Below are 60,948 nucleotides of genomic sequence, written 5' to 3'. Positions count from 1 at the left end.
CCTTCCTTGCTCATTCCCTTCTGACCTACAGGCCTCTGGTTCCTTTGTCTCGGTATGGAAATTTGGTTCTGTCCCATTGTCCCCCGTGTTCCACATCAACCCCTGTTTTATCAGGACTCAATTCCCCCACACAAACACTTGAAATGAATGTTCAGTTAAGTCAGGGCAAAGTTTACATAGCTATCCATGGCGTAGTGAAGTATAGAGAAAGCCGCTGTCGATAGATTCACACAACGTTAGGTAGGTCCTCATGGGCCGCAGTCCAGGTCTTTAGAAGCAAGGGCAGGAGGCTCCCATGCTTAGAATTTACTTTATAAATACTTAGCAAATCGCACCTGCTTTACCCATGTCCTTCTTGAAGCGTCTCCCGTCTCCCTATTCTATTAAAAAACAGATGGTACCACTACAGATTGCCAGCTAGAGAAATAACCATTTTATCGTGCATCTCAGACTATGCCATGGGGATGTCACAATGCCAAGGAGCCTCATATAAAAACTGGAGGGTGGGGTGGGGTGGGGTGGGGCGGGGCGGCAGAGTAGAATAGCAGCACCCAGGGCTGCCTTTATCCAGCCCTGGCCTCAAAGAAAGGAATACCACTTTCGCCTTGTGACAAGAACAGTGGAGAGTGGTTCAGGTAGGGCTTGAACCTTCTGGCCAGGTTCCTGGGTCCCGTGTGACAGAAATGTGGTGAATTGTCCTGTCTTTGCAGTTCTTTAGATCTGAGAGAGTTTAGAGCTGGACAAGTCCAGTGAAGCCTTTTTCCCCCCCTGTGGCTGTGGATTCCTTTGGCCTCGACAGTGGTTCTTAGCCTGTGGTCTGATTCACCTAGTCACAGCCTGCAGAACTCCGGGAGGATCATCTTAGGGGAGCTAGGGACTCTCCTCCTTGGTACAGTGTCCATCAAAACAATAAGCAGTCTCGACCCCACTGCCCCTGGATGGGGACCTTGGCTCAGCATTCTCTGAAGGGGTAGCCCCATGCTTGGTTAGTCTGGGCCTGGCTCTGTGGAGGGGCTCGCATCTTCCCTGGTGCTGAACTAAGTCTACTGGAGGAGCGGTGGGCCCAGCTGGGCAGCTGTGGGGACCCTTGGTCGGCTCAGCTTTCGTCCACATCAGAGCCAGCCTGCCCAAGATTATCCCTGCATTTGAATGTGGTTCCAGAATCTCACTTGGTTTTGGCTGCCTCTTCAGATGGACAGTGAGTGGAGAGCTTGGATGGGGGCCAAGGGTGTTGACCCTCTTCGTGAGGGAGCCAAGGCCAGAAGGCACAAACCACAGGCTCAGAGGAGAGTTCGTGCAGGCCTGTGCCCACATTCACAATCCTGGAGTCTGCGTTCGCACCACCCAATAGCAAAGAGCTTGGGATTTCAGAATCCCAAAGGGGATTCCAGAGCTGAAGCATCGAACCCGGAGTCCTGGACATGGGCGCAACTTGGAGATCAGGCTGGAACGTTCCTCTGAGGATTGGTCATCCAACTGAGAGGCAGTTGGTTCTGCGTGTGTCCTGTTCACAGAGCAGTTTGTAGCTTCTTGACAGGTTGGCTGGTGTCCTGGGCCAGGCATCAGGTATGGAAGCTGCCCCTGGGATATCTTTTGTCCTTTCTGTACTCAAGGCCTTTGGGGACCCGAGGTCCTGGGCATGGAGGTGCCCTGGATTCTGAGACCCAGTCAGGCCTCCAGCTGTTCTCTCGCTTCACTCAGCCTCTTAGCCCTTTGCAGACCCGTGGGTTCCAGCCCAGCCTGTGGTCTCTGGCATCTGCTGCCTCGTCTCCCTGTACCTTTTATTATAGCCAGAGCCCCTAGCCCATTGCTCAGGCCCAAGGAAGAGCCTGCCCCTGCCTCTGCCAAGGTCTTGTGGGGCTGACAGGCATTACCACCTGCTGTAGAGAGGGTGTGGACATCAGTGTTTGTTCCCAGGACAGATGCGCTCACCATGGGCGATACCCCAGGACAGGGCCTGGGGCCTAGTGTTTGCTCAGTAGGCCTTGTTAACTGAGGGAGATACCACAGGATGGGATCTCTTTGCACGGCCCTTTCCTGTTTCGGTGACATTTCCATTCTCAGCTTCACAGAGGACAGAACTGTGAGGGTGACTCACAACAGGGGCTGGGGCGTGTGACTCGCTAGGCCCAAGCTAGGATCTGATCCAGGATGACACCCTAACCCTGCCTAGGAGAGTCCAGGAGTAGGGGCAGCTTCCCCTCCCAACGAGGAGACTGAGGCAGGCTGGCCTCAGGTGGGCATTCTTGCTCTTACTCACTGGCACTTGCCCGGAATAGCTGCTCACGTGAGGGCCGAGAGTCCTCAGCCTTTAACCTGATACTCTGTCCATTCCCTTTCTAGGGACCTGTAGAGCCAGGGTTACTGGCAGTCCCTGTATGTATGTGGGGTGGAGAGGTGCAAGCTCCTTTCCTGCAGACGATGTAAATTCCACCCAGATGGAACCTGTCGTCCCTGCCATCCGGGCCTTCGGTTTCCCTGGATGGTGGGCGTCTACGACCACTCCTCAGTACCTACCTTCTAGTCTACATGTAGAAAGATGGACGCCAACAAGAGCTGAGTAGTCAGCAGTGGCCAGACTGGACAGCCAGAGGCATAAACAGAGTCCCTTTGGTCAGTGGCAGCCACACACAAAGGCTCAGGCTTGGGGAGGCCCTGGTTGGTGCCCTTGGGGTTGCCTGCCTATTTTTTTTTTTTTTTTTTTTTGGCAATAAATAACTTGAGGACCCAAAAACCAAACCAAAACAAAAAATACAACCAGTATCTTTTGGGGTAGGTGGCGGGAGACTGTTTAAGTTATTGGCCTTCCCTGGGCCACGCAGGTGGTCCTGGGCACAGGCGGGCACGGTCACCGGCACGTGTGCATCTCCACGAGCCGCTGGCACTGCCGGCACTTGACGAAGCAGCACCAGTGGAACCTGCAGCCGCAGCGCTCTGCCAGCTCCACGTGCGCTGTGTGGAAGCCGCGGCCACAGCACAGTAGCTCGCAGCCGTCAATGGCCTTAGACGTCTTGTTGCAAGTGCGGCCCCTCGTGCCTAGCACGCCGCTGCGCATGTCCTGCTCACAGAAGTCTGGACTTGGCTCCAGGTACACCAGGTCCTCATCCGTATGTGGCTTGAACTGCGCGTTTCGCGGTACCAGTGCCCGGGAGGAGCCTACGCGCCGTGGCTCCACCTCCGTGGCGCCGTCAAACTTCTCCTTTAGTGCGTGGCCAACCTGACGGAAGGGCGGTACCGCTCGCCAGCATGTCTTTACCTCACAGGAGCCTGACACCCCATGGCACTTGCACTCCACCCGCATGTGTGTCAGGATGGCCTGCGGGGGAAGAAGCAGACACGAGAGGGTCGATCAGGGACAGTGGAGGTGGGGAGCGTCCCCTGGGGATCAACAGGTGGCCAGGAGGACTAAGGGAGAACCAAGGGGTTCACTGCTGTGCCTCTTTGTATAAACATCTACTGGATGCTATGTGGAGCTGGAAAGCTATGTTGGGGACAGAGCAGTGAGGTGCTGTCCCTGAACTTGGGGTACTTGGAGTTGCTGGAGGACACGGTGAAGCATTTGAGTGAGTGGCAGGCGACCTGAGGAACACAGTACTGTGCTGAATCTCCACAGGGACCCTGGGAGTACACATCAGGAAGGCAGATGGGGTCACAGGTAAGCACATGATGTCTGGGTGGACAGGACTGGATCTGCTCCCCCCACTACCAACCCGTGGCCTACAGAGGTGCCTGATGAGAAGACCAGCTTCCACAGTAACTGTGGGATCATTTCAGGGACTCTGCCCGTGCAGCCCCACCCCAGGGCCGATGGGGTTGGTACCACTCTACCTTCCTGCCAGCCTCGTTGTTGTGAAGGTTCATGAGTGCCCGGCTGGAGGAGGCCCCCTTGCTTCTCTCTCGGACGTCTACAAAGGACTGTGAGAAGGCTACGCCATAGGCGATGTTGTCCGAGCATCCTGACCACTGGAAACCTGGGGTGTGGTGGGCAGAAAGAGTTCTGGGGTGAGTTTGGACCTGGGGCTAGGTCCCTGCCCTCCCCTTTGAACAGATGTGCTTACCCTGTGGGCTGACCCCGTGTACTGTCCGGTCACAGCCACACTTCTCCAGATCTCCACTGCTGCATGCTCTTGTCACTGCAAAGGCCACACCTGCTGAAGAGATGGCGTATACAAAGGCCGCCTCCCGGGTCCCTGTGGGAGGCAGAGGGAGGAAAGGGCTAGGTCCTGGGGCACCCACCACATCTGTATTTTCCTTGCAGAAAGGGAGAGGTATATGAGGGCTGCTGAATGCTGGGCACCAAGGAGGGACAGGGTAGGTGGAGAGCCTGCCTGCCAAGCACACAGTAGGTTCTTGTTCTGATCACACCAGTAGCTGAAACTCCTTCACACGTGAGGACCAGCGCATCCTCCCAACAGCCTGGTGAGGCAAGCGCTATGGTCACCCCCAGTTTACAGAGGCTTGGCAGCTTGTCACACAGCACGTGGCTGAGCCAGCAGACAGCTTGGCTTCAGGGTCTGATCGCTTGGCTCCTGAAGAATGCTGCCTCTTCCAGAAGGCCAGGGATAGGCATGTCAGTTTGTGACAGTCCGGGGAGTTGAGCCGGCTATAGAGCCCTGAAGGGGTGCAGCCACACTGCCACCCCAGCTCTGGCCCTTTGTTGAACTATTCCCTGGGCTCTGAGTTCCCCCTTGTGACCCTGTCCACGCTCTTGCTCGGGCTGGTCCTGCAGCTCACAATGTCTCCTGCTTCCTTGAGACTCGAAACCATAGTATTGGCAGCTCCTAGCCCTGAGCCCCTCCTGCTGACCCGGGGTAGGGAGGGTATTGCACTCAAGCCCATCCCAGTCCCACGATCAGGTGACAGAGGCAGGAGTGTGTAGCACAGGTCTGCCCGCCTCTCTGTAGTGGTTGCATCTCCTGCCCCTGGCTGCTCAGCAGTTCTATTTTGGTGACAGCCCTCCTCCCCTGCCTGAATGGATGTTTTTACCCTCCTAGGAACCGTGCCTGGGGTGTAGCTCCTGTGGAGCCTCTTTCTGGGGGTGAGCAGGGGCAGTGTGTGAACAGAGCATCCGTGCCGGCTGGGTGTGTGACCAGACAGTGGGGCTTGCTCCCATCCAAGACCCTGTGAGGGCCTCTGTGTGCTGTGGTTGGCCTTCTGTCTTTAGATGCAGGGTCGGTATCCACAAGAGTGGTGGGGGCAGCCTTTGGCCCCCGTGGTTGGCAATTACCTCTGCGACACCCAGGCCTGCGCTCCCAGCTGCCCTAGGGAGCCATCACCACGGTCAGACGAGAACAGTCACCTCCACTGTGCTGGTCTGTGGACAGAGGCAGCCCAGCCTGGGCGCTGGAGTAGGAGGCAGCTCAGCCCCCAACATGTAGGACACCCTGTTCTCGGGGCAGTTCTTAAGCAGGGAGTACCACCCAGCGTCCTTTCCACTGCCCACTCGCTGCTTGGCCATTTTGGGCCTGCACTGAGGGGCTTGGCTGGAGCAACGGAGACTCGACAGTCTGGGATGGAATCTTCTCCAAGCTAATTGAGGTTAATAGCAGGCTCATGTTGGTTGGTTTTATGCTGTGGCCGCCCAAAGAGAGACAACTTCAGTTTCTGGTATTTCTGGTATTTCTAGGCCTGAACCAGCACAAATCGTTGCCCCAAAGACCAAGGGGGAAGGGAAGTCCCAGGAGATGGGGCTGATGGGACTGGTGGGTGGCCTTAGCCCTCTGCCCTAGGAAGTCCCTTTGCTTCTTTAACTGCCTAGGCAGTCTCTGCCCAACCCTGACTCTTGTACACCTCTGCCCCCTAGCGCCAGTGGCTCGTAGTGGGTACGAGTCCCACTATGGGGTCACCTGGGAGACCACTGTCTCTTTTGTCTGCGTTGACTGAGGTCATCGTAATCGCTTTCTGAGTGACTGAATGAAGAGGCTCTCCAAGACCTTATTAGTCAAAGCTACAGCTCACAGAAAGCCTACTATGTGCAAATGTTGTCTGAGTACCTAGCACCAAGATACAGCTTTTCACAATAAGACTAGAAGTGAATCACTGAGTGGAGAGGCAGCCTGCCCAGGGTTACCCAGCTAGCATTTGGGATGGCCAGAATTTGAACTCAGTCTTTTCTCACCGACTCTGGGTTCCAGACACTCAGCTTCAGTAGTATGGCCCCTGTGGCTTCCAAGGTACCCAGACTGGAGTCTTGGTCTCTGGAAGAGTCCCCGATTTCCCCCCGGGAATGTTTAATGGCAGAAAGGCATTATGGTGGGTTTGAGAGTGCCATGCTGGGAGTGTCCTAGGGAGGTGACAGATACTTCACCCTGGTCATGCTGTAGCTGCAGGACGGAGGGAGGCATTTTTGTTTGCTCCTTTCTTGGGCCAGAGGAAGGCAGAACTCTCAAGGGCCCCTTCTGCAGCTTTCTTCCCCGTCTACCCTGACACCTACAACTCCCTTCAGCTGGTTTTCTTCCCAGAGTACCCCACATCTTGGCTGCACAGGTCCGAGTCCTATGTGTCCCTTAGGTCTGCCTTCAGTGCCATCTATTCTAAGGGACTAAGAGATGCCTGGAGTTGGGAGTTTGAAGTGACCCTATAGGCCCAACAGCTGTTATTCCTGAGGTCCACCGTGGGCAGGGGGTCTTTCTATATGCTGATCCCTTCGGGATGCACACAATCGTAGGCTGCTCTCTAGAAAACACAAGGCAGGCGTGTCTGGGCTCTTCAGCAGCAAAGGCAAAATGGGGACGGGACGGGAGCCTGTCTGACTCAGGAGCATGTCATGGTGACATCTGTCCAGATGGCGGAAGGGAAGCCAATCCAGCAGAAAGCTGGCCCAGGGTGTGGTGACCTTTGGGCACCAGGTGGGTGTCCCAATGGAGGCCAGGAAATGGTGTAACTCCACCATTGCCCTGTGCACTCTCCAGGATCTCAGCAGGTGGGCCCCGAGTTTGTCCCCACTTTCTAGGAAGGACACTGAGTTACAGAGAGGGCACAGCCCTTGCCCAAGTTCTCACAGCTGGCAGGGACAGGATCTGGGTCATCACCACCCTTGGCTCCCTCAGACTTCTCAGTTGTAAGTTGGGAATGCCATAAACTCAGAGCTGCTGTGAGGATGACCTGGGCTAGATAGCAGAGGATAGGCCAATGCACGGAGCTCCTTTCTTCACTGGCTGCAGTCTAGACCCAAAGGGGGATCTTTTCTGTCCCCTTGTATGCCTGAAGTCACTGCCACAACCAGGTAGCTCGTGTGTAGACATCTGCCGAGCCTGCCTCCCAGTTGTCACTGCTGAAGATGCTAGCTAGCCCTCTGGGAACCAAGCCTGTGCTCAGAGTGACCAGTCCTTTTCCCCCTCGGCTCAGTGGAGACTGACCAGGTAAGAGTGTTCTAGGAGGAACTTTACTAGTGAAGAAAACAAAATACAGAATGGAGGAAGGTGTGTGTGGGGGATGAGATCAAGCGTATCCCCAGATATGGCTGCCGTCTGCCTATTGTGACTGGCCTGGTCTTTGAGGTCCTTAAGGCCTTGACTTAGCTCTAAAGGGACGGGACGCTTCACCAGGCCATTCAGACATCACTCTAGGACAGCTTCCACTCGGTCTGGCAGAGTTCTTATGTCTTCAGGGGGGACAGGGCTAGTCCCTTCTCTGGCTTCTGCCCACAGGTCTGTCCTAGCTTCTGGCTGGCACTCACCAGTCATGTCCCCCTTTCCTTGTCCTTTCAAGTACTTGTCCTGACCCGTCACTAGATGACAACCACTGGTTGCCCTCCATGTCAGGTTTGGAGGTATCCTGGGAGACAGGTACTTGAGCTGTCACTGTTGCTTGGGGATGCAGTGGTGAAGAAAGGGGAGGGGCAGAGAACTGTCACACTTCAGTGTAGAAGTATAAAGTAGTAGTCTGAGGTATATCTGGATACATAGTTGCAAGTCAGCCATATTAAAATGTTCAGTGAACTTAAAAATGAGTATGTAAGAATCACACCCTGAAACTTTTTAAAAATTTTTTTTAAAATAAAAATTTAAAAATAAATATGATGTTATATGAAAAAAGGGAAAATATAAAATATACTCCCCCCGTAAAGAATATAGAGGCCTGTTAGTCATCCCAGCACTTGGGAGGCAGAAGTAAAAATATTGCCAAGTTTAGGGCTAGCCTGGGCTACATAACAAGCTCAGGGCCGGCCTGCCTGTATTATGCAGTAAGAGAATATCTTCAAAGAAATGACACCACACAGGCATAAATCCCAGAAGGAAGGGCTAGGGCTAAAGGAAAAAGATCTGGGTGGGGACTGCTTAGCTGGTAGAGAAGGGGTTGGGTAGTGAGGAGGACATAGCATGTGCAAAGGGACAGGGGTGTGACCGCCCAGCATGGGAAGCCTTGTTGATGTACCTGCCAGTTCCTTGAGAGCAGTGGTTCTCAACCTGTGGGCCATGACCCCTTTGGGTTAAATGACCCGTTCATAGGGGCCCGTATCAGATGTCCTGTATATCAGATATTTACATAACAGTTCATGACAGTAGCAAAATTGCAATTAGGAAGTAGCAACAAAATAATTTTATAGTGGGGGGGTCACTACAACACGAAGAACTGTATTAAAGGATTGCAGCATTGGGAAGGTTGAGAACCACCGCTCTAGAGGACACTTGGAACACCTACTGTGTGAGAGGGACTTCCGGAGAACAATATAAGAAGGATGGCTCTGGACCTCACCAGTACAGCAGACACTCTACTGCCGGGCAGCTCATTGGGGATCTGTCTCTTTCTCAGAACAGTACAGTTTAGCAATGCCAAGTGTGCTCATGCCTGCCGGCCCCTGCCAGCTCCCAGGAGAATGGCTTCCAAATTTCAATGACAGTTGGTTTCCAACAGCATCCAAACGGTCTGCCACAAGCCTAGCAGCCAGGGATGTCCAGACCCACAGGTGCCAAGACAAAGGTTGGCCCAGGCAACCCCGTCCTGTAGCTTGAGCAAGTCAAACAGCCCTGTCAACTTGGAGTCTCAGACGTGTCAGCATCTTGCTCAAGAGGTAGAAAGGCAGCTTGGCTTTCAGCATTCCCTGGACGGCGGGAACTTTCCCGTTCCATAGAACCTCTGCTTGGCCCTGGCTCACCTGCATTTGGCTCTCGTGTTACCAGTCTTAGCCAGGGCTTCATCTCTTTGCAAAAGCCTTTCTATAGTACCCAGTACTGGCAAGGTGAGACCTCCAACTTCCTGTTCTGTTGCTCCTGTATTTATTGGCAGTGACAGTGTTGTCCCCCACTTGGTGTAGGTTCAGATCCTGCCTCTCTCTAGTTCTGTGACCCAAGGCAAATGATGTAACTGCTCCGGCCCTCAGTTCCTCACTTGTTACATGGGAGTCTGAACAAAGGGCTGTTGAGTTAGCTTTGTTTCTTACAGTCCTTAAAATGGTGCCCAGCCCACGGTCAGTGCTGTGGGTGTCTGCTTTCATTGTGTTGTGGTGGACTGTGGGGTCCCCGATGAACTGTGAGCCCCAGAGGACAGGAGATGGCCACAGCAGGTGTGCTGTAGAACTGTCACAAGCACAAGTGGCTTTCAGGACCCAAGGCTAGCTGCAAAGGTGAACAGTGCACTCCAGGTTGAAGCCTGAGTCTGCTCATCCTTTGAGGAGCCTGGGGCTGTCTTTTCTCTGAGCCCCGGTTTCTCCCTCTGGAAAATAAGGACTACTCCAGCCTCTACTCCTGGACCAGCTTTGTGATGGCAGGCATTGTCTGACCTCCTCTCCTCTACCTAGTATCCTTGGCTCTGTGCAGCCTCTGCTCCTGAACCATCTCAGATGTGCCTGGCCCTAGAAATATCATTTCCCAGACACCCGGGGCTGCACACAGACCCCAGACACCCAGGGCTGCCCACAGATAGCCCATGTCCCCAAAACACCTCCCCCCCCTCACCTTGTGTCACCACCTTCCCGAAGACAGGCAGGGAGTCCAGTGTGGAACAGTTCCAGCGCCGGTTCCGGAACTGGTATTGGCACTCCTCAATGGCCAGCTGGGCGCCACGGCGCACTGAGTCCATCACCTCGAGGTTCCGTTTGCACATCTGCACCTGCCTCTGGATCAGGCCTTTGAGCTTCTCGCACGTTTCCTCTTCGGAGATGCTGCCCACCGATGACAGCTTGGCCAGGTACCTGGGGGCAGCGATTGGATGGGATGTACAGCTGCCCTGAGGCCTGCTTTTCTCTCCCCCCACACCCAGGGTTCAGGGTGCTGCCTCATCTGGTCTTGTGTATAAGGTTCACAGCAGGTGAGAGATAGAACTTTGGGGTTTTCTTTTGTTTTCCCGACTCCATAGCCTTTGCTAGATGCTGTGAGATTTAGAGATTGACATTTTGGGCAGAAGCATCTGGGAACTGGGTTCCCTCCAACCAAGCTGGGTGAGGTGCAGGCTGGACCTCTCTGCCCCTGGAGACCATCTATGGGGTTATGGAGAGCACAGGTGCCTGGGTTTCACCTCAGATATTGTCAGTATGCTCTGAGCTTTAGCCGTATCTTGAGTTTAGCCTAGAGAATAGTCTTGAACAAGTATTTGTGATGTTAGCCTGTGAAGGCTCAGACTAGGACATCCCCATCCACCTTGTGGTCTTGGCTCCTAGAGAAGAGTCCTCTCCCCAAGCCCCCGGCTGTAAAGTTGAGCCTAGCTTTCCTTATCCATACTGGAATCGTGGCTTTTATTCCAAAAGCTGTTGTGATGGTTGAGCATAGCAAGGTGTCCTAATGCACCTAGCTTGGCTGGGTGCATCTTGGGAGCTGTCCCTAGCAGCGCCAATGGACCAAAGGAGATGGATAGTCTCCGAGCCAGATGGATCAACCTACCGTGGCATTCATTCCTGGTCTTCTAGGAACCCTTTCAGCCCCCACTACCTCTCCAATAGGTCTGGCTGTTTATAGGGGTTCTGGGAACCAAATTCAGGTTCTCGTGGTGGTATAGGAAGTACTTTGCAGACTGAGCCATCTCCCCAGGTCCTGGGGTATAGATCCCCAGACTAGCAGCACCCTGGTCAATCTGTGTAGGAACCCGAGTCACTTAGAAAGGAGAAAGGTATGTTAAGGGTCAGGATAAGGGAACATCTGGAAATGACAACCCTAGCTTCCACCCTGCTTTGCGTCCCTTGCCATTAGAAGGGGGTCTCCTGCAGAACCACATGCACAAAGTCACTCAGCCTGCAGGGGGCGCCAAGAGCTCAGCTACTGGCGGTGGGCCAGGACACTGTTGGGAGGCCACTGTGTCCTTCCTTGAAGGGTCAAGAAGTTAAACCTACCCTTGGATATTTTCCTGTCTCCACTCAGCCAGGGACTCTCAGAAAAGCATAGAAGCCCCACTCCCTATAAGACTCGGGGGCTATATATGTTGCCTAATCATATTTAGACCTCTTTTCCTCCTCCCTGGAAGCTAAGCAGGTCAGGTATGGCTGGACTGGGCCCCACCCAGCCTCTGTTGAAGGGGGACATTCAGGGCCTGAAGTCTCCAGCCAGAAGGAGCAGGTAGGGAGGTCTGGCCAAGCCATCAGTCCATTGTGACACGTGGCAAGTCCCCTTCTACTTGTAGCTGGCTGTAGGCACCGTGAGTTAGCTGGTGAATCTCTGCAGCCTTTCCCACCATCAGAGTTCGAATTCTCCTTCTGTTGGCAGAAGAGGGCCTGTTGGTCCCATGCCACCAAAAGGGAGAGATGGACTCGAGGAATTGAGCATTCCTCCCTCAGGTTCTGAATGTAACAGGGAGACCGGCGGGGACGATAGTGTCAGGGACACTGCCCGGCTGCCATAGCTGTGAGTCAACGGGACAGCGTCCAGGAAGATGATGAGAAACTGCTTGTCACAGCACCCGTGCCCACCTCCCAGTCCTGCCTTTACTGGACACCACAGCTGCCCCTCCCATGTATGGGAGGCCTGGGCATCTCTGTTCCTGCTCTCTGAGACCCCAGGGGTTTGCCTGGCGGGTGCCAGAGCTGGCGTAGGCTGGAGAGGGTTGGCAGCCCAGTCCTCAGTGACCAGAGCCTATCCTCACACCACTCGCTCACCCCGAAGCCTGGCAAGTGCCTGACCTCATTTCACAGATGAACGAAGCAAACCAGGGCCTGCAGAGGTGAAACAACTTGTAAGTCCCTTAGCTATCTAGCAGCAAGCAGTTCTTGGCTCTCAACCATGTCTCTCTGGCTGGGGATTTGCCCCACTGGATGGCTGGAGAGTTGACCCCTCAGGCTGCGTCCCTTCAGTTCCCACACAGGGCATGGCACACAGAAGGTATTCGGGAATATCTGTAGCCTTGGCTAGGGGCTCTGTCCTGATGTTCTCCCACCCTGATGGCAAAAGAACAGAGGTGAGAGAGGAAGATGGGGGTGGCTGGCCTCTGTGGTCCCTCCCAGTGTTCTACAGTGGCTCAACCTTTCCCCCAGAGACACGTGTGCCATTCACTGACCCGGGAGCTGGGTCGGGCTCAAATATCCACTGCACAGCCATTTCTGGAAGAGGCAGAGCCAGGGCCTGATGGGTGTCGGCTGCCCCTGAGCCGGCTGTCTGAGGCTAACCATCCCTGCTTTCCCAGCCTGTTACGCTGCTCCTGTTGAGGCTCCTTCCTGCTATTGCTGAGTATAGGCTTAGCAATTTGTCACCTGCTGTCCTGGCCACCCAGGACTCCAGCCACGGCTGTGCCATTCATCAGGTTACCCCACCAGCCCAGGCTGCCCCTGCTGCAGCCACTGGCCAGCTTATGCCCAGTTTCTCGAATGGGGCCTGTGGGTCCTGCAGGCTCCTCCCAGGAGGCCCTCCCCTCCGTGCCTTCAGCCCGATAGGAGGCCGGAGGGCCCTGGCCCTGCCAGGGAGATCAGATCCTCTCAGCCACCTGCTGTTTTCATTAGAAACTAAAATTAGCTGGGCTTGTCCCAAGCTTTTCCAGGTTTGCTTGCTTTTTTAAACAAAATATACAAAATTGGAGAGGCTAATCCACACCTCTGTGGCTCCTCCCCGGTGCTCCCTGGACTCTAGAGGAGAGGGGCTGGGAAAGACAGGCCGTGGTGGGGAGCCAAGCAGGTCAGTGGCACTGGTCCTGGCCCTACAGTGTCCAGGTGGGGGCTGGGACACCAGCCCAGGCCTCTCTGCCCCCTCCCTTTGGCCTCCCTGCCTGCCCTGGCCACATTTAGAGACTCCTCAGGAGTAGTTGTGCCTTCCATACCAGAGAGGAAGGAGGCCAAGTTGGCAGAAGGGGGTACCCGAAGCCAGGCCAGCCCTCAGCTAGTGGATAGAAGCAAGGGGCCACAGACTCTATCTAGAGCAGTGTTCTTAGGAAGCAGGAGGGATGTACAACTCCCCAGGACCCTTGCTACACAACCAACCATCTAAACTGTACACTATTTCTTTAACCAGTTTGAGTGGTTGCTGTACTGAGCACCAGAGTGCCCTGACCTTTGCTTTGCTCTGGGCAGGTAGGCAAACAACCTGGGTCAGTCTTCTATCTTCGTGTCACTCAAAACAAGTTAATGAACCATTTTTGGAACTTTGACCTCAGTGTGCTCATCTGTAAAATGGGGAGACCAGTTTTTCTTACTGTAGGAGGCAGACCCTCTCCATGGCCCTCTTTACCTTCCTGTTGCCTCCAGCTGGACCTTGTGGGATTCTGTGCCTGTCTGTCTTTGTTTGGACCTTCTCTGCCCTCACAGAGCCAAGCCCTGGCCCTACTTCAGCTCCGTACCCTTCCAGGGGACTGGTGGATCACTTTGGTCTGATTTAAACTGTTGATTCCGGAGACTCTCCTGATGCACTTTTAGAACTGGAGAAGTGGTCGCCAGTGCTTCCAGCTCACCTGTTTGACATTTCCAGGATAGGGGGTGATGGGCGGTGAGGAGAGACTGGCTCCTCAAAGAGGTCAGGAGCTGTGGACTTGGGTCCAGTTTAAGCTCAATGCGCCAAGGGGACTTGGAGACTGGGAAAGGAGATGACCTGAAGCACGGCCCCTCCCACACCTGTCACCTGCGTCATCACATGCCAAGTGTTGCATAGCCAAGTCACCACAGAGCAGGGAGTCCCCTCCCCTTATCTCTCCTCTCTAGGAAGATGGCATACAGCTCCAAGGCTGGTTACTGGGGGTGAGGACTTGAAAATGGGGCATTCTGGCCTCGAGGCCTGAGGGCAGGCTGCTTAGGTTCCAAAGATGGCTCAGGGGCTTGGAGGGCAGGGCCCCTCAGTGTCACAGACATAAGTAAAAGGCGGCTGGATTCTCCCAGATGGGTTCTTCCAGAGACTTGTGTCTACAGCAGGGTATTCAACTGCTACGGGGAGTGAAGGATGTTGAGGTAATGAATGTCCCCATGGCTCTGGTGTGTAGGGTTGTCTGTGTCTGTGGTCTCTGGAGCCATTGGAGTCACTGGAAAGAGGTACCACCAATGGAGGGCAGCCAGGGTGGGGGGGAAGGGCTAGCATGGAGACATTCTGTTCTGAGGGTGGGAGTGGGCTGGCTCTGTTGTGCCTCCTTCCCAGTTTGATAGGATCTGAGTACCGAGGCCAACTACCCTAGGCTCCATGTTTGTTTTGTTAGTTGGAGAGAGATGCTGTTTTCTTCTGGGGCTCATTTTTTCTGTTTCCTAGGATTCCTGACTCCTCCTACCTCTGACCCCCAGAAGACTCTTTTGACTATCCATCATCAATCCATCCATCCATCCATCCATCCGTCCGTCCATCCGTCCGTCCGTCCGTCCGTCCATCCATCCATCCATCCATCCATCCATCTGTCCATCCATCCATATATCTATCTTACGCTCTAGGGGACTGAAGCAGGGGCCTCATACATGCTAGGCAAGCATTCTACCACTAATCTCTATCTCCCCTCCCCTTTAAAGGCAGGGCCATATAGCCCAGGCTGGCCTTGAACTTACTATGTAGCTGAGGCTAGCCTTGAACTCTCAAGGTCCCTCCTTCTAATTGAGTGGGTCAATTTCTTCTCTTGATTTCCATTTTCTATCTTCCAAAGAGGAGCAAGTAGCTACCTCAGGGCCAAGAAGACAAGACTTGAACCTGGATGGCCCCACACTGTGCTAGGATGTACAATTTTGTCTCCTCTTTCTGCGTCAGGTATCTTGCTGGAGTGAGTGGGTGCCAGCTTTAAGGTGCCTCCTGACATCACCTTGCCTCTAATTAGGCAGCAGAGACCCTCCCAGTTCTCCTCTCTAGATCCTGTGCCCCCACTTTTCTGTTCATCAGCCACGGGGAGAGGCTTGAGAAGACGAGACTTGGGCTGGACATAGCTTTGCTTTGAATATGCTGTGGGGCTTGGAGTCCAGCACAGACAGCACTGATGCCAGTAGGTGCCAGACCTGTGGTTCAGGGGCAAGCCCACCACTCCCTTGTATGGTAGCTCAGGGTCCCTAAGACCTTCCTCATTGGTGATGTCTATGATTCATCCTTAAAGCTGGGAATGCCAGGGCAGCCAAGCACCGTGACTCAGGAGGGAGTGTTCTGCTATCTCCAGTTTGGGGAGAGAAACTCTTGGGATTCTCATTCTGGGATTGTAGGCTGCTGCCGGGAATAGAGTCCCTGTAGGTCAGAGACTCCTCTCTGTGGTATCAACAATCCCCTGCAGAGAGCAGGCCCCTCCAAGGTTGCTGTGAGCCACGGGGGTGGGAGGAACCTAACTCCCTAGGACAAGGGCAAGATAGTTCCTCCTTTCTTTCCTCCTCACTCCCCTGCTCTCTGTGAAGACCCAAGTCCCTTCCAGGAGCTGTAGGGGTTCTGTCTTGGGGGAGGGGGGAACCTCTAAAACATGGCTTGGTTTCCAGTTTGCCAGAAAATGGGGGAGGCAGAGCGGGGCTGCAGGAGAAAGGGGACTGGCGGGGTCACAGCAGGGAGTGAGCTTCCCCTCGGGGCGAGCCGGCTGTATCACTGAAGATGCAGCTTGGGACTCGAGAGATAAAACCTGGCAACTCTTGTGGAAATCTGGGAAGCAACCGTAGGTCGCAGCTCAGCTCCACCTCCCAGCTGCTTGCAGAGCAAACCAGGAGCCCCTCTTGCAGGCTAGCTGGGAGCAGAGGGTGACTGGGGTTGGGGGGGCAAAGGCGGGTGCTGTCACCTTTGCCAGCAACACCTCCCCCCACCCATCAATCTACGCCTGGTTGGTTCAGCTTGAGTCGTTCCTCTCCCAGGAAGGAAGGAGAGCCAGAGGCTTGGTGCAGAGGCTCAGCTTCCCGAGTGAGCGCACCCACAGGGCCCTAATGTTGGGCGAGTTTCAACAGGTTTGGGGAGCACTGTCTTGTCAGATACTTGCTGAGTTGCTCAATGGCTAATCCAGGGTGGAGGGAAGAAAGTCAAACCATAGCAGACAGCTGGGTCCCGGCTGCCGCCTGAGCAAACCCCTCAGGCAGAGCCTGGTCCTGCCTCCCCCCCCCCCCCCATGAGGAGGGGTGGGAAAGATTCAGGCTGGCTGGGAGGCTCTGCTTTAGCTAGTGAGGGAGGACCCAGCTTGCAGATCTGTCCTGCCGCAGTTAGCACGAGAGCTTGAGGGACGTGGAGACCGACCTTCCTACTTCAGGCCTCCAACCCTCAGTGACTGAGCCCCTTCCTCTGATCCATTGGTGACCGAGTACCCATAACTGGGGCAGGTATGTGCCAGGCACAGGAGGGACACTCAGAGCTGTGTAGCACAGACTTAATCCTGCCCCCCTGCCCCAGCATCAGAGACCATAGAACCACGTCATATGTAGTAGAAGGTGGTTACAGTTACATAGATCAGACCTTGAGACTTGGAACCATCAGGCCCTGCTTCCTCCAGGCCTCTGCTCTTGGAGGGGAGGGAAGAAGTTAGGGTAGGTATGTGTGTGCCTGGGGGACTTGGGACATTTGGTGACCTCGGTAGATCCTGGGACATCAGCTGACAAGGGATGAAGGGTATGCTCTTGGTTTCTAGTGGATAAAGGCTTCATATCCCGTTAAATACTCTCGGGTGCTATCGAAACACGTCCACAATACCAAGGGTGAGAGGTCCCAGCATAAACTGTAAAGTGCTTCGTGTGTGTTAAGTTAGCGACCTTGAATGACTACCCAGAGTCATGGGAGAGGCTCCAAGCACAGGCTTCTACTATTTAAAGAGGAAGCATTCCTGGGGTGACAGGCCACATTTTCACCTATGGGGCTGGCTCTACCCATGCCCGGACTGGAGAGCCACGCCTCACTCTGCCCATAGCCTGTGGGGGTGGGGATCTTACGTCCCCTCTGGGCAAACAGGCCTGTGAAAGCTTGGCTCAAGGAAGTACCTGTGGGGACTTGGCCCAGTAAGGTACTTGACACCTCTCTTTATTCCCCCAGTGACACTGAAGTGTGTTTCCGGGGACAACCCTTTGGCCAGCAGAATGCCTGCAAGCCAAGCATGGATCTGCCGGTTCTGGTAGGCTACTGAAGAACAAGTAGGGGATAGCCTGAGCTCCTCTCTATGTAAACTATAAGATTTGGACAGCACTATTTGGGACAATAGTGGGGTACCCCAAGTACCCATTCTTTCCCTCCTCCCTATAGACACTGCTCTGCAGCTCAGTGGCCGCGAAGCCCAGCCTCTGGCGACTGCCAGGGCTCCCACCTCCACCATGCCTGGCCTCTGCCTGCAAGGCTTACTGCTCTAGAACAGCAGTGTGAACCATCTGTGCCCATAGGCACCACTTTACAGGTGAGAGTCGAGGCTAGCCCAAGGCCCCTCAGCTGGGCGGTGGCACAGCTGGGGAGAACCCTGGGCTGTCTGTCCTTTGAGCCCAGCAGGAGTTCCTTGTTTTACTTGGGAGGGCCTGTTAAGATCCTTGCTCAGGGCATTATCTTTCTGCTCGGGGAACCTCAGCTTTCTCATTTTCAGTTCGTCCCCCATCTTTCATTTGGGGTTCAGAACAAGCTACTGAGGCTAATACCCCAGAGTGGACATAGCCCACTCAAGGGCACACAGCATGTAGTGTAGAAGTGTGACCTGAGCCCAAGTGTCCCTTGACCCCCTGATGTTGACTTGGTGCTGGGGCATGACTCAGACACAGCTAAGTGGCGGGGCAGTTCCGTGAGTCTAAGCACAGGCCTTCTGCCATGGATGGTGTGTTCCCCCACTCCTCCTCCGGTGGTGGGAGCTGCACAAGCTGCCACCTTTGTCTGTGTGCCAGACACCAGCCTACTCCACAGCATGCAGTTTCTCTGGGCTTGCCCAGCCTCAGGCTGCAAAGCTCTCCTAGCTCCTGGCTCTGTCTTGCCCAGTGCTTGCAGGCAGAAGCACATCTGGCTTCTCCACCAGGCTGGTGACATGAGATGGAAGCCCTGGCAGCCCAGATTCTGTAACCAGCTATCAACCCACCCCGGGTAGTCTACCGTTAGGTCTACCCAGGCCTTGCCCCTCAGCATATACTACCAGCTTTCTTTTTGGGACCAGGCCTGTGGCTTGGCTTATTCTGTTTGTACATCCATCCATCCATCCATCCATCCATCCATCCATCCATCCATCCATCCATCCATCCACTTATCCACTTATCCATCCATCTATCTATCTATCTATCTATCTATCTATCTATCTATCTATCTATCTATCTATCTATCTATCTATCCATCCATCTACCTGTCTGTCTGTCTATCTATCTATTCATTTATTTATGTTTTTTGAGACAGGGTATCTTTGTGTAGCCCTGTCTGTCCTGGGACCAGGCTGTCCTTGCACCCACAGAGATCTGCCTGCCTCTACCTTCCGAGTGCTAGGATTAAAGGCGTGCGTCACTACCACCTGACCTTTTTATATTTATTTATTTATTTGGGTGTACATGTGCATGCACGTGTGTGTGTGTGGGGGGGTCAGAGGACAACTTTCAGGAGTTGATTCTTTCCTTCCACCATGTGGGCCCTAGGGAAGGAACTCAGGTTGGCAGGCTTGGCAGCAAGTTTCTTTACGGGTGGAGCCATCTCAAATGGCCTTTGGCTCACTCTTGAAAAGACAGGGTGCTACCAGCATGCCTGAATAGACAGCTGCCAACCCAAAGCTCTTGCTTCAGGAGGCTGATAGCTCTGCCATTTGCTAGCTAAGTAGCTCTGGGTTACCTCTGTGGACCTCAGTCTTCGCATCTATAAAATGGGTTCCAGTGTAGTAAGGATTCAGACAGTGCAGTGGGGGATGGATGTTATTAAGTCGTTCTCCAGCCTGTAGGCTAAGGAGCTCCACTCTGCCAAGGAGCAGGCCCCACAGTCTTACCGATTCCAGCTGTGGCTTCTCCTGTGTTCCTGTACTCAGATCCAAGTTGCTGGGGGCCTGGGCTGTGGCACCTGTTTGCCTAGGGGCTGGTTCTGTTTCTAGCTAAGGATGGACGTGTTAAAAAGTACAAGGTAGTCATCCCAGTTTGGGGGTGTGTGCGTGCCTGGGGTCTCTTCCCCTTCAGAACCTCTCTAGTTCAGTAGGGTCCCAGGAAGCCCCTTCCTCCTGTCTCTTTGAGCTGGCCCAGGGCCCCGGTGGAACAGGAGTGAGCAGGGTTGTCTAGAGCCAGGCTGCCCAGCAGCAGGAGCCATCCCAGTTGCAGAGAACAGGTTTGCCAACCTCCCCAAGCCCAGGCCTCCCCTCCTCACCCACCCCACTCGGTGCAGGCACAAGGCTCAAGAACTGAGCCCTGGAATTCCCCATGCTTTGCAAGACCTGAAGCTGGGACTGCCTCCTGAGCTGGGGGACTGGGGCGGGCGTGGTGGACATGGCTGGAGGCAGGTGGCAATTCTACCTGGGTGTACTGGGTCAACTTCAGGACAGCCTCAGGCAAGAAGTAGATTATTCTTGTCTGGAAACTAAAGCATCTGGGTTCAGTCCACGATGTGGTGAGTAGCTCCCTTCCCTGGGCCTTAGTTTCCTCATCTATAAAGGGAGCTAAAGAACCTGGAGCTTTGAAGGGCCTTTCTGTGGCAGCTGTTTCTGTGTTTGCTGCAGGCCTGGCTCACACACTTGAGTTCTCAGTGTTACTTCAGGTTTTTTTTTTTTTTTGTTTTTTGTTTTTTTTTTTGTATTGCTTGGTGGTGCTGGGCTGCACTTCTAGTTTCCCCTGATGTTCACATCCGTCTCTAAACCCATCTGTTTAAGAGGCAGCTCCAGAGACCCCAGACTCCTTCAAGTTCAAAGCAGTTCCCTTCTTCAGGTCTGCTGCAACCCAGGCCTCACTGGGGGAGGGGGCATTCTGCAAGAAGTGGAAAGGGGTGCGGTGGCCGTGCCCTGGTTTCCGTCCACTCTGCCACAACCCCTGAAGTGTTAATCAAATTAAGACTGCAGGAAGAACAAAAGCACTGCAGACACTTTGGGCCTCAGAGGAATCACTAGCTCTCCGGAACAGCTGGGAGAATTCCACATCACCTCAGTCTCCCAAGCTCTGGGTGGCTCTGACCCCAACGAACACACTCCTTTCCAGTCTCCAGGGCCTTGGCTGGCCACAATGACCTCATAGCAACAGCCATTGGGCACTCAGGGCAATTTCATGGGAGATATTTGTTCTTTGGTCTTGATGCAGAGAGAATTTTTCCTTTCCCACTGTCTCCATGGAAACCCCAGCTACACTGTTGGCTATCCCCCCTTCCCACCTCATGCTTTTCAGATCAATACGGGAGCTTGGCTCCCCACTGGCTGCCCACAGTGGAAGGCAGCAGAGCTCCCGACAGAAGTTGGGGCCAGGGTTAAGCCTGGGCCATAGGGAAGTGTCACTGAAGAGGGATGAAGGAGTCTCTAAGGTCTAGTTCCTGGTTCTCTTAGTCACTAGCCCATCTCCTTAGCTCGCCTTCTCAGGGATCCTACCGAGCGCAGACCCAGTAATGGTGAAACACATAGGTCACCAGCGGTTACCAACTCCCTTCTTAGGCAAGACCTTTGGTTGTGGATGGGGGCTGTCGCCTTCTTTAATAAAGGTTGGGAGAAGTTTCTTCCTGCCTCAGGGAACAGCGAGGAGCAGCCAGAGCCAGCCTGCGGGCTCTCAGAGGCTCGGCGCCCGGGTCCTCGACTTCTACATTTGGCTCCCGCCCCCCCAGGCAGAAACAGGTCCCTGCACGCCTCCAGCTCAGCCCGCAGCGCGGCACGGCGCAGCGCGAGGAGCTCGCGCCTAGACTCCTCGCTATTAACCTGCTATTATGCCCGGGACGCTTCCCCTCGGAGACCTGTCAGCCCGCCGGTTTGCGCCTCGCACCGCTCCTGGGCCACCGCCCCGCGATCGCACCCCCTCGCGCCCTCGAGCACCCAGGGCAGCCTCCGGGTGCAGACGCGCTGCCAGCCCTGCTGCCCCGGGCAGGGAAGCCGGACTCGGGCAGCAGGGGTCCGGGGAACTCCAGAGGGAAGTCGGGACAGTGGTGGTGACCGGCAGGAGGAACCGGCAGAAGCGCGATCCTCGGGTCCCGCGGCTGAGACACCTGCAGGGAGCCCCCTGCGCCTGTTGCCCCGGGACCCGCCCCGCCCGCCGGGTCCCCAACCAGACTTACAGCCAGTTGCTCGCGGCGGCCGAGAACACGGCGAAGACGAGGAGTCGCAGCGACCGCAGGCACGAACGGGGGCTCATGGTGCCGTGGGTGTCCGCCCCGGGCAGCGGCCGCAAGTCTCCCGTCGGGGCGGCAGGTGGGCGCCGCGCGGACGGGCTGGGGCGCCGGGCCGGGGCGCGCGGCGAGGCTCAGCCTCCGAGCAGCCGGCCGCGCCGCCCGCTGCTGCGCCCGCTGCCCGGCGGACCCGACTGTCAGCGCCGCCCCAGAGCCGGGATGCGGCGGTGGCGGCGGAGGCGGGCGGGCGGGCGGCGGGGCGGGCCGGGGGCGGGCCGAGGATGGGGTTACCTGGGCGGGTCCAGCGGCGCGGGACACCCCCCCCTACGGGGGCGGTCCTGAGCCCGCGGGACTGGGCTTCTCCTGGGGGGCCTCCCGGGCCAGGCGCCCGGACGCGCTCGGAGCCCCAGCCCGCTGCAGGCACGCTTGGCCGCACGCCGCCCAGTTGGGCCGAGCTAGAGGCGCGGCGACCCAGCTGCTGGGTCCCCGCCCGGGGCCTTAGGGACGGGCGGGCACAGCTCCCCCAGCCCGCCGCTGCGGGCACTGCAGCGCCGCCCTGGCCGCGCCCCGCGGCCCCCCGCCGGCGCCTGGGAGCCGGAATCCCCGGCCGACCCCTGCGGAGCCACCGGAGCGAGAGCGGCTGCCACTCGCGCGAACCTAGTCACTAGCGCTCGGGGCGCACCAGGCTGCGGTGGTGCCGCCAGGGTGTCCCCGTCGGACCCCTCCCCGCCCTCAGGCCCCCCGGGTTCTGTGGTCCGGCCCCTCCCTAGCACTCACCTCCCTCCAGCTTTCCCGGAGCTGGACAGGGGCCTCTCTACTTCGGGCAGCTTGGGACAGTGGCCTAAGACTCCGGGAATCCGAAACCTCGCTTCTGGATCGCCCTGGGTTCTGGCGCGCTCCAGGCAGCAAGGTCTTGAGTGAACCCCTCGCCTTTCTGTATAGACCTTCTGCTTAGGAACTGGAAGGCTTCCTTTTAGCACAGGGACCAATCTTTGCTTTCTGCTTGGGTTTCTGTGCGCTTCTTTTACTTCTTCTCCCACGCCAGGCAGATTCAGCCCTTAGCTTGGTGTCTGGCACAGAGCAGGTGGGTGCCACGTTTGTGGAGTGAATGGATGGAGTGGAGTTATTTCTTAAAAACCTATGCCAGGCTGATGTTGAGGCTCAGTTCCGTATTAGTAGTTACTTTGCCGTGGCTGGGCCACACCCTCTCCAGGTCACTGATAGAGTCCAGACTCCTCTGGCCCTGCCTGAGGCTACATCCCACTGAGCTAGAGGAACTCCGGGTTTAAACAGGGAACCAAAAGTCCAGAGACCCTCTCACTAAAAGCAAGGGGGAGAGAAAATGGCCCGGCCCCTGCCCTTGGAGAACCAACTGTTTTCTCCTGTGTGAGTTTGGCTGCCCACCCCCACACCATGGCCACGTTTGACTCCAGTTTTCTGGGTTAACCCAGGAGAGGCTTGATAAGCATTTGGCACGGAGACTGGGCAGAAGGTAGTAGGGATCCGTAGAGCCCCGGCAAAAGTGCAGATGCGAGTTCATGTACCACATGTCTAAATATTTGCAGGTGATAAATCAAGCTAACAAAACGAGGGATAAAATATGTTCTAGCCTGCTCTCAAAAAAAAAAAAAAAACAACAACAAAAAAAAAACCAAAAACCCACGCTTTCGTAATAACACGCAGAGCTGCTCTGAGTGTGGGCTTCTCACACTGCATGGGTCCTGCATGGTGCAGCCGTGAAGTGTACAGAGAGGGACCCTGGTGCCTGGTCCCGAGTCTCACCTTTTCCCACTTCTGCCTTCCCTCCCCTTCACGGATTCTCGTGCACATGCAAACATTTCAGCTTGTATAGACGAACTCGGTCTCCCCTTCTCTCTCCACCCCAGCCCTCCACCCTCCTGAAAGCTGACCCCAAGCCTTTCCTCAGTCTTAGGGCAAGACACGCCAGTGTGCAGCAGGTCCAGTCAGCTCAAGTTGGATCTGCAAGAGAGACTCACCTATCCTAGAAGTGAGCAAGAGTCACCCGTGCAAGGAGGTCTAGGGGCCTGGATCTCCAGAGCGAGACCCAGGGAGGGGATACAGGCTCCAGATGACCACACCCCCTTGGCCCCGTGACCTTCTCCCACCTCTGTTCCAAGAGTCAGTGATCACGAGAAAGGCCAGACTGTGGGATGTTCAGGGCAGGGCCACTCTTAGGTTTAAGAGTGGTTCAGAATTACTAAGTTATTTTGAACCACCATGGAGACCCAGTATAGTGAAATTAATAAATAATTAAACAACAGTAGGCTGTTAGTTTAGGGTGCCTATTACAGCCGGCCCTTTATCCTATTCATATAAGCTTTTCTCACTGGCGTTCTCCAACAAATCTTGAAAAATACCTATGTATATTTATTTCGGTTTTATTTTAAAACTAGGTACCTCTATGTGGATATGTACAAATAAGGCAGGTAACCCAAGGGACAAGAGGCATCCAGTCTCCCTGGGACTGAGATTATAGGCAGCTGCAACCTGCCTACTGTTGGTGCTGGGAATTGAACTTAGGTTCTGTGCTAGAGCACTGTACAATCTTAACGGCCGGAGCCATCTCTCTTTCCATTATTTATGTGTGTGTGTGTGTGTGTGTGTGTGTGTGTGTGTGTGTGTGTGTGTGCGCGGGTGTGTGTGTGTGTGTGCGCGGGGGTGTGTGCCACGGTGTACTCCTGTAGGCCAGAGGACAGCTTGTAACAGTCAGTTCTCTCCTTCAACCATTAGGTTTCGGGATCAAACTCGGCATCGGGCTTAGCAGCGAGAGCCTTTACCAACGAGCCATTTGTGGGTCTGCACATCATGACATTTAAAATTGGAGATAGGAGACCCTAACCAGAAGGTTTGCTGGGAGATCAGGCATAAACCAGGATGGAACCAGGCAGCCTTGTATTGTTCTGAAGCCTTGAGTCCTTGGTGCCCTGCACTGTCCTGAGGCCTCACAATGTATTCTATTGAAGCCTTGCAATACAGATTCCGAAGTGACTACAGTTAATCGCCCCACTTTACAGAGGGGGAAGCAACACAGAGTGGTGGCCCTGGCAGTCAGGGATTTGGGCTTGAGCCTACTGGGGACTTCCAGTGACATTCCCTGACCCCCTCCTCCTCTTCCTGAGTGTTGGGCTAGGTACCCTACCCGAGGCTGTGGGGGTGAGTGAGGCCCGTGTGCTGGAAAGAGCTTCCCCAAGAGAGGAGGGTGAAGGGGCCAAAGGCAGGGAGGCTCGCCCTGATCTGTGATAAGGGAGGGGAGGGCCTCCTCTGAGTCAGTGGGGAGCTGACTGAGAAAATCTCTTTGAGGAAGTGTGCTCTCCTAACTTTCAAGACCCGATCAACCGTGAAGATACAAACATAAACTGATTAAAAAGTTCAATGGCCACTTGCTCTTCAATATCAGGGCACCCATTGTCCCAAGGGCTTGGCCTCCACGAGGTTTTTGTTTGTTTAGTGGTCCTGGGGACGGAGCTCAGGGCCTCACACATTCTGGACAAGTGCTCTACCACTGAGCTACCTCCCACCGCCAGGCCTCCATAGCTCTTTATGTACACATATATGCACATGTGTGTGTATGTGTGTGTGCACATGTGTGCGTGTGCACATGTGGAGAGCAGAGGAAGACTTAGAGTATGCTCCCTCAGGAATGTTATCTACTTTATTTTTTGAGACAAGGGCATTTATTGTCCGGAAGTTTGTCAGTTAGACTAGATTGCCAGGCTAATGAGCCCCCAGGATCCCTCAGACTCTGCCTTCCCAGTGCTGGGATTTCAGTTGTGCACCATATGCTTGGTTTTTTAAAACAAAACAAGACAGAACAGAACAGAGTTCTGGACATGGAACTCAGGTCCTCATGGTGGCAAAGCAAGAACGTCACTGACCGAGACTGGCCCTGCTCTCACAATCAGAGCCAACCACTGCCAAGGCTTATGTTTTTGTTTGCTTGCTGGACCTGTAGATTGAACCCAGGACCCCTGGAAAGTACTCTACCCCTGAGCTGCAGCCCCACCCCCTCTGACATTAATTCAGGGTCCGCCCGGGAGATGGTTGTTGTTATATGTACAGGGGATGAAGCCTTGGCCCAGGTCTCTTTCAGACAGACCAGCAGCCCAGGAACTATGATGACCATCTCTGTTTGGATGCAAAAAGCTTGGTTTGTCACATCTCATGACCAGCAAGTGTGACAGGCAGAGTTCAGAACAGCTTTGCCACCCTGGTCCATAGTGAGGGTTAGTCTGTCTCAGTCTAGAAAGGAAAGGCTGGTGTGCGTGTCTGGGATGGTGGAGGCTTATTCTGGAAGTTTCTGGTTCTCAGGGCCTGAGACGTTGCTAGCTGACTCAGTAGTTCCTCCCTGTGCCCAGAGCTTTGAGTGCCCTACATATAACAGGACATAAACTCTTCCTTACTTTCCACACAGTCCATTTAAATGTATGTACTTTTCTCCTTTTTTCCTTTCTTCTTTTCTCTCTCTCTCTCTCTCTCTCTCTCTTTCTTTTCTTTTCTTTTCTTTTCTTTTTGTTTTTTGTTTTTTGTTTTTTGAGATGGGGTTTCTCTATGCAGCCCTGGCTGTCCTGGAACTCACTGTGTAGAGCAAGCTGACCTCAAACTCACAGAGATTCACCTACCTCTGCCTCCCAAGTCCCAGGATGCCACCTCCTGACAGCATTTACTTAATTTTTGAATTTAATTGATTGAATCTAGAGCTTTGTGCAAGCTGTCTCACAGTGACAGCTCTGAACTTTTTTTCCTCTGAGGACCGAACCAGGGCCTTGCACTCACTAGGCAAGTGCTCTACCACTGAGCTAAATCCCCAACCCCCCCTTTATATTTTTAAATTTTGATTTTATTTTTATTTATGTGTATGTGTGTGGGTATGGCACACGAATGCTGGGGCCCGTGGAGGCCAGAGGTGCCCGATTTCCTGGGGCCTGAGTTACGAACCATCATAAGCTATCTGATGTGGGTGGGTGGGTGCTGGGACTCGAACTTGGGTCGTGTGGAAGAATGAGACACTCTTAACAACTTTGCCTTCTCTCCAACGTGCCCTTTTGTATAAGTTGCCCACAGTGGCAGTGGACTTGCCATCTATCCTCCTGCTTCCTGAGGTTACAGACCCGTGCACAAGACCAAGTGGAGTGGTCCAGTTTTAGAGTGATTTTTTTTTTAAATCTTACTATTAAAACTCACTGAAGAAGAGAACAGGTTTAAATTTAATTTTATTATTGTTTTCAGTACTGGGGATTGAGCTCAGGGTCTCCAAAATGCTAGACGAATGCTTTACTAATGCTAGCCCAGCCCTCAGCACCGTGTGTGTGTGTGTGTGTGTGTGTGTGTGTGTGTGTGTGTGTGTGATGTATATGTATAGTGTGTATATAGTGTGTGTATGTAGTGTGTGTGTGCAGGTCAGAGGGCAGGTGTCTTCTTAACTCTATACCTGTTTATTTTTGAGAAGGAGTTTCCTATTGAGCTAGGAGCTCCTAGATTTGGCGGATGAGCTAGCCCATGAACTCTCTCCACCTGCTTCTGCTTCCCCAGTGCTGAGATTACAGACAGACATGAAATACCATGTCTGGCTTCTATGTGGGCACTGGGGATCCAAACTCAGGCCCTCCTGCTTTTGAGGTGGGCGCTTTGCTCACTGAACTGTCGGCCAGGTTTTAGTCATAGAGAATCACATGCCTGTGTGGGCATTATCTGCAGCTCCTGGGGAAGGGCTCCAAACCCTGTGCTCACGTCGTCTGCAGCCCAGTCCTGGAGGCACCTGATAATGGAGCAAGCGTCTGTAGGATGGCACCTGGGGCTTTAGCCTAATTTCAAGCATTTTTGAAGTGGAGAACGTAAAGGCCTCAGCTTGGGGCAAGAACACTCTCGTGTCTGTGCATGCATTTCACGGAGGTGGGAGGAGAGGAGCCGTTCCTATTTCTGCTCCTATTCACTGCCCAGGGTGGAGCTGGGTGGACCTGCACAGCAGCACCATTCAATCTCATCCAGCCTGGGTCCCCAACCAGGAAAGGGAAGAAAGCCCTGGTCAGTCAAGCCTCAGCCACATTGGCCAGCCCCGGGCAAGTTCTCCTCTCTCTGCCTGGCATTGGAGCCCTAAAGGCTCCCCCAGAGGCACTAAAAACCTGAACAACAGGTTCTTGGGAAGACTTGCATTTGATCTTGGCCTGACCCCGGTTCTGAGGGGGTCCTGTGTATAGTGCGTGTGCCTCAGTTTCCCTATCTGTCCTAAGTACTGTGGTGGGGTCCAGTGAGGTGGTCTGGATGAAGTCTTTGGAGTGATGGGTCAGGTTTTAAGGGACAGTGAGTAAAGCTTCCATGGATGTCCACCCCTTGTCCTGTTCCATGGTCACACGTGGCCTGCAGGGGGGTTTGGTTCAGTTTCCTCAGGACTTTTCTTTTTCTTTTTCTTTTTTTTGGAGCTGGGGACCGAACCCAGGGCCTTGTGTGCTGGGCTCCTCAGGACTTTTAAACACTCATATTTGCTGATAGCACCTCAAGATGGAGTTTTGCAAGGGTGCTAGAACCTCAATTTCTCTTGAAAAAAAAAAAAGGACATTTGTCAACCTAGGACCTACTGTTTTGGGAGAAGTATTTGGTTCCTAATGTAGGGACTACTTTCTTTTTCTTGAGCTGATAGGTCAAACCTTGGGCCTTACATATAGTAGGTCTACAATAGAGCTCCATCCCCAAGACCTGCACATGCTAGGTCTGCAACAGAGCTCCATCCCTAGTTCTGGAGCCCCACAAAGGGCCCTCGGGATTACCATTTCCCCAAATGTCAGTTCCCAGAGAAGAAGCTGGGCCAACTCAGCCCTCAACCTTCAGAAGTAACTGCCAATAACTTCTGGCCACTAACCAGGAAACCAAGGCTCGGAGTTGGGGAGAGTTGCCCAACACCAACCACATCCTGGCAGGTGGTACCCGACAATGTCCAGTCAGGCTCCAGATGGTGTCTTCTGGAAGCCATCTTGCCACAATCCAGATGATGTCTCTTCTGCCATAGGGTCACAGAACCAGGGAGAATCTCGGTTAGAACCCCCTGAGGACTGGAAGATGGATTTAGCTCTTTGATTGTCGTCTCCGTGGTTCCTGTCCTTCCCTCTCAGACCATAGGGGAAGTGAGGTTCCACAGGTCAAGGGGTCAATGGGCATGACTAGAATTCTAAGAATGGAAGCTTCTCTCCTACGTATATGAGAGGTGGTTATGGGTCTAAATTTCTTTTTTGATAAAGATTTATTTATTTTTATGGATGTGAGTACACTGCAGCTGTCTTCAGACACACCAGAAGAGGGCATCAGATCCCATTACAGATGGCTGTGAGCCACCATGTGGTTGCTGGGAATTGAACTCAGGACCTCTGGAAGAGCAGTCGGTTCTCTTAACTGCTGAGACATCTCTCCAGCCCCTCTAAATTTCTTATTATGAGAATATTCAAGTTCATACAACAGAAAAGAGCATTTGTAAATAAAGCCTACATAGCAATCATCCAAACTCAAAAGTGATCAAGGTTTCCTTCTGCCTGATTATTATTATTATTATTATTATTATTATTATTATTATTATTATTATTTTATTGAGACAGGGTTTCTCTGTGTAGCCCTGGCTGTCCTGGAACTCACTCTGTAGACCAAGCTGGCCTCAAACTCAGAGATTCCCCCCTGTCTCTGTCTCCCGAGTGCTGGGATTAAAGGTGTGCACCACCACCATCAGTTGATTACTTTTTGGTAACTTTTATTTTGAGATAAGGTCTGCCTCTGTAGCCTAGATTGTCCTGGAGCTCACCACGTAGCCCAGGCTAGCCTCCAGCTCACAGATGTCTTTCTGCCTCAGTTTCTCACATGTTGGGATTGCAGGCATGTGTCACCCACACCTGGTTGCCTCTCTGGCTTTATTTCATTTTTTAAAAGATTTCCTTTGTTTTAAACTCCCTCCCTCTCCATGATTGTGTGTGTGGAGACATTAGTGCAAATGCCTGTGGAGGCCGGAAGCCCTGGATTCTTCTGGAACTGGAGTTACAGGTGGTTTAAGCCACCCCACATGGGTGCTGAGAACTGTCTGCAAAGGTAAAGTATCCTTAACTGCCGAGCATCCTTGAGCTTCTCCTCTAGTTTTAAAAACCTTGGCCGGGGCCCACATACACATCATTAAAAACATTAAAGGTAACCTTGGATGGTTATTTCATAATACCTGCCAAACCTCTTGCTGTCTCTCTTGTACGTCTTCAGAACCCGAGGCTGCCAGAACCAGCTCTGGCAGCTTAGACCTGTCTGTGCTGGGCTCTCACTTCGCTGATAGCCTGGTGATCTCTTGGAACTCTGATGAGAATATTTATACCATGCTATAGGACTGGCGAGATACCACCATTCCAGACGCCTGTCTGTGCTCAAGGGAACAGAGGCTACCACACTTATCAGACACCCTAAGTCACTAAATACACCTTTTAACAGATGACGGTCTTATCAGGACTCAGACAAGAGATGCAATGACATTGACATTTGTTTGCTATGTGCACCCCCACCCCCCATGATTTCACTTCATAACCCAGGCTGGCTTTGAACTTGGATCCTCCTGTACCCTACATGAACTTGCTATGGGCTGTAATTTTCCCTAATCAGCACCTACCCAGGGCTGTTTTATACCCTTGGTGTCTGCAGAGTGCTCGCTGACCCAAGGGTCCCTGCTCTAGATGCCTGCTGTGATGTTGGCTAGCATGTCCTTCTTCCGCATCCCCTGCGTGTGTTCTAATTTTTTTTTTTTTATGGCTTCATCATCACCTTCTTCAGATTTGTAGACAGAGCTGGGTTTAGCAACTGATCTTTATTTAGAGACGGTGTCCTGTAGCCCAGGCTGCCCTCTATCTCTCTGCGTAGCCAAGGATAACCTTGAACCGCCGATCCTCCTGGCTTCACATGCACGTGCCACCATTCCCAGTTCGTGTGCTCCTGGAGACTGACCCAGGCTTTTGTATATGGTAGGCAAGCATGCTACCTACCCCAGTGGCTGCCTCCCTAACTTGGATTTTCAAAGTCCGTGGCAGAAAATTTTGTGGCAATATGAACTCATGGAAAAAGCGTTTTTGAATTTTGAGTTTTTGTTCCATTCTATAGGTTCAGCGCACGCATTGTGACATCTTTCGCTGTTCGGGAAGAGCCGTCACATTTCTGATTGGCTCTCACCACCCAGGGCATTCCGTATTTGCCTTCTGGGTTTTACACCAGGGTGCTGCCACTTGGATGGCTGTGTAGCCCTGGGAGAAAAATGAGCCAACTAACTCAGGAGCACAGGATTCTTGGACCTGCGGGCTAAGTGACAGTCATGGCGATAAGCAAAGAGTATTTTTTCCATACTTCTCCTGGGCATCTGTCCCCAGTCTCTGCAGAGAATATCTGGGTCCTTCCACTGGGCCTCGGCTGGGGAAGCTCTTGGAGGTCAGGGCACAGGGTGTCCCCCTTAGCCTGTGGTCTCCCTGTGCACCTCCTCTGGCACGTGTGGAGTCTCATCCACTGCCCTAGCCTACAGTCATGGGTGTGAGCCTCTCTCTGAGAGCCGTACCTTCCTTTTTGGTCCATCAGACTGCATCCAATCCTGGATGCCAATCCCCGTGGGCTCCACCTCTTAGGGCAGTCAGTAGAGGGGCATTGGGGGGCACAGACTCCTCCAGGGCTGTGTCCCATGGGTGCAGGATGATTGTGCATAAGCTACTGTCAGGACAACTGTGTTCGGTGGGACCCTGGGAGGAAGTGATTCAAGGGGACAAGTGACCTTCCAGACTCGCCCTTTCTAAACAGGCAGCACATGAAGGATGCTCGTGGCCAACATGGCCGATGTGAACCTGATTCACATTTGCTTTAAGGAAGGAAATCAGGGAAAGCCAGTCCGTGGTGACCACCCAGAGGGATGCAGGCAGCCGTGGGAGCTGCAGCCTGGAGTGTCCGAGAAAAATGTAACTTGTAGAGGAACATTTCTGCCGAGTTCACAGCGTGGGCGACAGCAATGGCTCTTGGCTGACTCCAGTCCCTCTCCACTCTGCTCTTTGAGACGGGATCTCCTTGAACCTGGACAGAGCTCTGTCTGTCTCAGCCTCTCAGCATTGAGGTTCGGGTGTGAGCTGCTGTCATGTGGGTGCTAGGGGCGAAGCTGAGGCCTTCGTGTTTGTCTACAGGCACTTGGCTGAACAAGTCACCTCCCCAGTCCTTGTCTTTCTTAGTCTCTTAAAGAAAACGAACTGCTAAGGTGTTCCGTGGAGGACTTAGCTTTCTCAGTCATTCCCGAGCAGACTGTGTGATGCAGTCTGTCATACTTACGGCTGAAAGCCACCTAGAAGCACATGCAAAGGCCCTGTGGTTAGTCAGCTTGGAGACTGGCTCTAGCCTGTTCCTTGAGGGCCGTGTGGTTGGCAGTCATTGATCCTGTCCGCTGTCTCCCCCCTAGCCCTTTGCCCTTGCTGTCTCCTCTACTGGGAAAGATGCTTAACTTGTCCCCTTGCTGGCTGGGTTTTCCTTTTTTGCTTTTAGACATGTGTGTAATATCCTGCCTCAGCCTCTCGATGACTGCGATCGACACTTAGCTACTCAACCATTCATTCACTTATTTATTTAGTGAATTATTTATGCGCAGGTGCCTGCAGATGCATGTGTGCGTGAGTACGTGAGTGCTTGCATGTGCGTGCATGTGTGTATGCATGTATGTGTGTATGTGTGTGCATGTGTGTGTGTGTGTGTGTATACCGTGGTGCAAGTGGAGAGGTCAGGAGTCAGTTCTCTCCTATTGCCTGGGTCATTGAGGATCAAGGTCAGGCCAGCAGATTTGGCAGCAAGCTCCATTACCCACTGAGCCATCTTGCCAGCCTGGGATCTTTTCAAACAGGAATAGATACATTCCCGGGGAGCAATGGCTCCACTTTCATCTTGCCTTGTGAAAAGACCTCAGAAGAAATGAATGGTCTTTTGAACGTCTGGTCTGACGAGCCGACAGCTCGCAAGATCAAACATTGAGCTGCAGCTTTATTTTTTGAATTAAATTCTTTAATTCATCAGTGAATTAAATGACCTTGGCCTTTGTGTCAGGAGGATGGACTAATAACCCTCTTTGGCCCTGGGTGAAGGAGCAGGTCCTGCTGGGCACGTGGTGACTGTCCTGTGTCTGTAGGTTCCCAGCCAGGGACAAAGAGGAGCCTGTGGAATGATAGCCCTGTCCCCTGCTGCCTTGTGACCTGTGAGCTCCCCTTGGCTTTTGAGGTAGAAGGTAGGCTGGCTTAGACTACTTGGTTCCCTGTGCTGGTTAGGAGGACTTCCTGGAAGAGGTGACACTTGCATCTCAGACTGAGGGATTAGGATGGTGAGTTTGGAGAATGTTGAGAGCCAGGTTTGTTGATGAGGTGCTAGGATGGGTCTGGGGATAGAAGGGGGCCGAGGGTGGTGATGAGCAAGTGAGGAGGGGGGTGTCACATGACGGAGCTGGACAGGGAAGCCAGGGCTGGGCTGGGAGCTAAGAGAAGGATGAAGCCCCACCTCACTAACTCAAGGAAAACCTTAGAGGAGGTCTCTATGCATATGTGTGTGTGTGTGTGTGTGTGTGTGTGTGTGTGTGTGCCTATGTGTGTGTGTGTGTCTGTTTGTGTATGTGTGTGTGTCTGTGTATGTGTGTGTGTGTCTGTTTGTGTATATGTGTGTGTCTGTGTATGTGTGTGTGTGTGTCTGTGTATGTGTGTGTGTGTGTCTGTTTGTGTATGTGTGTGTCTGTGTATGTGTGTGTGTGTCTGTGTGTATGTGTGTGTGTCTGTTTGTGTATGTGTCTGTGTGTATGTGTGTGTGTGTCTGTGTGTGTGTCTGTGTGTGTATGTGTGTATGTGTGTGTGTATGTGTGTGTGTGTCTGTGTGTGTGTATGTGTGTGTGCGTGTGTGTCTGTGTGTATGTGTGTGTGTCTGTGTGTGTGTCTGTGTGTATGTCTGTGTGTGTGTCTGTGTGTGTGTGTCTGTGTGTGTATGTGTGTGTGTGTCTGTGTGTGTCTGTGTGTGTGTCTGTGTGTGTCTGTGTGTGTGTCTGTGTGTGTGTATATCTGTATGTGTGTCTGTGTGTGTCTGTGTGTGTGTCTGTGTGTGTCTGTGTGTGTGTCTGTGTGTGTGTATATCTGTATGTGTGTATGTGTGTGTGTATGTGTGTGTGTGTCTGTGTGTGTCTGTGTGTGTGTATGTGTGTATGTGTGTGTGTATGTGTGTGTGTGTCTGTGTGTGTGTCTGTGTGTGTGCGTGTGTGTGTATGTGTGTGTATGTGTGTGTGCGTGTGTGTATGTGTGTGTATGTGTGTGTATGTGTGTGTGTATGTGTGTGTGTGTGTGCGCACGCACTCACGTGTGCTCAGATGGAGGCGGGGCCTTCTTCCTCAGCCTCCAGCCAGGAGGGTACACAGATGGCCAGCCGGGCGTCCCCGCAGATGCAGACACCCGGCACTGGGGTGTCAGAAGCCAGTCGGGGCAGGAGCAGCTGCTTCTAAATCAAGGCCAGAGGCAGCCAAGGGGGCCAGGCTGGGTTTGGTGGCTCTGCCTGGGTTGAAGTGGGGGTAGGGGCTGGAGGGGGCTCTCACAGAGGGCTCCCAGTCCAGAAGGAGCTCCACTGGTTTGGGGGAAGTTTATTTTGGAATCTAGGATGATGCAAAGTGAGGAGGAGAAAATAGCTGGGGCGGCTGCGCGGGTCTGTCTGTGGCTGGCCAGCCTGCCTGCTTGGGGACATAGATGGGGGCAGGGCAGCTCTTCTGCAGGGTCACGCTCGCAGCCCCTCATGGGCTTACCTGGAACCTGGGCCTGAAGGTCAAGGTTTAGACACCGGGTACGTGTGAGGTGTGGAGGTAGTAAGGTTGTGGCTACCCCTTCTAGACCTTAGGGTAGAGCGGATGATAGAGAGAACCCGTGGGCTGCTGTGGGGCTGTGGCTCTTAGACCAGACCTGTTCCTTCTGAGAGCCTTAGTCCCCTCACTTGAGACAGGTCAGGAAAGGCTGGGTGACTGTGAACACTTAGGACTTTGCTGTCGTCAGATCTCTGAGATGCTGGGTGGCCTGGTGCAGTCTCTCATCTAAAATGTGGAATTGGGGGGCACCGACAAAGTCTGCAAGGCGAGTGTAACGCAGGGGGCTCAGTAGGCCTGGTTGGGGCCCCTCCCTCTCCAGGGGCTAATGTGACCCACAGGTCCTTGTCACCAAGGCTGCCCTGTAAACATGGGACTGAGCCTCACTTTGGAGGCAAGGCTGTGCTTTTCCTGAGAAACCAGGGCATCATGGGAATTTGCCAGCAGTGGCCCTGGGAAGTAAATTACCCAGAAGGCCCCCAAGTCCATGTATCTGGGCACCCTTATCCTCAGCAGGACTTCATCAATGATTCATTAACCTAGCGATGTGGTCCAGTACTGGGGAGCGAAGGCCAGCACTCCAGAGCTCAGAGTGGCTTTGGTATTGTAGAAACCTGGGACCAGAACCCCAGTTGAGGGATTATCTAGACCGGCCTGGGAGAATGTATCTAGAAGATTGTCTTAATGGCTAATGGACGTAGAACGGCTGACTCCGCATGTGGGCAACACCATTGTGTAGGCTGGACCCTTGACTTTTTTTTTTTTTTTTTTTTTTCCGGAGCTGGGGACCGAACCCAGGGCCTTGCGCTTCCTAGGCAAGCGCTCTACCACTGAGCTAAATCCCCAACCCCTGGACCCTTGACTTTAAGAGTGAAGAAAGTTAGTGGAGCGTCCATAGTAGCAAGCAGGCAGCACGGCTGTGTTGGTCTCTCTGCTCTTAGACGTGGATGTGACGCTGCAGATTTCCGCCTTGACTTCCCTGTAGGAAGGGACGGAAGCCAAAGAACCTCTTTCTTCTCCCATGCTGCTTTTGGTCACAGCCACAGGATAAAATTAGGACAGAGACCGGGAGCACAGCTTTTCTCAGAGATGAAGAGGAAGCAAGATGGCGAATCTCAGGAATGGCGGCTCATGGCGGAGGCAGGGCATGTGCCGAGCTTGCCTGGCCTTACGCTAGGCTAAGCCTCTGGGTTGCTGGCTGGCACCCTGTGCGGTGCTGGGTGCCCCACAAACTATGAGTGCACCTTCCTATTGTGGTTTGACTTTACAGAAATACTCTGGCCTTGAACTCATTGCCGGGTGGCCCCCGTGTGAAGCATGAAGTTTGTTCAGCCATTTTGGGCTCCTGGTGGCTGGAGCTCAGCCTTAAGCAAAGTTGCAGCTGACCGCAGGTTTCCCCGAGTGACTCTGGGATGAACAGGTCTATTTACATGTGGCCATCTCATCAGCCACTTCCTTCCACTCTTCCCTGGTGAAGGGTTTTGTCTGACAGAGGAGGCTGGGCCTCTCTGTCCTGTTCCCACTTGTTCTGGCCCCTCAGGTCCTCATGAGACAGAAGGAGGCAGTGCCACCAAATGGTCAGTTCTGCAACTGACTCCTTCGGCTCTCCGGCAAGACATCACCTCTCCCGAGATGTCTTCCTGATGACTCTGTCCTTTCTTCTTGTCTATCATGGGCACAGTCATTTGTGAATTCTGACACCCCCAGGGTGGGTGATCCTGTGTCTAGTCAGGGACTGTGTATGTTCTTATAAATATCCCCAGGGTCCAGAGCAGAGTCAGCCACACAGTAGATACTCAATAAAAAGACACTGGATTAAAGCAGGAAGAAGGCCCCTTTTCACAGTGGTTTCCGAACTTCAAGGGACCCTGGAGTGCCCTGAGGCACTTGTTAAAGGTGTTTCCGGGTGCTTAAGCATCTCAGACTGACCCAGAGGGACCTGCAAGACCCATTGGAGCTGTCTTCTGGGAAGCAGGGCCGGCTCTGGGGATCCCAGCCTCCCTGGAGCCCAGACCTTGGCAGGACAAGGGAAGAGCTCTCAGCGTGATTTGGGGACCATCACTGGTAGCAAGAGGGTCTTGAGAAGCCTTCACTTGGGGCATGAGAGAGTAGATCCTCTGTCCCCTTCCCAGCCAGGCAAAGCTGTCCCCCTTCCATGGGCATTTGGAACAGGCAATTCTCTTTTTAAGGCCTGTTCTCCCTGGCCTCTGAGGATAGGGACCGAGTGATTTGTCACTGTCCTAGATCTGAGTAGGCCAGGCCTTCACCTTGGCCCTGGATCCCCTCTGGGGCAGGAGATGTCCTCACCAGTGTCTCTCGCACACACCGCTCCAGTCCCTGCTGGCCTTATTCTGGACCTGGTCTCTCAGGTGGGCTCCTCTAAGCAGGGCAGAGCCTGCAGGCTCAGAAGTAGCCTTGGGGCGAGGACAGAGCTTTGCAGGATGGGGGGAGGGGAACACACTGAACCTTCCCTGCATGGAGAGGTCGGGACACAACTGGGGTCTTCATGGTGCTCTTGTCTTGATCCTGGGACCCAGCCTTGGCTCTGCCTCTCCCTGCCCCCCCCCCTGGGATCCCAGACTGCACCGTAGAAAGCAAAAAGCCAGGACCGGGAGAAGACAGGGGTGTTGATTCCTGAATCCTGTGACAAAATTGCCGAGACTGGGTTGTGTCTAAGGAGCGGAAGTTCAGGCTTTTGATGGTGGCCTGTGAAGGATTGTGGCACAAAGGAGCTAAAAGTCACCCTCCTGTGGTGAACAGAGGAAGCCCACTCTTTGGGCCCTCAAATAACATGCAGGGTCCATCTGCAAGGATGGGGCTATCTGAGTAAAGCCTTCCCAGAGGCTCTACATTCTCACATGTGTCCGGGAGTATTTTCTGGTATGGGCTATCTTGAGGTGCGGGGAGCCTTTCAACAAATCACGACATAGGCTCATTTTCCTAGCCTCGGTTTCCATACTTGGTCCTCCTGTGCCTGAGGTTTAGGCCACATATTCCTATCTTAGGATTCCCAGAGGGAGGATGTGACACGCCATAGGCCACTGAACCCAATTCCCAGCCATTGATCACATGTGTAATTGGAAGTTAGTTCCAGGGACAGGTACAGCTAAGGGGGAGGGAGCATGAGAGGACAGTGGCCACTGGAACATCCATCAGTGGTATCAAGGGACTTATAGTGTGTTAAGAGTCAGAGCCACACTGGACATCCCAGGCCTCATCAAATTAGTGGGAACAATTAGTGTATAGTCATCTCTAAACCCCTGCTCTTGTCCAAGAAGGGTGTTCCTCAGAGAGGGATGTACTTCCGGGTCAAGCAAGGTCTTCCAACCCAATGGGGCATGGGGTGTCAGAAATGGGTCTCAGAGTCCCCTCAGGACAGGGTGAGCTCTCCAGTCATGGAGGATGTAATCCGGCCCAGGTGTAACATTGCTCTCCTTAGAACAACAGCCCAGGGCAGAGAAGTGCGTATCTTAATGCTCTCTGCGGAACCTTGAGGCCTAGAGAGGTGAAACAACTTACCTGAAGTCACCCAGCTGCCAGAGAAGGTAGGCTTTGGTTGCGTGCTTCTCTGAGCCCAGAGCCCAAGGCCTTGTTCTAGGTCTGGATGTCTGTTGGGGTCTTGGCCGATGTATGGCTGAGATGCTGGAGAAATTAAGTTTTGACTGTGGCTTACACGTGACTCCCAGCCAGGCCCAAAGGTAAGAGCACAGCCGTGGAGATCTGTGTAGACAGAAGTGACTGGAAAGGTTGGAAACCCAGTCTGTAGATGCCAGCACCAGCAGGAAGTGCCTTTGCCTGTGTGGCTGGGCTGTGGGTAGAGGGTGGCTGTGGGTAGCAGCTGTGCCACCACTGGAGATGGTTTCCAAGGGCAGAGGGTAAACAGTCACCTTGGCGACTTGGGCGCGCCCCACGGGTGATGGGTCTTTTCTGGAATATTCTAGGAAGCAAGGAAGGAAACTGGAGACCTCAGGTTCCAATAGTGGGTAGAGCCAGGAGCTGCGGCCTAGGAGGGGCCAGTTGTTCCGGAAGCTGCCCATCCTTGGAAGAGCTGGGATTATCCCCTCCCAGGAAGAGGGTCCAGGCAAAGGGACGTGGTGGAGGTTTGCTGTGGTCCATCTGTTTCATGGCATCCTGAGCAAGAAAGAACCAAGCCGCGCGCGCGCGCGCGCGCGTGTGTGTGTGTGTGTGTGTGTGTGTGTGTGTGTGTGTGTATGTGTGTGTATGAGTGTGTGTGTGTATGTGTGTGTATGAGTGTCTATGTGTGTGAGTGTGTATATAGGCCAGAGGACATCCTATCCATCTGTCTATCTATCTATCTATCTATCTATCTATCTATCTATCTATCTATCTGGAATTTGTTAGGCAAGCTGCTCAGTGAGCCCAGGGATCACCCTGCTTCATTTCCCCATCTTTGAGATTATAACCCTTTTCCTCCCCTCCCTTCCCCTCCCCTTCACTCCACTCCACTTCATTTTTTGAACAGGGCCTCATGCAGCCCAGCCTGACCTTGAACTTTCCACAGCCAAGGATGACCTTGAATTCCTGACCCCCCCCTCCACCTCCTGAATGCTGGGATCATAGCCTTGTGCCATGGTTTATAAGGTGCTGGGGAATTGAACTGAAGGGAGCTGCGTGTGCTAGGCCAACGCTCTACCAGCTGAGTCACATCCTCATCTCACACCTGGCTTTTTAACGTGGGTTCTGGGGATTGGACTTAGGTCCTCGAGTTTGCAAAGCAAGCACTCCATCCACTGAGCCATGTCTCTGGCCCGGCCTGGGGGTTTCTTAGTAATCGTTGCTCCTGCCTGACCACAGCTGGACCTCTAGAGAGTACCCCAGTGCTCCCTTCACTGGCTCGGGGTTCCAGCAGGTTAAATGTGTCCCTTCTATGCTTTGTCTTAGCCCAGTCACAATGAAGCAGAGTGAAACACACACCACAGCCAGACCACCGGTCGTGAAGGCTTTCAGGCATGGCTGGCACCAGGCGAAACGCCAGCAGAACAGTTTCAGGCTTGTCTGTCTTCTGGTTCTCTCTCTCTTCATTCTCCTCTGGTCGTCTCCATGTGAAGGGGACAATGGTTTCTTCAACTCATGTCCCTACTAACTCTCCTACTAATATGTGTGTGTGTCTCGTCTTCATCTAGGCCCTACCTCTACGACCTAAGGGCATTATTTATTTAATGTATATGAGCACACTGTAGCTGTCTTCAGACACACCAGAAGAGGTCATTAACTCTCATGACAGATGGCTGTGAGCCACCATGTGCTGGGATTTGAACTCAGGACCTCTGGAAGAGCAGTCAGGGCTCTTAACCACTGAGCTGTCTCTCCAGGCTCCGCCCCTCCCTCTCTCTCTTTTAAAGACTGCTCTAGGAAGACAGTTACTCTGAGGCAGGCTTGCAGAGGGGCAGAGTGTGGTGAGAAATGGGAGATCTGATTTAGTGCTTGAGGTGAGGAAGGATTCATATGACTTCCAAGCAGAGACTGGAAACCTAAGTTGGAGACACTGGCTTAGGACAGGACGAATGCCCAAGTAGGGGAGCAGCCCTCACCAGGCTGGGCACAGGGGCTGGGAGAGAGGAGAAGAGCTGAAAGGTAAGTAGCTGGCAGCTCAGCCCACGTGGGCCTCTGCTGAGGTGGTGTAGGAGTTTTGGGTTTTCCCTCATGGCATCAGGGAGCCACTTAAGACTTTCAATGGAGGGACTGGTGGAGTGAATACATGTGCTCTCCACTTCTCTGGCTGAGCTACATAGGATGGAGGGAGGGGCCAGGCAGGAATCAGGACAGTAGGTGACTGAAGAGAGAGAGAGAAGTGGGTGAATTTGAAGTGTACTTTGAAGATAAAATTAATAGGACCTAGTGACTGGTTAGTTGTGGGGATAGAGAAGTGCTTTAAGGGAAACTTCCAGATTTCTGATTTTCAGGTAATACTATAAAGTAGTACTGGGCAGGCACCCCCCCCCAAGTCTTTGTGTTCCCACAGGAGAGCAATGGAAGCCAACCCCCAGGGGTTGCTTAGAAAGTATGTCCACAAGCACCACGGAAGAAGAAAGAGGAGCCGTGCACTTGCCGCTGAGGCTGAGTGCTTCCTACAGGAGGACGTTCTGACTAAGCTACTGCTGAAAGGAACAATTGGTGGGGAATGAGGATGTGGCCTCTGCTTCGGGACCCAGTGCTGGGAGAGGACAGAGTGTCAAAGGGGAACACAGAGCGTGCAGAGGTACATGGGCTTCTCAGTATGTTTTGTAGACCAGGTTCAGGAAGAAGGGCAGCCAAGGAGGCAGCCGGGGGGTTGGGAGGGCGGAAACAGAGCTCACTATGGAAATTTCCGTGCCACCTGAAAAGATTTCTCCTTAAGTAAAGTTGTGACAGATGACTGGGCCATAGGTTATTGGGATCAATGGACACAGTTTGTTGCTAGAATCAGAGAGAATGCCTGGCACATAGTAGGCCCATGGAAATGTATTTTCAGTAGTGAATACATATGCATTTTTGAGGCCCTGTGTAGAAGTACCTAGGACCACCAAGTCTTGAAGCTCCGGACACAGTACTTGCTACTGGGTGCAGGAAACTCCTTTAGACTTAAGTAATAAGGAAATTTGTCGATCGTGGGGTCTAGAGCGAAGTGGCAGGGCGTGGAGTATGAGTGTGGCCTGAGTCACCAGTAGCTCCTGGAATGAATGCCACTGAGGAGGGACTGTAGTACAGAGGCGTCCCCAGCACCATGCAGCAAATAGTAAAGTGTGCACGGAAATAGGGCAACGTGTAAGCTGGAAACGCGGTGTGCCTAGTGGTTTTCCCAGGCTGATCTCTATGCGGTGGAAACAGGAGTTAAGCTATGAGTCTGCCCTGTATGTGCTGAGCAAACTTTCTTTTGTCTGGTTTGATTATATTTTATTATTATGATGATGGTGGTGGTGGTGGTGGTGGTGGTGGTGGTGTGTGTGTGTGTGTGTGTGTGTGTGTGTGTGTGTGTGTGAACTTGAGCCATGGTACAAACATGAAGTCTGAGGACAACTTTTAGAGTCAGTATGTTTGCTGGGATCAAACTCAAGGGATCATGTTTGGTGGTCCACCTCCTCATCCACTGAAACATCTTGCTGGCCTCCAAACCCAATTTTTTTTTTTTATTAACTTGAGTATTTCTTATATACATTTCGAGTGTTATTCCCTTTCCCAGTTTCCGGACAAACATCCCCTTCCCCCCTCCCCTTCTTTATGGGTGTTCCCCTCCCCATCCTCCCCCCCTTGCCGCCCTCCCCCCAACAATCTAGTTCACTGGGGGTTCAGTCTTAGCAGGACCCAGGGCTTCCCCTTCCACTGGTGCTCTTACTAGGATATTCACTGCTACCTATGAGGTCAGAGTCCAGGGTCAGTCCATGTATAGTCTTTAGGTAGTGGCTTAGTCCCTGGAAGCTCTGGTTGCTTGGCATTGTTGTACATATGGGGTCTCGAGCCCCTTCAAGCTCTTCCAGTTCTTTCTCTGATTCCTTCAACGGGGGTCCTATTCTCAATTCAGTGGTTTGCTGCTGGCATACGCCTCTGTGTTTGCTGTATTCTGGCTGTGTCTCTCAGGAGCGATCTACATCCGGCTCTTGTCGGCCTGCACTTCTTTGCTTCATCCATCTTGTCTAATTGGATGACTGTATATGCATGGGCCACATGTGGGGCAGGCTCTGAATGGGTGTTCCTTCTGTGTCTGTTTTAATCTTTGCCTCTCTATTCCCTGCCAAGGGTATTCTTGTTCCCCTTTTAAAGAAGGAGTGAAGCATTCACATTTTGATCATCCGTCGTGAGTTTCATTTGTTCTAGGCATCTAGGGTAATTCAAGCATTTGGGCTAATAGCCACTTATCAATGAGTACATACCATGTGTGTTTTTCTGTGATTGGCAAACCCAAATTTTTAAAAATAATTTTTACGGGGCAGGAGGGATAGGATAGGGGGCTTATGGATGGGAAACAGGGAAAGGGATTAACATTTGAAATGTAGATAACAAATAGCCAATAAAGATTATTAGCACAAGAAAAAAATAAAATGAAATAATTTTTATGTTTAGAAAGAGTCCAAGTTTCCTTTTTTTAAGCTGGCCTTGAATGTATTGCTACAGGTTTATTCTCATTCAGCAACCCTGGATACAGGGGCCAAGACAGATACAGACACAGGCACGGACACGGACACGGACACGGACACGGACACGGACACGGACACGGACACGGACACGGACACAGACACAGACACAGACACAGACACAGACACAGACACAGACACAGACACAGACACCTTGCCTCAGCTCACATGGCGTGTGAGTAAACTGGTTCTAAATCCAACTTCTGGTCCACCTGTGTCTAAGACGTGCTATTTGTCCCTGTGGCTGGCCCTCAGTGTCATTGTCTCTGTCATGAAGTCTCTGAGGAAGGAGAGTGTTGGGTTTGGAGAGGCCAGGGAGTCGGTCCCTTGTCCTTAGGCAACTGAGTTGTGAGAGATCCTGGTGAGAGATAAGCTTGTGGGGAGGAGGGGAGGGAAGGGTGGCTGAGGAAGACAGTAGGGTGAACACAGTGGGTTTGGCTGTGTATGTGTGTGCATGTGCTTAGTGTATGCATCTACAGTGTGTATATGTGTTCACATGTATATGCCAAACATGCACGTGTTTATGTGCACCTGTGTGCATGTGTGTCTGGGGCCAGAAGCCATGTCTCAGGACAAAACAGGATTCTGCAGGTGGGGTCCTGGGTCCTTGGCCTCTAGCGGGTGGTGCTTCTGTAGACACCTTGATGTTGGGTACCTGCAGAGTGAATGCCAGGCTGAGCTGCCCTGAAGAGGGCCACATGCTGCTGTGATAACTTCTGTGCTAACCTGGGGTTGGAGTGACTCCCAGACAGTCACACAAGTTTCCTTGCTTGGGACTCTGGGCCAGGAATTCCTGGGTGTGACATCCTCAGAGGTGAATTTCTGAGCACCTGTGGGAGGTGGTCCCGATCCCGGGGAACTTGCATTCTAAGCCTCTGCTTTCCACAGCCTAGCTCTTCTCCAGCAGGCCCTCCCTGCATGCTGTACCCCACTGCTGGCCTCCCTCCTTTGGACATGGAGTTTCAGTGCCTCTGGGCTGGGCACAGTGGCCTCCTCGGTAATCAGACTTAGTGGAATGCCTCATTAGTCCCCAGAAGGTGAGGCTGGGTGGAGCTGTCCAACCAGCTGAGTTACCTGGAGTTACTCAACTCTGCCATGCCACTGACCCTGTGGGGATCCTACAGAGATAAGAGATCTGGGGGCCATCTCCCTGGAGCTTGTCAGGATGCAGTGAGGCAATGCGTGCAACATAGGGCACTTCCACAAGGTAAGTCTCCTAGACCCCAGCCACACAGAGATTGGCATGATTTCTAATAACTCCAGGCTTCTTGGAGAACAGCAGGATGGCTGGAATAGACTGGATACTCAGCCAGAGCTGTGGCAAACAATCAAACAAACAAACAAACAAACAAACAAACAGCTCGTTTCACATAGGCTGCAGAGGCAGGCTGAGGGTGAGGGGGTGTGACCAGAATAGCAAGGTGGGTTAATATTGATTGTCAACTTGACAGTATCAGTCACCTACGAGACAAGCCTCTGAGCATGCCTGGGAGGGAGTTTCTCCCAGACTGGGGTAACAGAGGTGGAAAGAGCCACCCTCAATCTGAGTGGTATGTTTCTGTGGATTGAATAAAAAGAAAAGGTAAGTGGAGTATCAGTGTGCCTCTCTCATGCATCTCTCTCTGCTTCTTGACTGGATGCAGTGCGACCAGCCACCTTACAATCCTGTCGTCCTTACAGACTGTGCGCTCTTAAACCGTGAGCCAAAATATCTTTTCCCTCATTAAGTTGCACTGTCAGGCAATTTGTCACAGCAACGAGAAAAGCCTCTGATACAACGTCTTGGTGATCAGAGAAGCCGGGCTTCAATCCTCTGCCTCACTTAACTCTGATGCTACAAGCCAATTCACTTAATGTATGCCCTTAGCTACAAAGTGGGCTTAGTGGGTTACCTCTGAGAGTCTGCAGTGATTCACAAAATCACACAGCTGGGGCATTGGCTGTCCTCAGGACATAATGTGTTTGATGAGGGGGGCAGAGGAAGTGGGGTGTCAGTGACTCCTAGCTTAGTGATTAGTTTAGGGTTGGGCATGGGCATGAACTCAGGTTCTTGTTCACAAGAGAAGAATGTTCTGCCATTGGGCCATCGCCAGCTGGAATCCCAGGACCTCTTCTGGGAATCCCAGGGCAGGGATGCTTCTTTGATGTTGCTAACTTTGTCTTGAGATCTCAAGCCAGATGTCTTGGTACAATAAGGACAGGCAGTCCTGAAAATGGCAATCCAAAGGACAGAAAACAACTGCCCACCCCCACCCCTGTCCCCGTCCCTCCTCCGCCTGCTTCGTACTGTTAAGCTAAGCTGCTGGATCAAGCTCTTCCTGAAGGGCTTTTTAATCACTGGAGCCAGTAAATCATCCTTATTGTTTAAGGCTGTCTAAATAAGCTTTCCTGTTCCCTGCAACCGAAATCATCATGACGGGTATAGCCCATAGATTTCTCCACATTCAACTAGCTGTCACTTCCTTTCTGTGGGTGGGGTGACATCGGCTCAGGCCACATTTCCTCCATGAGCACATGGGCTGTGAGAACCAGCTGACGCTGCTGCCTGTCGGAAACCAGACCACCCAGGAGCCTCGAGATTATGGAAACATAAAGAAAACCAGAGCAGGGAAAATCCAAGTGAATGCCTTCCAGAATAACCAGAAAAAAAAAAAAAAGCCAACATGGTGGCAGTTCTCATAGCAAAAATAACTAATTCGGAGCTCATGGAAGGGAGTGTTGGATGGAGTGGGTGTGTCCCCATGGGAGCCACCTGAGTGTGTCCTCCTTCAAGGATTGCGCTGGCCTTGGCTCCTAGCACCCACACCAGCAGCCAAGCCTCACATTTCCTGGAACTATCTCAGGGGTCTTTTGCTTAAGGTGGGTTCAGGAGGGATTCTGATTGTGAGCGGTTTGTGCCTTTGGCTCTATGCTCCAGCCGCTGTGGGTCCCAAGAGCTCCCAGCAGCCTCCCCACAGTCGCTGAGCATAGCAAAGTTTCTTCCCTACCGAGGTCACAGTGAAACACCTGCTGGAGGCACTGGGACAGGGGAACCAGCTGTCACTCAGGGAAGCCTTGTCAAATGTAGACTGGCCATTTCCCGTGAGGCTCTGGCTATATGCCCAACAAGTGAACTCCTAGGAAGGCCAAGTAGAAGGATGATGAGGCCCCCACCCCTGCCATTTCTCCTCATGTGCTTCAGGCTCTGTCTGTAGGCTGGACTTCCCCACTACTGGCAAACACACACTCTTAAATGATGAATAAAACATGAATCAATGTCAAGCAGTTCCTGAATTCATGTTAATTAGCCTATGCACGCATGCACTTGTGCACATGCATCTGCACACACACACACACACACACACACACACACACACACACACACACATACACACACACACCCCAGGCAGTTTCTCATGTCAAGATGCTTACAGAGGGGCAATAAGTTGTATGGCTAAGCTGGGTGGAGGTGTGTCTTACAGGACCAGGTGGTGATCCGACAGGATCCACATTCCCTGTCTTAAGAGTTGTTATTGCTGGGGCTGGGGATTTAGCTCAGTGGTAGAGCGCTTACCTAGGAAGCGCAAGGCCCTGGGTTCGGTCCCCAGCTCCGAAAAAAAGAACAAAAAAAAAAAAGGAGTTGTTATTGCTGTGATTAAACACCATGGTCAAAAGCAACTTGGAGATGAAAAGGTATATTTGCCTTATATTTTCACATCATAGTCCATCCCTGAAGAAGTCAGGACAGGAATTACAGCTGGGCAGGGACCTGCAGGAGCTGATGCAGAGGCCATGGAGGGGTGCTGCTTAGTGGCTTGTTCCCTGTGGGTTGCCCAGCCTGCTTTCTTATAACACTCCAGACCATCAGCTCACGGATGGCCCCACCCACAATGGGCTGGGCCCTCCCCATTGATCACTAATGGAGAAATGTTTTACAGCTGGATCTCATGGAGGCATTTCCTCATTTGAAGTTTCTTCCTTTTAGATAACTACTTTGTGTCAAGTTGATATAAAACTAGCCAGGACAATCCCTTTCCCTAGGACCCACCCTGAGAGCTTACGTGTGTGTGCCTAGGTGTGTGAATGCATGGGTGCATGTGTGAAAGTGTGTGTGTGTGTGTGTGTGTGTGTGTGTGTGTTTCATCTATTGAAAGCTGTGACTCCCATCTTCCAATCAGAGCACTGGATTTCCCTGGGTTCTGTGACTGGCTTAGGGCTGAAGAAATGGCCCATCGGAGCCAATGAGAGACCAGGGGAGTGCCTGGCTGGCTCGACCTGGGTCCTCTTCACAGATCTTTCAGCCTGCACCTTTGTGCGGAGTGACCCAAGGAAGCTTAGTGTGATTTCCTTAGATGTTGGCTTTGAACTCTGTGGAAATCCGACCCATGCTCACAGAACTGCCCATACCTGGGTCCCAAATTAACCCTTGAGAGGACTCTAGGCTGACCCCAGTCTTGAGAGGTTCTCATGATGGAGAGTAGGCCCTTCCAGAACTGAAGCTGTGTCTTGGTGAGAAAGGAGGGAGAGGTGGAGGGTTCTCCAGGGACAAAGAGGGCAATACCATCCCTGCCTGGTGGATTGAGGAGGGCTTTCTGGAGGAGGTGACTATGAAGAGGGCCCTGAATGACATGTAGGAGTCTGCCCAGAGGAAGTGAGTCTGCTACCCCAGAGAAGAGATGAAGCTGGGAGGTTGGGGCTTAGGACTTGTCTGATGATAGGTGGATGAGGCTTGGTCACAGAGGGGCCGGTGACAGGACCATCACAGCCTGCTTACTGGAAGAGCTCCTAAGGTCAGATGGAGGCAGAACCCTTGGACCCTTCTGGATCTAGCTTCCATTTTCCACTTCTTTCTTTTTTCTTTTTTTTGGAGCTGGGGACTGAACCCAGGGCCTTGTGCTTGCTAGGCAAGCGCTCTACCACTGAGCTAAATCCCCAACACCAATTTTCCACTTCTTAAAAGAGCAAGCATCTAATCAGGGCTCTCTATCTTAAAAAGGTCACCTTTGCACTCGTGGGTCAGAGGTAGAAGGATTCGGGGCAGCAATGGCCAGCACCCACACCCCTGAACCCCAAACCAAACACTGATCTATGGATCTGCGCAGGGAGCACTCTTACCAAGTTCAAAATAAGAAAAATCTAGCTGTCGTGCTCGAAGCCTTCAGGTCTAGTGTTTAAAGACTGAGGGACAAGGATCTTGAATTTGAGGCTCCTCTGGGCCACATAGGGAGTTCTCCTCTCAAAAACAAACAAACGAAAGAAACTCACCAATGGCTTGGAATGTAATTGAGTAGTAGCTAGATGGGTTTGGCCCCAGCACTGTCAAGAAAAACAAACAGACTACCACCCGTAATTTTCTCTAACTCAAGCGTAGGGCTCACTTTGTCCAATCTTGCTATTAGCATTGCTGAATGAGCCTCCAGTACCCTTGTCTTTCTGTCTCTGCTTAGCACTTCCAATGGCCAGGTAGCACCAGCCCCTGGGGTTCTTGTGGCCTAGTGCTGGGGTATGTCTGACTAGCCTTGCAGGGATGGCCCTAGGCTGGGCTCAAATGAAGGCCCTACTGAACATAGGTTCTGAACTCCGGTGCTGGCTAGTTACCTGATGAGCCGTGGGAGCCCAGGGCACAGTGTGGCTGGGGAGACCCTGGCTTGTGGGGGGTATCTGGGAACGGATCCTGGGCTCCAGAGTGGCTGAGACACTTTATTGAATGCTCAGCCCTTTGTTTAGTTTTCTAGGCTCTTTCCGGGATTTGAACTCAGGACCTCTGGAAGAGCAGTCAGTGCTCTTAACCACTGAGCCATCTCTCCAGCCCCTCTAGGCTCTTTCCAATCCAGACTCTGTCCTGTCTGCTTTCCTATCCTACAATATCCACCCCCACTCATAGCCTCTAGCCCTGAGCCACTAAGTAACTGTGTAACACCTCTAATCCATCACTCCCTGTAGGATAACCTTTACTGAGTGACAGGTGAATCAATGAGTGCCCAGGGCAGAACCAACCACAGGCCATTATGGGGCCTACTGCCTTCCTCCCGGGAGAGTGCAGATCCCTTCCAGCCTAGAAGACTCTGGAAGGAAGCAGCAGGGATCATCTAGATAGGTGACAGGGATGCCAAGAGACCACTGCAGAGGTTAAGGATTGGGCTTGGACTGTCCAGGGCTCGAGCCAATGATCTGTGGTAAAGGGCTGAGAAGCTGGGAGAGCGTGGGCTCTGGCCCTAGCCCCACTGCCCACTACTCAGTGAATTCTGCAGCCTTGAGAAAACACCTTGTGAGCACAGAGAGGCCCAGTTGGAGCCCTTGAAGCTCACACCTCCAGCTAGGTACTGGGCCGAGGTACCAGCCGCCTCTCGCTGAGAGGCAGACCTGTTAGAGGAAGGTGCAGTTACATGGATGGGGAAGCCCCACCCTGATATCAGTGGCTCTGAGATCAACTGGTTCTGTCTCTGGGCAGTGCCCAGTGACCAGTAGGGCCTGTCTAGGAAATGCTGTGAAGGAGGTTCCAGTCCTGGGAATGCAGACAGGAGGGCTGCCCCCCTGCATGGGTACCGGGGGTAGACAACAGCTCCATTAAATGGCTTCCAGGTTTACAAGTGGCCATACATATTGTTTCAAGAGCTAGAGGGAAAGGCAGGCTGCTGCCATGTTTGCCTTTTGTTCACATATAGGGAGGCAAGACCCTGGGGGAGGAGATGAGCGTTGGCTTTGACCTTGAGGCTGTGTGCTGGCCAGACAAGAGCCCCTCTAGCTCCTCACTCCTCACTCCCGTGTCCTTGTGCGTGGATGGAAAGGATCCTCCCAGCTTCTGAGAGGGTTGTGAAGATTAAGTAAAAGGCCATGTCAAATATCTGAGCAGAGGGAACCCAAACGTCTGCTTTTATCATCACAAACAAGTAAGTGTCCTGGCAGGCCCATGCCCGGCAGAGTCAGTCAGTCAGCCTTAGCCAGACTCAGTGGTGGAAGTCGGCAGGCCCAGCTCCTCTGTGGCTGAGGCAGGGGGTGTCTTTGAGAACAGGAGTTCTCAAGCACTAAGGTAACATATGGAAAGCCGGTCACAGTAGAAAAAAGGAAACAAAGTATCTGTTTTTGGCTGAAGCTCGGAGCCTAGAGCATCTGGACATCGACTGGGGATTCTCCTTGGGTGTCAGTTGCTCCTCGGTAAAATGGAGGCAGCAGAGGTGTTGGCATGACAGTCGTCTCTGTGCACAGGCTTGGCATCCAGCAAGTGCCTAATAAATGTCCTTCTCTTCATTGGCTGACAGAACTGGCTATGGATAAGCTGGTCTGATAGATGCTGAGAATCCCAGGTCTCTGGGTTCTACTCCAGCCATGCCCTGAATGGCTGGGTTGTCACTTGTGTGATCCTGATCTCGGGGTTGCCGGTGTGGCCTCTTAACTGTTAAGTGATCACTGATGCTCCCTCTAACTCTATTGTCTCACACTATGAAGGGACCCCCTCCAAGCCCTGTGATGGCTGCTGTTTACCAAGAGGGCTATGACAGGAGGAGACTGTGCCTGGCTTGGGTAAAACCCTCTGTGACACCTTTTGGTTATGGAAGGCCAAGCATAGGGTGTCCGGAGGGAAAGTTATAAAAGGACTGTCAGGCACACACGGCTTGGCACATGGAGGAGGAGCAGGCATGTGGCATCTGGTAAGACAAGCAGAGGCTCCCTCCTCACAAGGGGCTCAGGAGCAGGTGCAGGAAGGACCAGGCACATCCACCCCAACCGGCAAGGGAACCTACGGAGGCAGAAGGGAGTTGTGGGTACTGGAGAGCAGCCCAGGGTCGCCAGGGTAGATACCAGCAGCCTGTTCATAAAGGAAGCCCTGGAGTGTTGGGTCCTGTGTCACTGGATCACCTTCCTCCCAGACCCAACATCCCTGTGACTCAGTCTTCCCTGACTTCAGGACCCAGATCTGCCTTTGAGGAACTTAGAAGCTTTGAGTTTTGCAGCCTGGGTGCTTTTGTGTGCAGTCTTCGAGTCTTCATGGACGAGACCAAGGCCAAGGCACCACTCAACTCACTTTTTTTTTCTTTTTTCTTTTCTTTTTTCTTTTTTTACAGATGGGGAAACTGAGACCCAGGGAGAGAACCCTAAAGGCTGCCTGGCCAAGACCAAGTTCTGTATCTGTGGCCACCTTGGGAACATTTGGGTTAGCAAAATCTGTCTCCAGATTCTCCACTCGTTTCCCTGCCCTTCCACACCAGACACTTTCTGTTCCACGTGGGCCCCGGTGTCCTCACAGCCCTCAGAAGGTTGGGCTCTTAGCTGCTCACTCCCACCAGGCTCCTGCTATCTCTGGGATGCTCACTTCTCTACCTGTCAGGCTGGGGGCTTCTCTCTTGTCTTCACCATGACCCTGATACCCATGACATCTTGTGAAGATGGTGGCCCTCACTGTCCTCTACCAACCCACCACCCTGGTAGCTTTAGGGGCCTCATGGATGCCCATCTGAGATCTGACTGTTCTTTCTCTCTGAATCTTTGTCTCTAACAATCTCATATTCTTCGCTGCTTGTGACCACTCTGGGCTTGGCTACCTGAGGGCTACTTGCTCTGAGCCCTAGTGCTGAGCATGGCTCCTGAATATTTCCCTTCCTCTCTACTTCTACGTGCCCCCGTAGACTCCATAGACTCCACCCAATTACCTCAGGGCCTCGAGTGGCAGCTGCTTCTCTGACCCACCACAGGTACCCAGTTTCCTGTCTACAGGCAATTGCAACTCCATCAGGAACTTTCCTGTGGGTAGTCCTCTTGTAAGGCCACCGCCCTCTTCACTCTTAACCCTCTCAGGGCCCCAGAGGTTTCCCTGACACTAGAGAAGTAACCACTAAGACGCCAGGCTCCCGGGAAACACCTCAACCTCCCATCTACATTGACCCATGTGAATGACTCCCATGTTTCTGTTGTCAGGAGGAGAGCTCCCATCTGGGGTACATGGGCTCTGCCCCTTCCTCGGGTTCTTCCTCTTATCCATCTCTTTCTCCACTAGCTTACCATTCACACCCATCATCATTGCTACTATTTTTAAAGCAGAGCTGGTACAACCTCAACCTCAAACCTTCACACTAAACCCACCACTCTTAAGGTTGTTCCTATCAGTGCTTTCTAGAGAATGCTCTATGGCACTCTCCATGATACCCTGTGGCCTGAGAGACTAATTTCATGTCTTTTGGTACAGTTCTCTAGACCGGCCCCTGATCTGCCCCATATGTCTTTCTAGCTTCTATGGGTTTTGTCCTGCATTGCTCCAGTACCCTCTGTGTGTACAGGACTTGTCCTCTAGCTGAAGGTCACAGTGGTAGCTCTACCTGCCTTCCTCTGTGAGACCTGTTTAGCCTTCAGGCCAACTGTAGAACTTGGATGAGAAAGCTCTCCACCTCTCACAGGCTTGTGTATTTGAATGCTTGCTCTCCTGTTGGAGGAACTGTATGGGAGGGATTAGGAGATGTGTCACTGGGAGAAGGGTTTGAGCTTTCAAAGTCCACACCATCCTTGGTGTCTCTCTCAGCCTGGTAGCTGTGTCTTAAGGGGTGAGCAATCAACTACTTTTCCAGCCTATCTGCCTGCCGCCATGCTCCTGGCCGTGATGGTCATGGAACCAAATCTATCAAACTGTAAGCCCCCGATAAATTCTTTCTTCTATAACTTGCTTTGCTCATGGGGCCTTATCACAGTGAAAGAAAGTAGCTAAGACAGAAGCTGGTACTGGGAAGTGGGCTACCGTTGTGATGGGCATGACCATGTTGGTTTTTGGAGGAAGTTGGCAGACTTTGGGACTTTGAACTAGGAAACCGTTTGAATGCTATAAGGAGGGCTTAGTGGGCAATCCCAGTAGGAGCTTGGAAATCAGTAGCATGGAGAACAATGTGACAACAATGTAACATATGAAGGTTCCAGAGGGGAGAATATTAGCAACTAGGATAGAGGTATTTTGGTAAAGAATATTGTAACCATGGGCCTTTCTATGCCCACCCCAGTTCCCAATAATGGCACGAGACTTTATTTATTTATAAGCTTTTGGCCTTACAGTTAGAACTAGTTTCCTACCAGCTTGTTACTCATTTATCCTGTTTATATTAATCTAAGTTCTGCCACATGGCTGGTTAGTTATTTCTCCTTCTTTCCCAGCCTGCATCTTCTGCCATGTCCAGTTGGCTGAATCCACATGTCTGATGCCTTCCCAGAGTTCCTCCCTCTCCCTCTCCCTCTCCCCATCCCCCTCTCTCTGCAGTATACCTTACTATTCTGTTTTTTGCTATAGGTCAAGGCTTTTTATTTTAACCAATCAGAAGGTGATGAAGAGCACTGTTTACGAGATGATCAGGCAGGAGATGCTTAGCCATACCAAAATCCAGCCTGTAATCAGATCTCTGCCGGTTCAGAAATCAGCATTTGAATACTATAAAGATAGTCTTTACACAGTGCACAAAAACATTACTCCACCCAAATACAGCTTTTTTTTTTTTTTTTTTTTTTTTGCCCTTGTCCCAAGAGCCTGCCTGTCAGAGTCTAAACTGAAGAGTTCGATTTCATTGCCAGAGGAGACTTCAAGACAGTCTACTACTGGCTGTGTGCTGTGGTAATTAGGGACCACTCTTATGCAGGTCCACAGTGAAAAAGAGCAAGCAAGGCAAAAAGAAATAGAAAATATAGAGTCTAAGGAGAGAATGATTACCTGAAAGTTTAATGTTGGAGTCAAGGTTTGTGCTGGAAGAGAAGAGCTGGAGTAAAGAGATTGGCCTTCTCAGGGCACGACCCTGCCCAGGTCATCCTGCAGCCTGTGAAAGGAAAAGGCCAGAGGGATTGCCTACTTCTAAAAAGCACCAACAAATTACATCTTATACAAATGTAATTCAAGGAGGGGGCCAGGCTCCATCCCACGCAGGCAGGAGAACTTGTCAGCATCACCAGCAATAGAGTTCTGGCTCTACAGTCATAAAGGATTCGTGAGAAAGAGTTGTGGGACCTTCCTTCAGAGTTAAGGATGGTTAACTGAGGCCAGGCGTGTGCCAGGGGAGTCCCCACATGGAGGCCCAGAGAGATAATTGCATGAAACTGTGAAGGAGGAACCTGGATTGAGATGAAGACCGCCAGAGGTTGGCAATGCCAGAGCTGTGGGATACCTGCCAAGGAGAGCTTCAGGCAGCATGTGAAACCAGCTGTGAGAAAAGTTCACTGGAGTCAGCAAAGCTGGAGGACCAGAGCATGTAAGTCCTTTGACATCAGACATGGAGGTTCAGGATTTGGATTTTACCCTGCTGGGTCTCCATCCTGGTTTGTTCTAGTGTTTCCTCACTGTGACCCTATTCCTCCATTTTGGCCTGGTAATCTATATTCTATTCTGTTGTTTGTAGGAAGTATGTGATTTGATTTTTGATTTTTAAAGGGGTTTCAATTAAGAGATTGCCCTGAGTCTGACTCTGGACGCTGAAACGGCGTTGGGACTGAAAGACCATGGGGACTTTTGAAGTTGTGCTGAATGCATTTTGTGTTATGATATAGCCAGGGGCCTATGAGGTCAGCAAATAAGAATGGCTTCCCTAGGATCATATATGTGAACACTTGGTCCTCAGTTGGTGGAACTGTTTGGGAAGGATTAGGAGGTGTGGCCTAGTTGGTGGAACTGTTTGGGAAGGATTAGGAGGTGTGGCCTAGTTGGTGGAACTGTTTGGGAAGGATTAGGAGGTGTGGCCTAGTTGGTGGAACTGTTTGGGAAGGATTAGGAGGTGTGGCCTTTTTGGAGAGGGCGTGTCACTGAGGATGGGCTTTGAGGTTTCCAAAGCCCACACCATCCCCAGTGTCTTTGTTTTTGTCTTGCCTCATGATGTAATTACCAGCCACTGCTCCGGCCTACTTGCCCGCTGCCATGCTCCCTGCCATGATGCTCATGGACTCATCCTCTGTCTTAGTTAGGGTTTCCATTGCTATGAAGAGACACCATGGTCAAGGCAACTCTTATAAGGGACAGCATTTAATTAGAGCTGGCTTACAGGTTCAGAGGTTCAGTCCATTATCATCAAGGTGGGAGCACAGCAGCATCCAGGCAGGCATGGGGCTGGAGAAGGGGGTGAGAGTTCTACATCTTGATCCAAAGGCAGACAGGAGAAGACTGGCTTCCAAGCAGCTAGGAGGAGGCTCTCAAAGTCACCCCCTCACCCACAGTGACACTCTTCCTCCAACAAGGAAGGCTATACCTACTCCAACAAAACCACACCTCCTATTGCCATTTCTTACGGGCCAAGCATATTCAAACCACTACACTCCATTCCCTAGGGCAAGCATATTCTAACCACCACACCCCCAGAAATTGTAAGCTCCCAACAAACTGTTATATAAGTTTTTTGTTCATAGTGTGTTATTATAGCAATAGGAAAATAGCTAGAATACCTGTTCAGTAGCCTCTTTGGGATGCTGTACTAAGCTAGCCTCTGCCCCTCTTGCTGCTCCTATTACAGGTCTGTTGATCTCTGTGCATGGTTGGTAAGGTGTGGTCCTTGCTGTCATCTGCAGGGACTCTTTGCTTCCCCATGTACCCCTTGCTCTTCTTTGAGTCTCTCAGTACCCATGGGCGGCCCTACTGCAACATCTGACTGTGCCTAGTTGTCTTCAGTTCTCTCAGAAAGAGGGATCTCAGAGCTCCAGTGAGGTTCTAAATGAGCTCCTGGCCAGTGGCATCCTTGTGTGGGCTCCTAGAAGGGCTCTGGTGGGCAGTCACGGAACATGACTATCACGCCCATGTCAGCCCTCCTAAGTATTTTTCCAACACCTGGCAGGGCACACTAACTTCAGCTCACAGATCCAGGGGTCAGAATCTTGGAGTGGAGCTGAGGGGGACAGAGGGTTGGAGCCTAAACCAATTTGACTTTCATGTTTGGACCCTGCTCTGAGCCAAGGCTGGTCCCATAGTGACCTATGGGGCAGACTGGACATTGGCCTAGCGTATTCCTCATGTGGCACAGATGAAGTTTTGCAGAAAACTTCAGTCATGCAAGCTGGGGGTGTGTGGGCAGGAGGCAGCCAGTGTTATCCCAACTCAGGGTCTGCGGGGCTGGGGAGTGAGCTGGGTGGCAGGAAGCTGGATGAAGCTCCCTGCTCACCCCAGCACAGCCCTCACCGGGACCTGGGACAGTGGTCCACTGTATAGCTTGTCACATATATCCTCTCTCTCTCTCTCTCTCTCTCTCTCTCTCTCTCTCTCCCTGCCCTTTATCTCTGTCTTTCTCTTTGTGTGTGTGTGTGTTTGCACACGTGTGAGCATGAGCACGCATGTATTTCAAGAGGTTTACAATTACTATTCACAGTCACTGCAGACTTTCCAAGTGCCCACCATCCATACTTCTTACTTTTGTCATCCACAAGACAGGAAGGTAAACAGCCCAGTCCCCCAGTGTTTGGGAAAACATCCTTTGCAAGGACAGCCGCGACAGAAACCGATGGTGTCCAGAGTTTTGTGCCCTCCTGCGGCATCGAGGCCGAGAAAGGATGTCCAGTCCCCATCTAGAGCTGCAGGGGGACACTCATGCTCTTGCCGCCTGTGCAGCCACGAAGAGGGGACCGGATCCACCAGCATTGTCCTGGGACACTAAACTGTGTGCCCAGCACCTGCCACCTGACTACGTGGTAGATGGGAGCCAGCTCAGAGGCTGTAGTTTGGAGATTAGGATCAAGGTGAGGAGAAATTAGTTACGAGAAAGTAGGCTCGGGAGAAGAATCGTTACTAGTGCCGGGGATCAGAAAGGGAAGGTCAGCTACCCGATGCCACACAGCAACTGGGCACTAGAATGGAGGAAAGGGGAAAAGGAAGTGGAGGAGAGAAGGAAGGAAGCAAGGAGAGATATGAGCGTATCACTTCTATGTTAGCAGGCACGCGATGGGCACCGATTGAGCCCTCCAAGCCCGAGGAGGGAGGACCGACTTGCTTGGGATCTACTTGCTTCTCCTCTATGGATGCCCTGCTGGCAGCTCGCTTGTTCAGACCACACACTTGGTTAGTGGGAAGCCAGCATTTGAACCCAGGCCCAACGCCAAAGCCAGTGTTCTTAGCCGCACGGCTGCCTCACACCAGCCTGCGTGTGTGGTTTGTGTGAAATGGCATAGATGTGGATGCCGCTTGGGAGCCCCTGAGAGCTTCAGGACAGATGGCCAAGCTGGTTGTTGGGGACCTGGTGTCAGGTCTCTCCACCCCTGTCAACCAGGTGTGAAAGCCTCCTTTGGCTGGGGGGTGAAGCATTAGGGTCGGGAGATGTGGGGATGTGTGCCCCTCTGACCTCCGTTTTCCCAGATGCTGTCAGATTTGTGAGGGGCTGCGCAACTCCCCCCTCCTCACTCCTCAAGGGGTTCCTGAGTAGAAATTTGCTTGGGGGAACTTTTTGGGCCCCTCTTCTTCCTACCAAGGTGTGAGCCACCCAGGGACACGGGGCTCGCTGTCATGGCAACCTTGTGTTGCGAAATGACGTAATTGGAGTTCCAAACTTGTGAAATCAAATACAACATCCACAAACACAGCCCAGGGGTCGGCATGGCAACCGTGGGGCACAGGGACAGGCAGGCGCTAGGCCTGCAGCAGCCAGTCTGGCTGAGCCACCCAGGTGGGCACACTGCAAGACCCTCTGTGGCAGGCCTGCACCTTCCTCCTCAGTCACTACTTTCTTCTCCTCACTTCTTTGGAGGAAGGTAAAGAGGTCAGTCATGGCTTTGCTCTGCCCCACACTAACTGTGCCCTCACCTGACAAATGGGCTTGGTCATCCACCCAGCTAGGCAAGCACCAGGCTGGGTGGCTGGGGGATTGTCTGACCCTGTGACTGCTGTCTGTTCCACCGCCCCTTTCTCTGTCCTCTACAAACAGATCCAGGAGTGACAGGGGCCTGGAACTTGAACACTTCCCCTGTGGCCTCTTAGGGAAGGGAGGGCTTCTCCCGCAAATAGCCCGTGGCCACCTGCTTCAGTGTCACCTGGAAAGCCAGGTTGAGAATGCAGGGGTCTCTTCCACTTCAGGAGAGCCCTAGGGACAGCCTGCCAACAAGCACCCCTGAACAAGATGTCTCCTGGGAGTCATCTGCCTAGCTCTAATTGGATTTCAAGACCCAAGTACCCGGCTGTGGTTGGATGGCTTGACTTAAGTGCTTGGCTCTGATCAGTTGGCATGACTTAGGTGCCTAGCTCTGATTGGTTGGCATGACTTAGGTGCCTGGCTCTGATTGGTTGTCATGACTTAGATGCCTGGTTCTGATTGGTTGGCATAACTTAGGTTTCTGGTTCTGATTGGTTGTCATGACTTAAGTGCTTGGCTCTGATTGGCTACCTTCTGGGCCTTTGGTTTTGCAGCAGTGCTCTCTCCAGACCAGTTGAGCTTTCTCTGCCTTTCCTCAGTCAACAGAGTATTGAGGCCTGAGTGACACTCTTACTTACCTCAGTGTCAGAGGTGGGTCTTAGCAGCAGAAACCCCATCCCATAGGCTCTTTGCTCCATCACTCAGTTGCTTCCAGGTAGTAAAGACAATCCTGCATCTCCTGAATTGCTTTGGGGTCACGCAGGGATGGCAAGGGCATACCGTGGGGACATGTAAACACCAGACACCAGACTGGATGCTATGCAAAGTAACTCAGTTATTCCTTAGTCCATAGTGGTTGGCGCAGGATCTCTCCTGAGGTCAAGTACTGCCATGGTGTCTTGGCAAAGGCCCACAAAGAAGGCCAAGTGTTTGTGCTGGAGATGACTATCCCAAACTTCTCTTAGCCAGGGGACATGGGGACTAAGGACTCACTTGCTTCTGCTAGTGAGGTGGGAACAATTCTTCACTGCAAGCTGAGGAATGAGGAATGAGGAAAGAGTACACAGGAGTGTACTTGGCAACAAGTAACCCCGATGAAATCTGAGCCTCCCAGGCTACAGGCAAGAACACCCCAGGTCTCGATCCAGTGCACTTCAAACTGAACTCCAGCCAGAGATGTGCACTGACTACGTGCATCCTACATCAGCCTCTGACTGTTCTCTGGACCCCAGGCACCCGTCCCGTCCCAGCTTCTTGGAGTTGCCAAGGTACTGCTTGAGGTCACCTCGTTCTCTGCGACCACTCGTGCTGTGGTAGGATGTTCACCTGACCAACTGACTCCTTATGCATCCTGGGAGACTCAGCCCAGCCCCATTCCACCCCTCTCCAGCAAACTCTCTGGGATTGGCTCAATGATTCTGCTCCATATCCTAATGGGGCTCCCCTGCAGTGCTGTGGGACTCCTGTGGATGGGCCTTGAATGAGGTCCATGCACCTCTCAGAGCTCACAGACTGTATCCATGGAGGCCCAACGTCTCATAGTGAACCAGCATCAGGAGTCAGTCCCAAGTGCTGGCAGGGTAAGGGAGGCATCAGGGCACTGGGAGTATGGGATTGTTCTGTCAGCCTTGCCATCTTCTGAGTTCCTCTCTTCTGGGCGAGGCGGTCTGTACTCTGCATTTGGCCCCTGACATTTCTTGCATGAGAATGACGAGTTTCCACAGAGTACCCTCTGTGCACCTTTCATGGCCCGAAACTTGTGAACACTTTGTATTGGGGGATGCTGGGGACTTCCTTGCAGGCAGATAGGGTCACAATGTGACCTTTGGATTCCTCCCAGGGCTGAGGGGGCACAGTAGGTGGCAGCTGAGTCTCCCCTACTTTGGTGCAGTCCACAGGTTTGCAGGGTTGGCCTTGAGACCAGGCCACTGCTCTCTCTGTCACCGGGGCCAGCTGGGTTTCAGCCTCCCAAAGAACTTGGGTCTTCTCCTAGGTCCTGCCTGGCAGAGGGTGTGGCCCTCCAATGCTCTGGTACCTGGCACAAGCCACGCACCCGGGAACTTCTTGCATATGAGGCAATTACCTGTGTCACCTTAGAAGTGACCGCATCACTTGGGTTTCATAATCTCAGTGGCAAAATAGGATCTCTCTTCCTCCCTCCCTCCCTCCATCCCTCCGTCCCTCCCCCTCCCTCCTTCCCTCTTTCTCTCCCTCTCCCCTCCCCTCTCCTTCCCCTCCCCCTCCCCCTCTCTAAGTGATGATCTATATTCCTTAAGGGTGAGTGTTATGAAGCACTTGCTGTGTGCAGACCCTGTTCAGACATTTTCCAGCCGGATCGGTCCTCAAAACCAATGTAACTGGCATTATCTCAAGCATCCTTTGACAGCTAAGGAACACTGAGGCCCAGAAAAGCTAAGTCACTCGTCGGAAGCCCTTCAGCTGGGGCATGGTGTGTCAGGATTTGAACCCACACCTCTGGCTGTGTGGTCCTTGTTCCTAACTGCTAGGGCCTGGAGGCTTTCCCTTGGCTTTTTGAGACAGAGTCTCACTATGTAGCTTAGGCCCGTCTCAAACGCACAGCAATCCTCCTGCCTCAGCCTGCCATAGTCTGAGCCACTCAGGCTGTCATGCTTTCTCCACCGTGTGAGACCGTGTCCTTTCAAACTATGAGAAAAATAAGTCCTATCTTATATCTTAGTTTCTTTTTTTTTTCCTGTCAGATATTATGTCACAGCAATGAGAAAGTTCATTAATACAAAAGGACTGGCTCCAAGATCAATGCTGCGGTAGACCTGACCGTGCCGCTCTTGAAGCCTTTAGAAATGATGGCTTACAGGAGGCCCGTGGAAGGAGTGTAGAGCTGTGAGCTAAAGAAGCCTCATGTGGGTGTTGATCCTGATTGTCAGCTGTGCAGACTTTAGAGTCTCCATGGAAACACACCTCTGGGTGCACCTGTAAATGTGTTTCCACAGGGTTTGCAGGAGGAGGGAAGGTGCACTCTGGATGTTAGTGGCATCATCCCATGGGCGACCCATCACAGCCTGAAGTGAAAGGAGGGAGTAACAGAACACAGCTGCCATGCTGTGTGGTGAGTTTTACGTCTACTCAACACAAGCTGGAGTCATTTTCTCAACTCAGAAAATGCTCCCACAGTAATAGCCTGTGAGCAAGCCTGTGGTATATTTTCTTGATTTATAATTGATGGGGAAAACCCAGCTCACTGTAGGTGGTGCCACCCATGGTCCAGTCTGGGTACCGTAAGAAAGCAGGAGAAGCAAGCCAGTAAGCATCACCCCTCTATGGCTCCTGCATCAGCTTCTGCCTCCAGGTTCCTGTCCTGACTGCCCTCAGTGATGGGCTGTACTGTAGATCTCTAAGGGTAAAGAAACCCTTTCCTCCCCAAGTTGTTTGGGTCATGGTGTTTTAGAACAAAGGCAGAAATTGTAATTAAGACACATGCTCTCGGGCTGGAGAAATGGTTCAGTGGTTAAGAGCACTGACTGTTCTTCCAGAGGTCCTGAGTTCAAATCCCAGCAACCACATGGTGACTCACAACCATCTGTAATGAGACCTGATGACCTCTTCTGGTGTGTCTGAAGACAGCTACAGTGTACACAATATATATATCTATATATCTATATATAGTATATATATATATAGATATATATATCTCAAATAAATCTTTAAAAAAAGTTAAAAAAATAGACACATGCTCTCCCAACCAT

General features: G+C 52.5%; 1 protein-coding gene across 3 annotated transcripts; it reads right to left on the bottom strand.

The window, feature by feature from the left end:
- Positions 1–410: 410 nt before the first annotated feature.
- Positions 411–21,678, bottom strand: Wnt4 (Wnt family member 4). 3 transcript variants are annotated; one of them, XM_087551412.1, is made up of 5 exons: positions 21,432–21,678; positions 9,897–10,132; positions 4,059–4,151; positions 3,829–3,971; positions 411–3,316 (listed from the first exon to the last, which is right to left on the bottom strand). In XM_087551412.1, exons 1-5 carry the CDS (start codon positions 21,506–21,508, stop codon positions 2,849–2,851), a joined length of 1,017 nt encoding a protein of 338 aa, XP_087407538.1. In that variant the 5' UTR covers positions 21,509–21,678; the 3' UTR covers positions 411–2,848.
- Between the last annotated feature and the right edge of the window lie 39,270 nt (positions 21,679–60,948).

This window comes from Rattus norvegicus, chromosome 5, assembly GCF_021556685.1.
Source record: "Rattus norvegicus strain SHRSP/BbbUtx chromosome 5, alternate assembly SHRSP_T2T, whole genome shotgun sequence".
Lineage (NCBI taxonomy): Eukaryota > Metazoa > Chordata > Mammalia > Rodentia > Muridae > Rattus > Rattus norvegicus.
This window is presented reverse-complemented; position numbering and strand designations above follow the sequence as displayed.

Excerpts from the sequence above, each read along its gene's own strand:
- Wnt4 (XM_087551412.1), bottom strand. The coding sequence starts at position 21,508 with ATGAGCCCCCGTTCGTGCCTGCGGTCGCTGCGACTCCTCGTCTTCGCC. Across the intron at positions 10,133-21,431 it reads GCCGCCGCGAGCAACTGGCT|GTACCTGGCCAAGCTGTCAT; the intron begins GTAAGTCTGGTT and ends CGCTGCCCCCAG. Across the intron at positions 3,972-4,058 it reads ACACGGGGTCAGCCCACAGG|GTTTCCAGTGGTCAGGATGC; the intron begins GTAAGCACATCT and ends ACCACACCCCAG.